The following is a 66,920-nucleotide window of genomic DNA, read 5'->3' as shown; positions in this document are numbered from 1 at the left end:
GTACTTTAGATATAGAACATCCATCTCAGTGTAACGCCAGGCTTAGGGAAACAGTGCTTTTTTTTTTTTTTTTTAATAAAGTGGGGTTTAACTTATACTTTTCTTAGCAGGAACATTAGAGAGGTGATATGCAATCAGCAGATTATGTGTCTAGAATGGATTATTACCAAAACAGGATCCATCTCCTACGCAGCGAGTCATTTCAGTTGATTGTAATTCAGTCTCTTCCACCTGGAGGGTGATTACGAAAACGAATAGCACGGTCTTGTCGCCGGTGTGGGCGGAGGAGCGGAGGAAGAGCAAGGGGAGGAGGGTGGATGGGACGGGGCAGACAGAAACTGCCCACAGTCGCCAGCCATAGTAGCAACGGCCGACCCGGAACCAGAACGGCCGACCCGGGAGCGGAACACTTCTGACTTAGTCTGGAGCGCACACAGCCCCAGAGGTAGGCCTGAGCACACCACAGGATGACTTCAACGGAGGCCAGCTTTCGAACCCTCCAGTAAGCCACAAACTCGAATCCATGAAGCCATCAGCCAACGGAGAAAAAGCAGATTAATTTGTTCATATGATACATTTTTGTAGCTCAGGAACTAGGCAACCATGACCAAAACACAGATCTCTGCTTTTCTGTAGCTGACAGCCCAGTAGCGTCAGCTTCAAACAACCACAAGAAGCAATGATGAAGCTAGGCCTGTGGCAAATCCTTGCAAAAAAGGTGTTCGTAGGTTAACCGAATCTAGCACGGGAACGTTAAGCGCAGTTGAGGAGTGGAGGGAAGAAGTTCTCCCCACAGGAAGACAAGTGGCTGCAGAACTCACCAGGAGAGGGCGAGGAAGAGGGGGTCTCATCCCCGAGGCTGCACCCCGCCGGCTGGCTATGCCCACCTCTCCCTCGTCTCCTGCCTCCCTTTCTCCTTCATGCCGCTGTCAGGGGCTTCTGCTAGCAGCACAGGATCCCATCCCTGGGTGCAGGGACAATCCACTTCCAAGGGATGGAAGGGCAGGGACCCAGCAGGGACAGCTGCACCCTAAGGAAGGAACACCTTGGACGAAGCAAAGCCTCTTTGGAGAGGGACAGCGACAGCAGGGAGCTCAGAAGTCTGGGCTGATTAGGAGCAAGGAAACCCTCTGCTGACCTTTACGACACGGATCAGTTATTCTCAATTCTCAGGATACAGCATATTTTTATCATTGCCCTGAGCTTTGATCTACCTAGATGTACCTACATGTATAGTTTCTTTTCCCTTTTCTTTTGTTCTCCACTCACTGACCACCTTGAAAGGATTTGATGCATATCCTTGAATTTGTATGGAACCTGGTATTGTGTTGGCTTCTGCATGCATATAGATATGCATTTTAAAGTTTTTCATAAAAGTTCCTGTGCATAGCTTTTGCACTGTTTCTGACGGTTTATTTACAGCACATTTAAAATGCATTCTCCACAGTGCCCAGGTGCCATCCATGTGCCACTTCCACCCTCTGTGGAGTCTTTTTGTGGGCAGCCAAGGCAGCATTTCCATGAAGCTCCTAAGTGATGAGCCCGGGTGCCTCCTGGTCCCCGATGCCATACAGCTTGGGGATGGACACCCCTCTTTGGATCAGCTGGCTGTCAGTCAGAGAATCAGATGCCCCAGGGGGGGAATCCTATGGGGATTGGTCAGGATTTGAACTTCTGCAATGCAGTCGCCAGCTCAGGGATCTGTACCCAGCTCCTTCTATATCTGGTCCTGAGGCTGAAGTCAGCATGCAGGGAGTTGGAAGAAGCAGGGAAGAGCAAGAGCAAACGCACCCAGCCAGCACTGTGTAAACCTGCATCCCCTCCTGCTGCCTCTGGGCTCTCGATGGTGTGGCCACTGCCAGAGAAGCCTGTGGTCCTGAAACTAAGTACACACCTGCCCAGGGATTTGGAGACTGTGCACAAACTGGAGAAGATACAGGACCACCTACACCCCAAGGATGCTCATTGTGGGCTTGGAATGGATAGGACACATAATGCCTGGTGCCCATTACAACCAACTAAGTGGAAAAGATTTCACAGCTACTGCTTTCCTGTCTTCCGGATCTCAGGGAAGTGTCCCCACGATGTCCCGATGGCCCAGACTTGTTCACAGTCATGCAGAGAAGAGGACTCCAGGACAAGCAGATCTGTCGCAGTTGTCACAGCAGGTCCGTAGGGCCCTTCACTGTGCTGCATCCACCTCAGACCCAAGCTGCTCAGCCACCAAGTGGACGCAGTTGTCACAGTGTTTATCCATGGCCGGGGGCCCAGCCAGGGCCTGGCCCTCAGGGTTCAGCGACCTCCTTGCTTCAGCTGATTTGATAAATATTTAATTCAAGTTCAAAATTTTATGACTGTTCATGTGTTTATTTATTTATTTTTGCAAAATAATGTAAGTTTTATTGTCAGAATTTCTAATAAATAATAGAATATTGCATAGGGCCATGCAAGACTCACATTGGCATTAATTTCCCTTTTGTATCCAAGTGTTCTTTAGTGAATAGTAAAATTTTAACTTGTAACCTTTCCCTCTACATGACAAAGTATATGCAGTTTGATTTTTAAATTTTAATGTAATATAAGATATTAATAAAAATATAAAAATACTTATATGACAAAATTTCATTACAAAATAATTAGAGAGTATCTGTTAAATACACCATGTATCATGATCTTAAAAGAATATATTTTAAGCTGCTAATCTATCTCAGCTCATCTCCTAAGAAAACTATACCTTCTTTTTTGCATAAAACATTTTACTTATTGACAAAGTATCTGACACTTGGTATGATTTTGAACAATTTCTTCCTATTTCGCAATATCTATTACACATTTTGGTCCTTATTTACATTTTCAACTTCTCAGAGAGACTGCAATATTTACACATGTGGGTTGGATTTATTTCACTTGAGTATGGTTTCAAGGTGCATCCATTTACCTAGAAATGTCTAAAGTTTATCCTTCTTTATGGCAGAATAGTACTCCATTATATAAAAAAAAACCCGCATCTTTTTTCAATCCATTCATCAGTTGATTGGCATTTGGGTTGTTTCCAAGATTTAGCTATTACAAATTATGCTGCTATAAACATGGGTGCACATATATCACTTGGTATGATGCTTTTAATTCTTTGGAAAATAGAATAGCTGGGTCAAATGGAACCTCTAATCCTAGTTGTTTGAAGAAGCTCCACACTGATTTCCACAGTGGTTGCACCAGTCTATACTCCCACCAACAATGGAGAAGGGTTCCTTTTTCTCCAGAGGCCCCCCACCCCCAGCATTTGTTGTTGGTTGATTTCTTGATAATAGCCATTCTTTCTGGAGTGAGAAATTGAAAAAGTCAGACTCTTGAAATTTAAAGACCCAATCCAAAAATGAGAATCTTAGATGAATACACACTTCTCCGATGAAGAGGTACAAATAGCAAATAAATATATGAAAAAATGTTCAACATCATTGGTCACTTGAGAGATGCAAATTAGAACAACACTCATGTGTTTTGGTACCATTGCGTATACTGTTGATAACATTTATCAGTGGTAGCAAACCTGCAGCATGCGTGCCAGAGCAGGCTGTTTGTATCATTGAAAGCTCTAAAAGATTCGCCATCACTGCTTTAAATCTGCATGTTTTTTGAGTAGCCTCTTCATACTGTTGGCTATTTTCCTACCAAGAGTTCTATTTTTTGTGTGTTGATAATCTTTTGCTATTTTGGGTAGTCATCATATATTGCTTTAGATGTTGAAAATGTCTTTCCCTCATTGTCATTTTCTGTTAAATTTGTCTACGTGTCCTTTATTAAACAGAAATTCTTAATTTTGATATAATTGAAGATAATCAATTTTTCACCTAAAAGAGTTTTACTTTTGAATCACTCAGTTTTTTTTCAACTATGTAAATTATGGCTTAGAGTTTCTTTTGATACTTCCAATTTGAAATGACTTCAGGGAAGTCCTCAAGGGAGATTTTGAAAATAAAAAGAAATATTAGATAAGAATTAAATAACTTTGATTCCAAGCATTCTCAAACTGTTGCGTATAGATGACCATGCCATTTGTGAATAGACAGTTATATTTCTTCCTTCACAAGATGTATGTCTTTCATTTAGCTCGTGTGTGTGTGTACGCGCACATGTGTGTGCGTGTGTGACCCTGGCCAACACATTCAAAATGATGTGTAATCAGAAAGATGGGTAGACATCCTCCCCTTATCCCTAGTCTTAGGGAGAAAGCATTCAGTCTCTTATCAAGTTTAATTTTAGCTGTCAGATTCTGTAGATGCCTATTATCAGGCAAAGAAAGTGCCTTGCATTCTTAGTTTGAAAGTTGTTACTGTGAGTTGTGCTGAACTTTGTCAAATTTGTTGTTGAGAATTGCATTTTTCTCAGTGCATTGATATAGAGAAATATATTGATTATTCTCAGATATGGAGCCAATTGCAATTCTGCCTGTTTTACTTTTTAAGCACCTTAATCTCATAGATCTTTCTATTTTAAAAGCCATAAGTTGGATTTCCTTTGTTGCTAAACAGTAGTGCCTATGGAGTACATAGCTTGAGTGTGTGAGTGTGTGTGTGTGCACTTGTGTGTGCTGGGGCACACTTGGGCTGGGTAGGAGAGATGAAAGAGGAAAAGGGAGAGAGAAGTGGGGGTTTGGGAGTGGGGCAGGGCTCTCAGACTGGTTCCAAATTTTGGATGAGCAGGATGACTGGGTTACTGCATCCTTCAGATGAGAGAAGCCACAGCTGAAATGGAGATGTCAGAGTTGGATTCTTGAGTGACTCTTAGAAGTTCTGATTGTGATTGTTATGATATAAAATAAGGGTTTTGAATTTGTTACCAAGAGGCATGCAAATTAGGAAAATATTTTCACGTAAGAAAGGCCACAAGCAAAATGTATGATATCAGTGACACAGCTGTGAAGAGAATGTAGACATCGAGACTAGAATGGGAGAGGACATGGAGCCACGGATGACAGTCAATGAGAACAAAAATGGGGGGACTTGAATAATAATTACTTTTTTGAATGTTTTTGGATGTGTATGCACTTGCCTATATGAAGTATTTATTTAAAGTCATGTCCATATATGTGTGTGTGTGTATATATATATATATTGAGTATGCATGCAAGCATACTTATGTATAAATAGGTTTCTGGGTCCAAGACAGAATATATATTCTGTGTAACCTATGTGGATCACTTACATAAATTGGATATGTCCTAGGCAAAAAGAAATCTCAAAAATCTACCTAAAATATCATAACCTAAGAAAATTCAGTAATAAACACAAAAAAGGCATCCGATCCTATTTTCTCCATAGCACCAACAGCACTTAGGGTTAATTAAGACTTTTGTAAATTCATGAGCAGAGGCAAAATTAAAATAAATTTGTTAAATGTTTAGAACAGAAAGAAAACAAGTGGAGATTTGAATATTAGTGAGAATTAAGCCAAAACGATTCTAAGGAGAAGCTGTATACCCTGTGAGATCTTTACAAAGGGAAAGCAGTAACCAGACTTTAGAAGAAAGTGAAAAAGCAAACACAACCACAAAGTGAATACAAAAAGGAAATTGGAAAAGTAGGAGCAGAAATTACAGAAAAAAGTCAAGATAGAGGTGACCAACAGTCCAGAATCAGGATCTCTGCAAACAAAAAGACAAACCTATAGCAAAAGAGATGAGAAAGAGAAAAGAAAGCTGCAAGCTGCATCAGAAAGTAAATAAAATGCATAGGTCTATAAGCAAATGAGTAGAAGACAAGAGCTAACTAAGAGAAAGCAAATTACTCCAAGAAATCGAAGTGTCTCTATGCAATGGACAACTTTGTAGGAAACTGCACATTATCAAAATTGTTCCAAGGAGCAGCAGAAAACTTGTGACCCTAATGTCCTTAAAAGAAGTCACAGCTGTGTGTAACCTAGGTTAACCTACCAATCTTCACACACTTGCCAGGCTTTCAACATCACTGGGGTAAAATAATTGCATATTTTACTAAGAAGATCAGATAATTCTTATCATACAGATTGTCTTAGAACATAGGAAAGATGGGAAGTTATCCAATCATTTCAATGAGACAAATATTCCAATGACCATATTCCAAAGGCAGTACAAAGGGAAAATAAAACAAAATAACAGATCAAGTGTTTAAGTGTGATGAAAACTCAGTTACACCTGCAGGTGTAAAAATCCTAAGTTAAAATAGTAGGGAAGTAGAATTTGGGAGTGTTTTACCACAATTATCAATATCACATTATCGTCACAAACAGTTATTCTAAGAATGTGAGGACTGCATGAGTTGGAAGTCTGAGAGAGATGAGGAGGCAGCTCTTACGAACTGAGCATTACGTGGAGGGCCAAGCCACAGCATGCAAACAGGACATAAGCACTTGCAAAGAAATGCCAAGACCTTCCCATCACACAAGAGGGGGTGCCATAGTGTGTGCGCCCCTGTCACACTGCAGAGGACCCTGTTGTGTGTGTCCCTGTGACACTGTAGTGGACACTGTTGTGCGGCCAGATCTTCATCTCGGGGTGATGGGCGTGTGGATGGGGAGAGCTCTCAGCGGAGCCCCCTGGTGGTGGTGGATCTTGGCGGGGGGCTGGGGTGGCTGCTGCTCGCTGTGGCTCCTCAGTGAGACTGGCTAGGGTGAGGACAGAAGGCCTGGCCCCCATTCCAGCCCTCTGTGGGCACCTGAGACCTTTGTTGGGACAATACCATGGCCCAGCTTCTCTGTGTGCAAATCCTGCTGCCTCCCTTTCCCCTAAAGGGATTGATCCCAAAAGAACTCCTGGCAAAGCTTCTCTGTGAAAATCTCCATCTCAGAATCTGCTTCCTAACAGACTCCAACTCAATCCCATACTGAGGCAACATATTAAGACTATACGATGGTCTACAGTGGGGGTCCCCAGAGCCTGGGAAAGGGGGGAGAGTGCTTAACAGGTACAGGGGTCTGCTGAATAGGAAGAACGATTTGTCTCTATCAGTAGCACAATAGGGTAAGGTAATTGACAACAGTTAATTGGATATTTCAAATTTGCTAGTAGAGAGGATATTTAATGCTCCCAACACAAAGAAATGATACATGTCTGAGATGATATATATCACTTATGCTGATTCAATCATTATACATTTTAGACATTTAAAAAATGTCACACTATGCCCACAAATATGTACAATTACTATGTGTCTATTAAAACTTTTAAAGAATATAAAAATAGCAAAAAGGGCACAACACACTCAAAAGTGAAGCCTCAACTTCCTGGAAAAAATAAGTTGGTCTATAAAAATGGACAGTAGATCAAAATAACATCAATGCCTAAAAAAGTCAGTTTTCCTTAATGAGGAAAAAGAATTAAAAGATATGATTGATAGAAATCTGTTGTACAATAGCAGCAAAACTATAAAACAATCAGAAATAAAACTAACAAAAATACACAGGATGATCATGAAGAACTTATGCACATTTTCCCTGGAGGACTTTAGCAAGGATCTGGGTAAAGTGGGTTGAAAGATGGCAGAAAGTCTGAGCATTGGTCAGGTGACCGCTAAGCATTTCTCAAATCATAGAATCATTAAAGAAAAACATTGACATAAACCGAAAATATTTTGTTGCAACTTTCAACATATGAGTTTATATTCATTCACCAGTATTTTGCTACAGACCTGATGACTTTTGATTAAGCAAGGTCAATGCTCAAAGCTCCTCACTGACTTTTTCCCATAAATCATATTTACAGTGGGGTCAGCTTGGATGTCCAGTTTCATTTCCTTTGAAGCAGAACTAGTAGTTAAAAGCATTGATGAAGCAATGTGAGAAGACTTTTAGAATTTCACAATTGGCTTGTCCTAATAGTTGACCAATTTCTTACTTACATATAAATTTTGAAAGTTCCTTTTTTGAGGTTTTCTAAAGCATTCAATTTATTTTTTATTTTTTTGCTTAAATTCTTTTATTGGTACATTTTAGGTATACAATACATTTACATTTATCGTTGGGTGCTTGTACCTGTACATGATGTATCTTGGTTCTTATTTTTCCCCATTCCCTGTGCTCCCTTCACCCCCTCCACCCTTCCCTATTTACAAAGACTTCTAAAGCATTCAATTTAGATCTAGTGAAAAAAATAGCTCTCTCTTTTTGCATGTCATGGATTTGTGTAATATTTAATTACCTGCATGATAGTATTAACTAACGCTGATGCCACGAAGAGATACACTTGCTTTCACCTGGGTGGGTAAGGTCTGAAATGTGTGGGTACTCCAGGCATGGCCTGTCTGTGAGCATTCCAAGAGCAGGGGGCACAAGCCAGTGTGGTCATGGGGCTTTGGCCTAATCTTGGAGATGCCAATTCTTTTAAAATTGAAGCATAGTTTTAATGTGATAGCCAGAATTGTCACAGAACTTTATAAAGTGATCCTCAAATTCATATGTAAGAATTTCAGTGACGATAAGGTTGGTAGAAAGCAAGGAACTAGTCTTACTAGGTATGACAGAAGTATGTATCTATCGTGTCGGTAGGAGGCAGGATGAGAGAAATAGAAGAGGAGAGTAAAGAAAATAAAAAATTCCTTGTCTATCTAGGAATTTGTAATAAAAAATGGATCTGAGGAGAATGATATTGGGACAAATGGCTCTCTGTGTAGAAAACGATTCCAACCTCTTCACATTTTATGCAAAACTTAAAAATTTAAAAAAACCTCAACAAATAGCTTGAAGACCTAACTGCTAACATATGTTATAAAACCTCAAGAATAAAATATGCCAAAAGCAAAGATAAAGGGAAATAGGAAACATTTGGGCATGTAAAAATAGCAAGAAAAATTTTATATAACTAAATGACATCATAACTGAAGATAAAATATAAGCAACAGATTTGGAGATTTTTGTTAATGTATTAGTGACAAAATATTAGTACCTCCAATATATAATGAATATTTACAAATCAATGTGAAAAGGTCAGACATCCCAAAAGAAAAATAGGCAGTGTATAAAGGACCAATACTAAGTGGAGAACACGTAAAAGACAATATTTCTTTCAATAAAATAGGAAAAGATTCTTAAGTACTAGTTAGAGAAATGTAAAATGAAACATGTACTACTTACCCTTCAAATTTGCAACAAACAAAACAAATACATAAATAAAGCAGAAGGTAGTGTAAGGATTGGCAGACTCGGGGAGCGAGCCGCCCCATCCACTGTGGATGGAGCTGCTCAGGGCCCCGCTTGGGAAGGACCCGGTGGCTGTCTGCAGGACAGAAAGTGCGTTCTCACCTGCACCAACCCTCAGTCTCCAGGACTGTGGGAAAATGAGTCCACTGTTTCAGCCCTGCAGTCTGCGGTATTCTGTTTCAGTGCCCTGAGCTGACTCATACAGGTAGAATAAGGAAACATTTAGGAAACTGCACTGGTTCACCAAGCCCATTTCCACCACCTAAAAAAATTAATTCATTTTTCGTTCTGTTTCCAGTACAGCTTTGTGAGGAATCTCGACCTTGACGAGTTTCCTAGGATCAGACATCTGTTGCATACTCCCTGGGTCCACTTTAGACCTAGTGATTGGAAAATACGGTGAACTTTTAAAGAATGAGCAGGGAAGGGCGATCCACTCTCCAAAGGCTTGACCCCAGTGTGCACTTCTTCCAACCAGGCCCTACCTCCTAAGAACACATTTAGCTATTACCTAATCAATTTTAAAAATCGATTACAGTGAAACACACATTGCCTTTACTCCCCCTCAAAATACTCCTCCTTGTCTCAGACACACTTACCTCATTGTTCTTGCCACCTCCTGAAGCACTTCTGAAGTTTCCTTTTGTGTCTTTAGTTGTGCTGTCATGGCTACCTTGATGTCTTGAATGGATCCAAAACACTGACCTTTCATGGACATTTTGACTTTGGGAAAAAGCTAGAAGGTGCCAGCTCTGGTGAATAACATGGATGAGGACACAGCGTATGTTTTTATAAGACTGCCTTTCTGTTGGCTGACCCTGGGCAGCTGCATTCACCATACATATGTATGTTTTGAACATGCTTCATAAAGACATTCACAAAAGCGGACTTCCAGACCTGCTTCCGAAAGTGGAAAGAACTGTGGAATAAGTGTGTTCAAAGTAAGTGGGAGAATTTTGAGGGGGATTAGTGGCCCACTTTGGCTGTGATAAATTTGTTCCTTTAACACTCAGCATGTACTTAGATCACACTGCATGTGCCCCAGGACACGAGACTGCTCACTCTTCTCCTCGCTTCCCGGGTAACCTGTGTTCACCCCTGTGGCTGCCCGGCTGCCCACTGCACCAGACCTCCTGGCAACCCTGTCGGGGACCACACACGCCCCTCGTGAGGTGTCCAGTGTCTTGCTGTGATCTGTGTTCCTGTGCATCTCCCTCCTCGTGGGCTGAAGCTCCTTGAGAACAGGATTCTTGCCTTAATTCAGTGGTTTTTTATAATGAATGTGGATCGCAGTTACCCGGCCCTCTTGTTGAGGTGCAGATTCCTGTGCAGTACGTATGACAGGACCTGCGCTGCCTTCCTAACAAGCTCTCTGTGTGTGGATGCCAGGCTCACGCTTCTTGGAGCGGCCTGAGGCCAGAGGCTTTCTGTGCTCTTCGGTGCTCACAAAGTCCAGAGCCACATGGCCGATTATGCTCTTGCAAAAGGGAGCCATTAACTGTTATTCCAGGGGCTCTCGGACCTGGCTTCCATTGGAACCCACCGGGAGGCTTTAAGCCACTCTGCTGGAGGATTCTAATTTAATTAGCTTGGAATGGAGCCTGCGCATACGTCGGCTTAAAGCCCAAATGTGTTCTTGGATTGTGACCCTTTAGCTCTTGGAGGACTTGGATTTCTCTTGTTATTCCTGGGCCTAGCGCAGGGCCTGGCACAGGGAGCCACTTAATGTAAGTCGGTAGAGTAATTAACTCCTTTGTCTTGGCTTGGGTTCAGTGTTTCTAAGGTATTTCCACATCTTCAGGGTGGGCAGAAAAATTGTTTAAGAGGAAGGTGGGGCTGGAAGTGACACATTTATGAGGTGGCAACATCCAGGGTGAGTGTGTCGGGCCCTGAATTAGGACATCAGCCAGCTCCAGCAACATCTTACGGCTCCGAGTGGGTGGCAAAGGGGCCCACGGAGGACGTCAGCCCTTTGAAAGCCACTGCAAAAAGGAGGTTTTGCCCAATATATTTTAAGGAGCCTCCTTTAACGGCTCTCCCAGCAATAACAAGTTTGAATTACACAGTTTATTGTTTGGTCTGTTTGTATATTTTAAAACATCTAATGCAGATGTAAGAAGGGGACCAAACTGACTATAGCCCAGGCATCCCAGCCAAGAGCATTTTTGGGAAACATCTACTAAATGCAGAAAAATGTTATTTTAACGACTAGGCTTCCAAGTGCCAAAAAATGTTAGGGCAGTCTCTGCGAAGATCTCAGCAATCAGTAAGGAAAGGCACAACAGCCAGAGAAGGGCAAAGCCCCTGTGAAGGCAGGTGGTCGTCCTCCCGGCTGGTGTCTGGGAATGTCCATCCCAGTGGGCAGCGCGAGGCTCCTGGGACCAGGGGGCACATTTCCAGGAGTTCTAAGTCAATTTTAAACACGGCCGTTATTAAAAATTAAGTTTAAAAAATCTTGCAATTGAATAAATTGTAAGACAACTCATAAATATTCAGAACTCATTGCTTCCTAATTATTTTACCACATTTTGCAATTAGATAAACTGGAGATTGCTTACCTCTGTAGTAACTGCATGTTGAAAGTGCTCTGTTTTGGTTTCCTTCTTACTAATGTCACAGAGGAAGTTTAGGAACCTACACCATCCAAACTGGTAAGTAGCACATCTAGATGAATCATTGCTTTACTGGTTGCCCAATGTTATGAAAGTGATGGGAAAAGTGTTAGCAGTTCATATTAAATAAATCCAAGTTAAAGCACATGGCGCTGCTGGTGTGTAGCTCAGTGGTAGAGCAGTTTCCTACCGTGCTCCAGGCCCTGGGTTCGATCCCCAGCACCAAAAACTAACAAGTGCGTGGTACTCTACGCTGCCACAGAAGGACAGCACCAAAAAGGGCTGACTGCTCTCAGAATCTGAAAGTTTTAAGCTAATTCACCAACAAAACAATACAAGTCATAGACATTCGAGTGAAATTCTGTTTCTGTTTCTTTATTCATTAATAACTAGTTAGTAACAGAAGGGAAAATATCAACTGAATTTACGTGGGAGTGCACTGGCTGGTGAATTACAGCTATAGGTTGGCTCTGGACTAAAAAAAATAGCAAAAATTGACTATTCTGTGTGACTCATTTGGTGATATGGAAATTATAGTAAAGATTATTGACTATTTAACCTTGCAAACAGTACCAGGACTTCATTCCTCTGAATGGTCCAGTAGTATTCCATTGTAACAATGGTTTCCTTTTTTTATTCATACACCTTAGGATGTTATAAATGCCGCTTATAAACATGTGCATGATTCTATGTGCATATATGTTTTCGCTTCCCTTGGGCACATACCCAGTACTGGAATTCCGGAGTCACACAGTAATTGCTTTAGGAGCTGTAAGATTATTTTCCCAAGGTGGCCTTCCCACTTCCCACTCCTCCGCTCTCTCTGCATCAGCACTAGAGCTTCTTATCCTGACTCTAGCCATTCCAGTGGCTATGCAGTAGTATCTCATTTTGTTTGCATTTGCATTTCCCTGGTGACCAATGGTGTTGAACATTGTTTTCACTACTTATTGGTCATTTGTATATCTTCTTTGGAAAAAATGCCTTATCATGACCTTTGCCTATTTGAAAATTGGAATATCTTTTTATTATTGAATTGTTAAGAATCCTTTATGTATTTTAGATACAAGTCCCTTATCAGACACATGACAGGCAGATATTTTCCTGTTTTGTGAATTATCTTTTCACTTCTGGACAGTCTTTTGCAACACAGAAGTTTTTTATTTTGACAAACTCCAGTATACCTCTTTTTCTTTTGTTGCTCATGCCTTTGGTGTCATGTCCTGTATGTTGGAAGCTGAGGCCCAGGAGAATGGAAGGACTTTCTCAAGAACACAGAACCAGAGCTGGACCTTCTAAGTCCAATCCTGTTTGAACGTGGCTGACAGAGGAGGTGGAGAGAACAGGCCAGCTATTCAGTCCAAGCTGCTCCCTCTCTTCTTCACATGACCCGGACAGTTCAGAGGATGCATCTGCTGTACTTGGCTTCTGCAAAGGCAAACTGTCTCTACTTTTAAAAAAATCTGAAAAATTCTTCAGGGATTCAAGAACCTGAATCCAGGTTTTTAGGGAGACTGCGGATAATGCTTATAAAATCTCCAGTATAGTATCTGATATGCACCGACTGCCTAAGAGTTGGTGGTAACAATCATATTAATAGCAAACCCATTGAATTTGTTTTGCTTTTGATTTTTTGTTGCCTAAGCTACATGTGGTCCTTGCCCGTTAGGACTGCTGCTGCTGAATTAGGGAAACAGGGAATTCCCCACATTGTCACTTCCTTCTGTGACAGGTGACCTCATCTCAGTGAATTTAGGGTGCCCGGTCTAGAAAGGGTACTATCTTTTTCATTATGCTTCAGTAAATCAAACTGTACTAAAGGCTGCAACTGTGCTTCCTTATAAAATAAAATTATTCTTACCTACGTTACAATTGCTTTCAATACAGCAGCATTTTTGTCACTTTGCTGAGAGTCCTGTTGATGATCCAGATTCCAGTGTTCCCACAGTGACATGGCAGTGTCTTTGGAGGTCTTTGAGGGTCTCAGGCTGCACAGCCATGGAATGAGGCCTCCCCTGAGAGCCACCTAGGGGGCGGCACAGCCCCCTCCTCAGGGAGCTACCCAGCCTTCCTCTTGGTCTGCGTTCATTCCTCGGGCCCACTGCTCTGTTCACTGGGCTCCAAAGGCAGAGAAGGCAGCAGAGACACAGGAAAGGATTTTGACTAAAAGCCCAGAGTCACAGCTCCAGGATGCGGGGTCTCACTGGCTGGTCACTCCCTTAAACGTTTGAGGCCTCCACTTCCTCAGAGGTGAAATGTCAGGGCTCAACTCACGTTTAATGCGTAAGAATTGTATCGAACTACTGTTAAGCGCTAGTGCTGGGCACAGAGCTAAGTGGACCCTCAAGTTCGCAGCGATTCTAGGCGGGAGTGCGAGCCAAGGGAAGGCGCCCCGCGCACTCTTCTCAGTGGTTAGCGCTGCCTGTGCCACCTCGCCTCTTCGGTTTGTTCTCCAGATTTCTCTGCAACCAGAGGAAATAGGCCGGGTCCTTCCCTCCTTTCCTGATCAGTCTATCCTTAACAGTGTGACGTCCGGGGTCTTTGGGAGGCAGCTCTGGTTCCCAGGTGGGCCGGTCCGTGGAGGGCCGAACCTCCGGTTTTCCAGGGCTGTAGAACAGGATCTCATTCACCGAGCATCTGGGGATCGGCCCAAGGGGTTGTCTGCCGGGTATTCTAGGACAGCCCTGCCTAAGGCTTGCAAGCAGAAACAGAAGTGAATTCTGCTGTAGAGACGGAGGTCACAGGAATTGGGTAATTACAGCAAACAATATTTTAAAATCTTAATTTTGAAAGCTGTCTGTTTATCCCTTTCTTGACTGGTTAACTACAGCACCCAGGATTTGGAGTAGATTTTGGGAAAATTATAGATTTTATTTTTCTTATATACAAAGTCAATAAAAAGGAAATGATTTGTCTTCCTTGAGCATGGAAAAAATCTGTGAGGTTAAACAACATAGAATTTTGCAAATTATAAAACAAGATTGAGGAAAATAAAATGTAAGAAAGATCAGTGGGTGAAATTATGTTATATTTTTACAATTAGGATAAATATTTATCTAATAATTCCCTGGAATAAGTTCTATAATAGAAATAATTGCTTCCTAATGTACTTACTGTGAAAGTTCTGATTTTGTATGCCAGGTGTTATTAATTGGGAGCAGAATTTTAAGAAGAGCTTCCGCCTTTAAGGAGATTAGAGTTTTGGATTTACTTATTTTGACCAAAGAGTCAATTATTTAAAATAGTATGTACCTATGTAAACAAAATCAGAAAAAAGCTTTAAGGGAGATTGGTAACATGCTTCTTTATTTTCAGTGTCAGACTGTGTAGGATTAACACGGGGTGAAAAAAATTGATTGTATTTAGATTTTTGTGATACATTTTCAGGCTAAAAAGAGAACTTAGGAAATAAAAAAAATGCTTTCTTTTTTTTCACTTAAGAATTTTGAATGGAGTTTAAGTGCCTGTAAAGAACACAATTGCTTTTTGACTATCTGTAATCTTTTTGGCAGATGTGGAAATGGGAAGCCTTTTACCTTTGTAGTTTTAGTTGTAACAAAGGGCGACTGTGTGGGAATGGGGTGGTCACTAACCCCCTGCCCAGGACCATAGCTCGAGACCTCCCATGCCAGCTCCACCATGAACGCCAGCAACGACAACCGATGACCAAGGTTTCTCAAACATCTGGACTTCTGGCACCCAGACCCAAAACATCTGGACATGTATTTGAATTCTCTGCTTGTTTTCCAAGTTGTGACTTCATGTCAGAACGATAATGGCTATGGATCTCCTTCTCTGTGGCCACCCCAGGCTGGCTACTTCACCTGCGTCCTGTTGCTTACCCTGCTGAGGCTCATGGGAGCCCTGAACTCCTGATTTTCCACTTTACGGAGAAGGGTGCGGGGCTTGGAGAGGGAAGAGTAGATGTGTTCAGACTCATCTTTTAATTGTGAATTTCATGCTTTGCATTTTGGGTATTAACAAAAAAACTAAAACCACTTGTACCTGCTTTGTCAGGTAAAATAATTTAAAAATGGAAATAGAAAAGTACAAATTTAAAAAGGGTAAGACTTAATACCAGTTTTCGTTACTAGTTAGTGGGTGTAATTTTAACTCTGTAACCTCGAGCACATTTTAAACCTCAGATGCCTCATCTTTTAGGTACACATAATGACCCCACCAACTGTTTCCTACCTTGAGGAAGGATGTAATAAAGTAATGCATGTCAAAAGCTTAATGAGGGGCCTGCTGAGGGTGTGGTCTCAAAGCATTAGCTGCTGTCATGATCCTGAGTGTTTGTCACAGTTTAAACCAGGACCAGGCAGAACTAGAACTCACAGCGACCCCTGAGGCTTCCTGCCAGGATGTGGCCCTGCAAACTCCCCTTCTGTCCTTGTTTATGAAGCACCACACTCAGAGGAAGCTGCTTCACTACTGCCCCCTGCTGTTCAGGAAGGAAAAGACAAGCTGACCTTGGAGGTGACCTTCACGGTGCCTTTTTTCCTTGATTTCTCACACTTCTGTCTGCCAGGTCTTCAGGTTTCGTTAAATATTAAAGCTGAATAACTCTGGCTTCCTATAAAAAGATGTGAGCACATGAATATGATCGTTGCCTCTTTAGTACTGTAAACTTTTACGGTTATGTAGAAACTCAATGTTAAAATAATAATAAAAAAGCTCCATGATGAAATCTCTCTGGATAAGTAATTAGTAATGCCAGGAGGTGCATTTGAGGCCAGCGGGGTTTTCAACTTTTCGGCATAGACAGATGGTTTACGCATCTTCAGCATTCAGGCCTTTCTGAGGAGAATTATATAATCTCAGCTCAGTCACCAAATGAAATACGAAATCCTTCATTTGGCAGATGGAGTTTGCATATCGAGTTCATAAACTTTAAGGCTTCTCCCAAGTCCAAACTCAGAGACAACCTGCTCCAAGTCAGCTTCCCATTTGCACTTAATTAGGGAGTATGCTTTGGAGGTCAGTGAAAACCAGTGGAGTATGTTTTCATAATAACTTTCCTCACAATAAAATTATTTGGGGGGCCGCTTTCCAAGTTTTTCTGGAATGAGGGCAAGAAAAATGGGGACACGGAGTGAAGTTCTTGGATACCTTATCTGGAACTGCCCAGAAAGTTGTCCAAGAGCCAAAGAACACACAGTACCTTCTGGATCGGGGAAAGCAGCCAGATGCTTTTACGGCTCACCAATTTTCTTAGCGGTGTAATTCTGCTTGGTTTTTAAACAACTAAATGAAGTCTACTCAAGGATTCCAAACACTGGAGAACAAAAGGCTTCCCTGGAAGAACTCTCGCTAAGGAACTTGACCGTGTGGACCAGAGGCAGGTGGCCAGGTAGGCCTTGTGGGCTCCTCAGGGATAACAAGGTCCCTCTGAACAGCCCACACCCCACTTTATGAACGTGTGGCATTACTGTATTGTAGCAAAGGGAGGTCAAACTGAAGTCACAAATTCTGAGAAAATCGGATCAGAAAGAGGAAATTTTCTTCATAGGTTAGGAAATCAAATCCCAATAGGTTAGTACATTTTTTGTAAGCGTTTTCTTTCTTTTTTTAAAAAAATATTTTAGGGCCGGGGATGTAGCTCAGTGGTTCCGCCGCCTGCCTCGCAAGCAAGTGCAAGGACCTGAGTTCAATCTCTGGTAGCAAAAAAAAAAAAAAAAAAAAAAAAATTTTACCTACTTCTAAATTCATTTGGTTTTTATAATTCCCATCAATCCATGAGGACATAGCTAAGACCCACAAATTCTGGATTGTGATTGATTTGTTTTTCTTATAACATGGAGCTGGTGGCTGCAATATGTTGAAAAGCTCTTCCGCCTCGTTACAGGACACGGTTAACTTCTCTCTCCCTCTCTCCTTCACACGCGAGCGTGCGTGTGTGCGCGCACACACACACACACACAGAGTTCGGGTGGGATCAGTCACATTTATGTTGTGTGTGTTCAATGATAAATTGTTCTGAGTTGGAACCAAATTTCCCTCAGAAGCAGCTCACATGTCAAGTCGCTGTGTGCACCCAGTGACTGCAGTGTAGCAGTGACAGATGCGGCATGACCAGGGCCCCAGAACAGGTTCTTGACTTCTTCTTGTTCTCTTTGTTCAATAGTGATGATAACAGAGAATTTGTCACCCTCAGTTTCCAGGGTTTGGCAGATCGTTCGGTTGCGGCCTTTACCAGTTACTGTACAGAAGTCACCTTGCACTCAGTTCAGCGACATTTTTAATGATAACAGAAGTAACCCGACTTTATACTTAACTTTGTGAAGCTTCAGCGTTTCAGGTTGCTTCTCGGGATCCAGCACTGCGTGGCAGGCAGCTATACCATGTCGTCCAGGGTCCCACTCCTGGTACCTGTGCCTATGGTACAGCCGTGCAGCAGGATCTGAGGGGACTGCTCCCCAGCCCGTGGACACCCGTGTCTGTGTGTTCAGGCTCCCCATCTACCGCAGGATCCTCCAAATTGTCTCCAGATTACTGATCCGGAGCCATGTAAATGTTGCATAAAGAGCGGCCATGCTCTATTGTTTAGGTAGCAATGACAACATAAAAGTCTGCACATACTCAGAACAGCACACCTTTAAAACAATATTTTCAAGGCCCAGGATTAGGCTCAGTGGCTCCATGCCTGCCTCACAAGCGCAAGGTCCTGAGTTCGATCCCCGGTACCAAAAAAAAAAAAAAGAAAAGAAAGAAAAAAAGCATTTTCAGCCTGTTCTGTGGATGGTTGAGCCCGAGGAGGTAGGTAGGTCCCAAAGGCCCTGAGGCTGACTCTAGTTCCGTCCTCTCCATCATCACTAACGGACTTCTCATGAAGAGAATGTAGCTGGGACGAGGGGAAGAGGGCACAGAAAGACGTGGCTGCTGGCCCAGCCAGGCAGCCTCTCTGGAGCTCGCTTTCTTGGGGCCCTGAGGGGGAGAAGTGTGCTGCTGTGGCGTGCTCCTTGAAGAGGCCCCTGAGCAAACAGACGCTGAGCACCAAAGCGTATGAGGGACCCACGAGCGAGCCTGGAAGCACATCCTCCGGCAAGATTTGAGGCAAATGCAGCCTTGGCCGACAGCTTCCTTGTAGGCAGTTTGTGCTCAGCTAAGCTCAGGGTCCTGCCTTGCAGAGTGGTGGGATAGTAAAGGTTTAGAATAGCAAATACCCATGTTCTGGGGTCACTTGTTACACAGCAAGGGGTGACAGATATTTCCACTTCTGTTGATGGCTAAAAATCCCAGAGGAACTGTTCCTAAGCAGAGTCAATGGTCAAGCCCACTAATTCACATTCTTTGGCAAGAATTATAAATCGGGCCTTGTGCAAAGGAGGAAACACTAGGGCTGTTAGGCACCGCTGTGAGTGAACACACCGGGATGTTAGGACAATGCCCACTCATCCCTGGGGCAGAGGCCTCCTCTGAGCCATACGGTGAGAGGGAAAGCAACAGAACAAACATTGGAGGAGATGTGGGCTGCAGGAACCCTTTTTATGGATTTCTGATGACTTTTCCAAAATTACCTTCTTCAGAGCGTCTTGGAAATTCTGTCCAGAAAGTCAGGTCTGACATCTTCCCCTGATCACTCTCATTATGCAAGAGCTCAGGAGGGAGGGAAGTAAGTGCATAACCCTCTAAGAGACACAGCGTGCAGGGGCAGTAATAGTACAGCCTTAAACAGTGTGTTGTGAAATAGAATCACGCAGGGAATTCTTTCCACAGCAGGACTTTTTCCTTAGAAAATCCAACAGTAAATGTCTCCGCATCAGAAGGCTGCCGCTGGCCAAGGTCCGGAGCCCACAGAGCGTCGGGCTGCCTTTGTCCAACACTGTTTGTCCTCCTTGCATCTCCTCTGAGATGCACAGTGCTGTCCGCTCCCACCTCACAGCTGTCTTCTAAGTCTGGTTTGGACTGCGGGGGCCGTCTGTACTAAGGCTGAAGGAACCTGGAACGATGTTACTTGCTCTTTCTTCTGAGCTGTTTTCCTGTGCTGAGAAGGGCAGTGGCCCCTGGGGAGCATGGAGCTGGCTGTGCCTGGGGCCCGTGTCCGCCACACTCCTCCCTTCTCTCCTGTCCTGTGCCTTCCCTCGCTCTTCACGCTCCCAACTCCTGCATTTGCCAAGCACAGACCTGGGCGAGGCAAAGGAGAAGGGACCCTAACCAGCAACCCACCTGCCAGGGTCCCAGGAGGTCTCCAGGCTCATCTGGACTCTGTGGGGAATCCGCTTCCTGCAACTTCGTTGGGTTGTAGAATCTTCTTCCTGTTAGACCTGGGGATGTCTGCGATACCGGACAAGCGTTCTTCCCACAGAGCCGTGCTAGAAGTTTTAATTAATAGGAAATGTCGTGTGCCACACAGATCAAATTTGAACAGAGGAGTGAATCTTGTCAGGAAGTTTTCAAGACAACCTCATGCTGCCAGCACCTGTTTTCAGGGTGAAGAAAATGAAAAGTGTGCTTCTCCCTCTGGATTATGCTCTCCCGAGACTTTCTCCAGTGGTTCCTTTTGGAAGGTCTGCATGGTGAGCTATCTTTATGGGGTTTCTTCGGCTTGTTTTCAGTCTGCAGTCTGTTAATACTCCTCCCTTGGCCTTGCTGAAGGGGAGGAGAAGCTGGTGTGTTTGCTGGGGCGTCACTGTCCTCCCCTCTCTGTACTCTTCCTGCTCTCTCTGTCAGAAGTCACCTCTGTCACCTCTGTGTCCCCCGAGGCTGTTCTGTGACCTTAGTGCAGCAGCTCGCCATGGAGTTTGCAGTAAGTGGAGATGAAAGCTGTCCTGGGCGTAACCTGGGCTTCCTTTCTGCTCCTGTGCAACCCTGTTACCTCCCATGGCTCACAGCCACCCTTACGTCAAGGTTCAGCAAAGTCTGAGAGTGGACCCCAGAGGGGAGGGTTTGCAAAGTGAGGAGGGTGAGTGGACGAGGGGCTCCTTTGTCCGTCCTCTCAGGCCGGCTCCTCTTCCCGCCTCCAGGAAGGAAGGCTGCCGGGGCTGGTCTCCAAAGTCCCTGCAGGGGACAGTGGGAGCAGGCTGGCCCCGAGCTCGACACCAGCAGGGCCCGAGCCTGCTCCCTGCTGGGACACAGATGCACACCTTTCCTGGCACACTGTGCACCCCTGAAGGACAGCCTGTTCTGAACAAAATATTATTATCAGGTGACTTGTAAAACTGTCCTTGCCCTGCTGTGATGGGGAACAATTGCTATCCAAAACACGGAGCGGAAGGTGAAGCTTTTGTTGATATATACATTGAGGGCAATACACTTGACCCTGGCCATGTGTATTCGGTGACCTCTATGCTTCTTCAGGTACTCACAGTGAGTTCCAGGGTGCGGGCTCCTGAGTCTGCAGCTCTGAGAGCAGCCAACTGCTCCTCTCGCCTTTCCTGGAGCTCCTTGTTCTTGGCCCCTGCAGCACTCACTGTCCGACTGGGCCATGGAGGGGTTGGGCGACCGGGTCTGCAGAGGGCCCAGCCTTGCAGGTCTTCCTTAGAACCTCAAGTGCGGGAGGGACTTGGAAGAATCCAGGTCCACTATGGAGCTGGTTTCCACTTCCTGCTCCAACTGACCTCGTGGAGTTTTAGGAGCCAAGAGATGACCTGGGGGAGTGACGAGGAGGAAGAGGAGAAGGAGAGAGGGGAGAGGACAGGTACAGAATGATGCTCAAGTCCTTGGTTCTTCACCTTCAGCTTTGTAATCAGCCCAAGTCCCACATGAGCCAGCTGCCCCAGGACCCCAGCAAGTCCCCGGAAAGCCGATTTCCTCTGAGCCATGGACCCTGGCCTCCGAGAGCTGCCCAGTGCGGGAGGTGGATGCTCTGTTCTGAAGGGTGCAGGCAGGAAGCAGCCTCTGGAGGAGCTGCCGCTGGCTGGGTTCTGATGGTGACAGCGACTCCTACGACCCCTCTATTCTGGAGGGAACATCCGTGCACACTCACGCGAAGAGTGCATGACCGTTTCCAGGAGGAATGGTCCCACCTGTGGACACGCAGCCCAGCAGCTCCCCTGTGAGCCAGGGTCTTCCTGGTTCCTGCTCTGTCCAAATGAAGCCATGTGCATTTATTCCTTGCCTGACTGATTGGCTTAGTGGGAGAGCAAAGATTTAGGAGCGTTGTACAAAGCAGTATGAAAGTGTATTCATACTGATTCCAGTCTTCACGCTTGAACCACACAAAAGCTCTCCTTGATAAAGAAAAAAATTACAGTTCTTATCAGAACCTGGCTTTTCCACTCAGGGGCATGTGTGTAAGAGATGCTTTTCTGCATCTCTTTGTTGTAAGAATTAATTCTCCTGTAGATGGAGCCAAGAGTTATTCTAGTATCAGTGCCTTCCAGCAGAAACTGCTTCAGGGTCTTTCACCATGCTGCTTGGTCACTTCCATGGGAATTGTTGGTGGAAAAAGGAAATTTTGTCATTGCTGAATTTTGTATTTTCCTGGGAACACAGTGGAAGTGTGGGGTGACCTGGGCGGAGACAAGGGCTCAGGGCCTAGGAGAGCTCAAGGTGCCATGCAGGGTCTGCTGCTCCACCTGTCCAGCCATGAGGGACGCCTCCTAAAGTCTCTGCAGAGCCCTGGCATGGTTCTGGGCCCCGTTGGGTTTTTCAAAACATTGTCTATTAGCTACATGATCTTTAAAAATGGCTCTGCACCTCTGCAGTCCTGGTTCTCAGGTTTGGAAACTGAACACTTTTCTCCCAAACTACAAAAGCTTTTGGATTTTGTTTTAGTCTCTCTGTGTCCCAGCCCTTTAATAAGCTGACATCACAGCAGAGGTTAAAATAGGGCAAAATAATCATGGCCTAGACACAAATTTGTGTGTGTGCGCACGCGTGTGTGTGTGTGTGCGCACGCGTGTGTGTGTATGTACCTCTAATCCAGCTACTACCTGTGTTTGTACAATTAAAAAGGAATAATGACTCATTAACCAAACAAGTTCTAGAAAAAAATACTCACTCAATACAATCCCAGTAACTTCCTCTCTGTTCCCCCTTGGCTCTGCTTATGTGAGTTAAAACAACGTGCTAAATGGAGGCTTTCAGGACCCCGGGGACCAATTAATGCCACGTGACTTCCTCTCTGCCTTCCATGAAAATAACTATATTATAATGGTCTGGGATATTAATATCAGCTCTGGAAAAGCTAGGCAGTGGCTCTACAGGGAAGGAAGTAGCCTGAGCAGGAACCATGGAATGCACAGCCTCCAACCAGACTGGAGGCCACAGCTTTCTATAACTGCATCACACAGAGAAACCACGTGGGCACCCCATCCCATCGGGTCGTGGGCTCATTAGGTTAAAAGGCCACTGGGGTGGTCTATCTCTGATCTCAGACTCACAGAAAATGTGGTTATTGGGGGAAGTTTTGGAAATTAAAGTTCTCAGAAATGAAACCATTTCCAAAGCGTGTCCTTTCCTCCTGGAGTTGCTACAGGATTCTGCTCACCACAGAGCGGGCTGTTCTTTGGCAGCCTCTGCTTGGATTGGAGTGCAGACCAGGCTGAGGAGCACCGGGTACACCTCCCACGTTTCGGTAGCATGGTGGGGTTTCCCAGCAACGCTGGGATGCAGGGCAGAACCGGAAGGAGTGTGGGCCACCATGACCAGGTCTTAGGAAGCCAGGCCTGTCACCCATCCACATCCCATCCCAGTCCTACACCCTGCAGGGCCCTGGAGAGATTCATTGTTGTACCTACAACTCGCCAGTCCTCTTCTCTACCATACTGCAATGGGCCAGTGCAATTTCTTGGTTCTGAATTGTGGCCGTGCTTCAGCTCCACTCAAGTATGGTCTTAAAACACACGAAGAGCACAGACCCCGCTGGGAGCAGATGTTTAGGTGCTGCCTAATTACCAGGAGACACTGCCCGAGACAATATCTCGAACTCCTTCTGGGACAGTGGCTAATGGTTTGGCCAGACAGTCAGAGGCTTGGAAGGAGTGATGCTGGAAGGCTGGTGAGGGCTAGAGAAGGAAAAGGCTGGGTCAGCAGCTCCAGAGGAGCAGGGAGGAGGTGTGCCCACCCGCCTGCTCACCAAGAGGCCACCATGCAGGGGTCCTGCAGCCATTCGGAGGACCGAGTGACTTCTGGCCTGAGATGTTCCAGGTGTCCTCTGTGCCTTTCCCGATGGCCCTGAATCAGCTGTGGGGCCAGAGGTGGGGCCCGAGGTCATCCAGTGACCACGACTCCCTCCCATGTGTCTGGCTGAGCCCCCACTGGTAGGAGAAGCAACTAGGCCTGCGATGCACCCCAGAAGGCAGCCAGCAGGTAGAAAGGAGCAGAGTGGACTTCCCATCAGCAGGGACAGGATGCCCCCTCTCCGTGCACACCGATTCTGTCCTCACATTTGCTTTCCCTTCCGAGGCTCAGCAGCAGGACTTAAATTCTTAAACATTGTGATGGAATCTTTATATTGCTTTGTTTTATAAGCATTGTAATTTTCTTGAGATTTATTTTTCTGTATTTCTTGAAATAAAATTAAAGATGACCCTTAATATTAGGTTAATACCATTCGAGTAAACTTTTGAAACAACTTAAAGAAAGTCAAACTATAACGAAAGTTAAAATTATAAATTATAAATACTGTAGATTGCTTCTGATTAAGGAATCCTCTTCACAGAGAAAGAAATAAGGCAGTCGGCTGATGGCCACACAACTCAGTAGTCTAAACACGTGTGCCAGGATCCAGAAGCAGCCGATCTTACTGCAAGGCAGAAGGGTCTACTGGAAACTCAGATGAGGGACAGCTGCCCCCTGTCCTGATGCTGTGAGTAGTAAAGGTGGCTAGAAGACGATTGCAAATGTACATAGCGGGAGCAACAGGGGTTCGGATTCTAAGGTGAGTACTTTAGTGTAGGTACCCCACTGTGTGCTAGCCGAGGCAGAGATGGCCTAGGACAGCAATGGGAGAGCTGAGAAGACCACTTCCATTCCTGGGTCTACCATGGGAGGCCTGTTCTGGAGAAGGTGTGGCCGCGATTCCTATTTAGTCTCCAGTTTTAGAAATTCAAGATGAGATTGCAACAGGAAGAAGAGACAACAGCCAGTGAGCTTGGATGGAATAAATAATAAAACTTTGTATTTTCTGTTTGAGGAAAGGGTGGATTTGTATGAAATGAGTGACTGATATCATGTGGGAATAATTTGGGGAGGACAGGTTTGAGAGCGAGTCATAATGGCAATGTAAGGCAGTCAAAGGTACAGACTATAACAGACTTATCTACCTGAAACCTGACCTTTCTTCTCTGGGAAGAGTCCCACAGCAGGTAAGATAGTAGGACCCTGATTCTACTAAGAGAATAAAGAAGGTAGAGATTTCCCCTCTCTTGACTCAAGCCGAGTTCTTTTCCTGTCTGTTTAAAGGTGTGTGAGGTCGCCTTCCATGTCTGAAATGTAAAGTTACTTCCTGGAGCAGGCAATGAACACCAGTATGTTCCACTTTCTTCTCATACAATTCCTCGGCACATTGAAGTACTACTCCTTGGCGTTCCTTCCTCTGTGACATTTAAACTCTCTCAATGTTATCCCAACAGAAGCACAGGGAACTTAGACATAGACACTAATTTTAGCTAGAGAGCCACTCAACAATGTAGCATAGATCTCAGAAATGGAAAGGGCCTATTGAGGAAAAACTAGAACTCATTCATTTAAACATGTTGTTCAATGACCATTTGTTGAACAACTATTATGCAGCAGGTAGTCTTCTAGTCACTGGATATTTATAGATGAACAAAGTGATGTAACTTACACTTACTTTGGCGATATGGATCATAAGTTGCTGAAGGCCAAGCCTGAAGATGGCCCTTCACCACTCCCTTGTTCCTCCATAGATTAGATAGTTAGACTAATATTGTAGACCCTGGATGGCACAGCCCAGGGAGACAGTTACACTATGTATGCTGCCTTGTTCCCTTCCTACACGTGCCCCGCACAAAACAATCACACTACCTTCCCTGTAGGCCACATAGCACTATTAACCCCTCCTTCTCTTCCTGTTTGCTTCCACTACAAATAAAGAACGCATGGTGCTCCAGGCAGCCATTAGCTCCTGACAGGTTATGGTTCCACCTGGTCCCAACTTTCAAGAATGATCTTGGTTTCTTTGTTTATTTCTTCATCTCCCACTGCTCTCCCCAGCTTCGGACCCTATGCCGAGCAGGTCGCAGCAATAAGTGACTAAAACAAGAATCTATTTTCAATGCTGAAAAGTGCTATTGAGAGGAGCAGGTGGGGTAAAGGCTCTGCGGAGAGGCAGGAGCTTCTGGAAGTGTTCAAGCAACCAAGTTGAGAGCAGGGCATCCACAGGGTGAATGCGGAGAAGGCCTTGGGCAGAGTGGGGTCCAGAACACGTGCAACCCTCAGACCCGTGTAAGATCCAGGCTTTGCCTTTGAGATGAGAAGCTATTTGAGAATTTTAAACCGAGGAATAATCTTATCTGACTCACATTTTTCACAAGGAAAGAATAATTGTTTAAAATGGAGGTAAAATACGAAGATGGTAGAATCATGGGTTTCTAAGTGTGATCTCAGGAGGGTCTGCCAAATCCATACACTCCATGCAACCAACACCTCTGTCAAAATAAAACACATTTTCATCACTCTAATTTTCTTCCTAGTTGATTCCTGTTTCCAGGCAGCAGCTATTCTGATTTTACCATAATAAACTAGTTGTATTTGTCCTAGAGTTTCATTTAAACAGAATCATGATATCTTCCTTCATGTGGCTGGCTTAACCTACTTGGCAAAATAGTTCTGAGTTGTTTCTCTTATAAAATCAGCAGTTCTTTCTTTTTATTGCTGAGTCATATCCATTATATGATGATGCTACAAAACATTTATTCACCTGTTACGCTCTTAGTAGTTATTGGGATTATTCTGTTTAACTTTACCATTACTAATCTTTTATGAACATTACTTCCATGTGTTTTCTTGGATCTATGCTTTCATTCTCTTTGGGAAATACAGTGGAACCTTGGTTCATGAACTCAATTCATTCCATGATTCTGGAAAAGATGACCACATTTATGTTCATGCGGGAAAGATGGCCATGGTTGTGTCCATCATCTGATGCAGAGTTTGCAAACAGAAACAAAATCTTGCCAAATGCCTCTGTTTGTAAACCAAATTCTTTGGAAACAAAAGTTTTTATGAACCGAGGTACCACTGTTCCTAAAACTCTACATCTGAGTCATGGGTAAATGTGTCACTGTCAGTTTTATAAATAGGATGTACTATTTTACACAACCATCACCAACATGGAGGGGGTGGTGGTAGCTCTACACACTCCAGAGAATTGGATGATGTCAGTATTTTGAATTTTAGACCCAGAGCTGTTACTTTTATGCATATCATAAAACTTGCCTTATAATTCTATTAGTTTGACTTTAAATTGTCAGTTTTTTAAAGAGAGTTTAGGAAGAAAAGAAACATACTATGTTACAGTAATACACTTATCTACTATTTCTGTGTACTTTATGTCTGTGGATTCTAGTTTCTATCTGGAACCATTTATCTTTAGCTGAAGAAAATCCTTTGGTACTTCTTGTAATATGTTCTTTCTGCTTCTGCCTATTTGAAAATGTCATCATTTCACCATCCTTTGATCGATATTTTAATTGCTTCTAGAATTCTGTATTGATCATAGAGTCCCCTTTTGTTATTTCAAAGATGACATTCCATTGTCTTCTGGCTGATGTTGTTTCTGATTAAAAGTCAGCTGTCTTTCGTGTCATCATTCCATCTATAAAGTGTCATTCTTCTTTGGTTACTTTCAGGATTTTTCTCTTTACTCTTGGTTTGGTTCTTTCCACTTATTCTGTTTGATGTGTGTCAAGCGTCTTGATCAGCAAGTTGACATTTTTTTGGAAATATGGGAAATGATAAGTTTTTACTTCATTTCTTTCTGGGATTTTAAATGCACGTAGATGTTCCATAAGTTCTTGAACTGTATTTTCCCTCAACTCTTGTTCTCTGTTCTTCTGCCATTTCTAGTCTGCTTTTTTGCCATAATAATAACTTTGTTATTTCAGTTTAAACATCTTACTTGGTTATGTTCTGTTTACATTTTTATTGCTATTCCCTACATCATCATTCAGAGATGCTATGTTTTCTGTAGATATTTTCAGTACATTTTCCTTTATTTCCTTGGCATTATTTGTAGTAATCATTTGAGTTTTTGTCTAAGATTTCTAACATTGGGGCCATCTCAGGTTAGACTCCTGTTGCTTGCTTTTTTTTTGATTGCCAGCCACATTTTCCTTTTATTTATTTACTTTTTGCATATCTCAATATTTGTGATTGCATACTCAACTGTGTAAATGAGACATTCCTGGGAATCTGAAATGCACTGAAGTTTCAGTAGATGCTGCAATGACCAGCTTTTTGCAATGGACTTGCACAGGTGTGGTTTGATGTTTTATTATGGCTGATCTGTGAAGACCCTGAGTGTTTCCTAAGCCCCTTTAACTTGGTTGTGACAGGCAAAAGTCTGAAAACTCTGTCTCCTTCAAGGCTCTTAGTTTCTAGCATCTTTACAGCATCTATAGAATAGGGCTTGCTTTAGAGGGTGGTCCTAACTTGCCAGCATTAGCTTTCTCAGCCCCTTAGCTAGTTAGAATGTGACTGAAGTACTCACAGAGCTTCTCTGCCCTGGCTGCAAGAGCACATCCCATTACAGCTCCATCCCACAGCAGCTGCCCTGGAGGCCTTGGCTTGTCTCTCCCTGTGGACTTACATGTGACCCAGCCTTCAGCCAAAGACTCACTGTATCCTTCACTTGGGCTTTCCAACAACTCGAGACTCTCCAATGGCCTATTCTCAGGTCCCTGCACTTTATTATCCTGACTCTATATCTGCTTAGTCTGACACTGTATCTGCTTGGATTCTGCCCAAGTCACCTCCATCTAGAGCTCATCTCACAGTTGTGTGGTGGACACTTGGGCTTCCTGTTTTGCTTAGGAATCCTGGTGTTTCACTGGCTATTGTCCAATGCCTAAACAATTAGCCCACATAATTTTCTAGTTTCATGGTTATTTATAGTATAAAACTTTGTTTGGGACTAGTAACTTTGATGTGGCCAGAAGTAAATGAATCTTGGTCTCTTTTTTAATTGACATATACTTATGGTGTACACAACATGTTTTGATACATATATACATTGTGCAATAAGTTTAGCTATTGAGCATATATATTATTTCACATAGCTATCCTTTTGTGTATATGGCAAGAACATTTAGAAGCTACATTCTTAGAAATTTTTAAGTATGTAATATACTGCTAAAAATATTGTCACCCTAATGTATACTAGGCCTCCTGATCTTATTCCTTCTATATGAATGAAATTTTGTATCCTTCAATCAACACATCCCTCAGCTTCTGATACCCACTATTCTAGACTTTTTCTGTGAGTTTGACTTTTTAAAATCTCACATATAATCGATATCATGTGGCACGGTGCTCGTCTTCTGAGCCTGGCTTATTTTACTTTCCAAGTCTCCAGCTCCATCTCTGTCACTGCAATTGGCAGGGTTTCCTTCCTTTTGAAGGCTGAATGGTGCTCCACTGTGTATATGCACCCTGCTTTCTTTGCCCATCGGTCTGTGGCTCCATATCTTGGCTCTTGTGTGCAATGCTGTAATGAACCTGGAGTACAGGCATCTCTCTAGGGTATTAACTTTTGGTTCTACACCCAGAAGTGGGATCACCAAATCACATGTTGTTGTGGTTTTAGTTACTTGAGGTCCCTCCACGCTGTCTTCCCACTGCTATAGAAAGGAGTCTTTGCCTGTTTCTCCACTTCCCTTTGTGGCTGAGGCACAGCTCTGGCTCTGACCCAGGACTGGCCACTCCTTTCCCTGTGAGCAGTTTCACTATCCCTGGACCACCTCACCCACCTAAGCTTCTCCATGGAGAAGTCCCACGCTGAACAGGTATACTTCTTGGCCCTTTCTTCTCAGAACCCCCTAGGCTTCTAAGGCAGGTTACTCTGCCTTCTACACAGAGATTGTTTTATCTAAATTTTAATTTTTGTTTTTTAAATGGAGTGTGGCTTCACAGCCCAGGCTGGACCTGAAATTGTTATGTAAACCAGGCTGAGCTTAAACCTGGGACCCTCCTACCTCAGTTTCCTGAGTATTGGGGTTATAGGCATGCACTGTGACACCCAGATCCACCACTGTGTGTAGCAAATAAGCAATGTAAAAACAACAAAGTTCCCATGAAACCCTCATTCCAGGCCAGTGGTGCTTACATGCTCCATGGGATCACAGGTGAAAAACACTGCTCAAAAAGCCATTCTCTGTCTGGGATTTAGCTCAGTGGTGCCACCGCCTGCTTTGCAAACACAAGGTCCTGAGTTCAATCCCCGGTACCAAAAAAAATTCTCTAACTCAACTAAGCAAACCAATACAAATGTACCCCACTGTATTTTAGTACAGAATCTGTGCTTCTCAGTGGCTCCACCCTGCTAGGAGACCCAGCCCTGTGATCCTGGTCGCTTGACTCCCAGAGAGTGACTTTTATTTATTTATTTCCTAGTGCTGGAGATTGAACCCAAGGGTGCTCTGCCACAGAGTACATCCCCATTCCTCTTTACTTCCTTTTTTCTTATTTTGAGATAGGGTCTTTCTCAAATGCCCAGGCTCCCTGAAACCCTGTGATCCTCCTGCCTCAGCCTTCGGAGAAGCTGGGATTACAGATGTGCACCACATGCCCTGGCAACAAAAGATGCTTTTTAAATGCAAACCTTTTGCAACAATGAACTCCTCAGAGAGGTCTATGGCTTGTCAGGTGTTACACCTTGTATCTAGATGTCCCCCAAAGCCTCACATGGTCACAGGTGGGTTTTTGGGGGTGGCTAGATCTAGGGTGTGTGATGCTGGGGTCAAGGGCGCCACCACTCAGGGCCTGTAGCCCAGAAGGAATATGAGGGACAGAGAGAAAGGCAAAACAGCTTGTCTGCTGCCACCCCTCTGCCCTGCCCCACCGGCTGTGGACTGAAGCCTCCACCGGCTGTGAGCTAAATAAACCTCTCCTCCCCTGACGCTGGGTGTTGGGTATTTTGTCTTAGCAGTGAGAAAAGTAACTGAGAGGCCAGGGTTTAGTGGGGTGTGTAGAAGTCCTAGAGGTACAGGCTGCTTTTGGGGGACATTGTGAACGTGTGTGATGTGCGTGTGCACGTGGTGGCAGGGTGTAGTTGTGGCCCGTGCAGGAAAGTCCTGCAGCTGGGTGGACTGGAACCAAAGGCAGAGTCCCTAGGGACGGCAGAGGGGCTGGTGGGATGGCCCGTGCAGGTCCGTGGGCAGCTACAGCGGGTTGCCAGAGCCCCAGGTCCAAGGGGAGGACCCCCCCCCCCCGCCCCGCTCAGGTTCCCTGGGTCCTCCAGGGCCCTCCGTCCCCCGCCTCCCTGGCTGCCCCTGCTGGAGCAGGCGGGACTCTGCAGACTGCGGGCTGGGACCCGGCGGGGTAGGGTCCCGGGCCTCCCACCGCCTGTCTGTCCCCTGGGCGAGTCCCTGGCAGGAGGCGGCTCTGATGGCCTCTTCGGACCGCGCAGCGCCTGACAGATGGACTCGGGGCCGCGGACACCGGCTGCGCTCTGGCTTCGTCATCAGCAGAGTGGCTGGAGGAGCCGGGGGCATCTGGAGCGGGATCCGGTTCCGACCCGGAGCTGGAGGGGAGAGCAGAGCGCCGGGCGCAGCCCGCGGTGCCCCCGCCAGGTGTCCCAGCTGTGGCCCACAGATCCGGATCCTGAACCCGGCCAGGTCCGTCGGGACGCCCAGGGCCGGCCCAGGGTTCCTTCCTCCCTGCTTCCCACCCACTTGCAGGTGGACCGAGCCCCAGGAGGAGGCGGCACCTCTCCATGAAGGACAGCCCGCAAACTCCCCTCCTCTCGCCACCAGCACCCGCTGCCCAGCAGGTCTCACTCGGGGAAACCGAGGAAGGGACATCCCACCTCTGCCCTCTGCCCTCCCCGCTCCCAGCAAGGTGTCCAAGGAGCGGAATTGGGCTTGCGCAGAAAGTGCCGGAGAAGGGCCAGAGAAAGACGGGCAGAGGTTGGGCGTGGGGTCGGGGTTCGGATTCCAAGGGAAGCGTTCTCTGGTAGCCAAGGTCACAGGACCAGGCCTGAGCCCCGGCTGGTCCAGTTGGGGCAGGCTGCCGTGGCCGAGACTGCAGGCTCGGGGCCTCCTGCCACGGTCAGGTCCGCCTCCGAGGCTCCAGCCTGGACTTCGGGCGTGTTACTAAGCCTCTCCACCTCAGTTTCCTCTTCTGCACAGAGCTGTGGAAAGGACGCCAGGCGTTAGCAGGTGAGACAGGCTAGAAGGGCAGGGGACCTGCACATCGGAGCACTGGAGCGCGGACAGGCGCTGGCTCACGGCTCTGGCAGGCTGAGTCCAGTTCTCAATTCCGCGGCCTGTTCTGCTGTCAGGCAAACACAGCGCCACAGTATCCCGGGCGGGGCTGCTGTCAGGGCTGAGTCCTCATCGCCCTGAGTGTGGCTCAGCGCTTCCCCTGGTTGGACTCCCAGCCCCATTCTTACCCGCATTTTCTCCTATTCACTTTTAGCGCTATCTACCAAGGGAAAGGGACACAGACGTAGAACAAATACTTGAGGCTGCCTACTCTGCCAGAACCCGTTCTGGGCCTCGGGGAGGTCGGGGTGAACTAAACAGGCAAAGTCCTAGCTCTCGTGGAGTTCACAATTTCATCTCATCTCTGCCTCTAGAATCTGACTAGGGTGTAAGTGTGATTTATTTTTAGGTCATCCAAAGATCTGGAGTGATGTTTTGCTCATAGTAATGGTCTAAAAACTTGTTGATAGAACACTTACTTTCAAATATCATTCATATTTGAGAGCTACAACTCAGTCAGATATGTTATTGATTTACACATTAATTTACACCATTGTTTCCATTATCTACAATAACGATCCTCTGAGATTGGGATTTTTATTATTGCCATTTTCCGGGTGGATACAACAGCTTTAGAGACTTGCCAAGGCTCACTGAGATAAAAAATTAGCACAGGAATTCGGCCCAGACCCTCGACTCAGGATTTCATCCCTTTTGATCTCAGAAATGAAGTTGAGATGAGCAGATTTTATTAAATTATCTCACTAGTTATTCACATCAAGCCTCAGAGAGATTTTCAAAGCTCTGTATGTTGCTCATCTCGCTTCTCTCTGGCCCTTTTTATTTTGTTCTTTTGTACTCACACCATGAGCAACATTTCTACCTTGGACCGGGACCATGGCTTCAGAGCTCCCTTGCTTCCCTGCAGCTGTGGTTGGCGGTGCAGTGGTGCAGTCTCCTCTCCCGTTGTCACCACAGCCCGGGCAGGGAGGAGGGCACAGTCACTTCGCCTGCCTGTTTTCAACACTTTCAGAGCACGGACATCATTCGACAGCAGTTTGCTTACTGGCTAAGTTATGGGGCTGTGTCCCCTGCCGGCCACACGGAGGTGAAAGTGTTTATTCCACTTGTTTGACTGTGAGTCACTCCGACGAGGAGCAGGCACACATGGCTTGTGTTACCTTCGTCTGTTTACCCGAGATTAGTAATCTTTATTTCTGAGTCTGAGTTTCACAGCAGTCTTTGAAAACTAACCTTTCTTTAGGATAGATTTAGGAATTATTTTTTAAAAGAAGAACTAGACTTAGACTCTCCTTCTCTCACAGCAGCAGGGCTTTAGCACTCAGTGATTTGCTGTTCAGTCTTTGTCAGAAGCAACCACAGGGAAGAACTGATGTCCATTCCCATGCGTGGCTTGCGGAAGCAGCCCTGTTACTTTGGAGTCATCATGCAATCATGTGTTTAAAATGTTTTAAATGATAAAACCCTCTAAAATTCTTACTACCAGAGAGAAACACAGGGTAGCCATTAAAGGCCAGCAACTTATCAGTGTAATTTTAATTAATTTATTTATTAAGCACTGGTCACATGTAGAGTTAAACACATTTTCTGCCTCTAGCTAGAGAAAAAGCCTTCATTAATTCACAGTTTCAAATAGTCTATGCTAAAATTCATACATGTACCAGGCTGCTTGGGTGATATTTTGAATTGACTACATAGAGAAAATAGGGAAAAATTTAGTTTCTGGCCATATTTTTTATTAAATTACATGAAAATCTTTTAGAAATATCTAGGGTCAGGGATTTATCTCAGTGGTTCTGCCTCCTGCCTCACAAGCACAAGGTCCAGAGTTTGATCCCTGGAACCCCCCCTAAAAAAAGAAATATCTAGAAATACAGAGATACGAGATTTCATTATAACTGTTGGTGAAGATTAGACTACATCCCAAAATTGTAAAACACGTGAGTAACACAACAAAAACCAAAAAGTCAATCTACAACTTATTAAAATAACAAGACTATCTTTTAGAGATTATACAATAAGTATGTTTTAGATGATAGAGGACATTAAAAGAAAAGATTGAAAACATAAACATATAAAACATTATCAAAATAGATTCCAAAAGGTACCAAATAAAACTTCTAGAAATTAAAAACCATTTGAAAACATACTCAGTGGCTAGAAAAAAGAGCAGATTATGTATAGCTGATTAGAAAATGGATAAATTGAAAGACAGATGTAAAGAAATTACCCAGAGGCAGCACAGTGAGTTAAAAACTTGAAATTGGAAAAAGGATAGAGAAAATGAGGAGAGAGAGTAGCAAACCATGCAGGAGGGCAGTGCTTAGAAGAATGTTCCAGTATAGACAGTAAAGACAGGAATCTTTCAAGCAAGATATAGAACAGTAAATCTCATTTGAATGTGTCATGGCTAAACTTCAGAGAAGAATTTGGAGTCTGCTATGAAAATAAATAAATAAATAAATAAATAAAAACATAAATAAAGAGACTATCTGCAAGAGTAGAAGAAATAAGACCAACAGCTGATTTTCATAAGCATCCATAGAAACCAGAAAAGATGAAAAATGTTTTTTCAAAAAATGAAGACAAATTAAACAACCCTATTGAGTTTAGAGTTCTACATCCTGCTAAATTTTCACCCTATGGTGGGAGTCAAAATAATACATTTTAGATACAGGGGAGTGTGGTATATGATGGGGATGTGTAGAAGGGAATTGTTTTCATACTTGTTAGAAATGACAGATTGAATCCAATCCTCATTTATAGATGGAATTTAGCACAACACCCAAAGTTGCGTTAGATTTCAGATAATATGTCTTTTAGCGAAATTCATATCAAGAACATTGTCAGGTAAAGAAACTAAGCAATATTTTGTTAATAGCTGGAACTTAGTCCTAAACTCCAAGGCAAAATTCTAATCAGAAAATTAGAATACTTAAGAGGCTCTTTTGTACCATACCAGCTAGTCCAAAATAATCACTAACCAAAGCGGCCTACACTGTTCAGTTTATCTCACCTTCCCTCTAATGTCTACATCTGAACCATCTGTCTATAGAAAGTGAGCTATAATAAAAACAAACACAGAGAGAGAGAGATAGGCAGAGACAGGGACAAGGGCAGACAGGGACCGAGACTGAGGAGAGGACACACCTGTGTCATTGTGTAGAGCTGAGCTTACCTGATGACAGCAGAAGAGGGCAAGATAATTGAATTTCTGGAGTTGTAAGATAGACAGGGCTAATCTGAGAAGCTCTCATAGGCTTTAAACTACAACATGGACTTTAATGCCAGTCCTTATTACCATGGAGAAAAGTGCTCATTATATATTTGTTGAATGAATGGAAGATAAGCATAAATGAATCCAAAGACAAGTGGTGGAGGGAACAGATAATTATTTGGGGGAAGGGAAAAGGCATTTTACATCTTAGGAGGTCTTGGTAAAGCATCTCTACATTTCCTGGGGAGAAATCTCCCCAGTGAGATTCTTGCTAGGCTTTATTTTCCCACAGCTGGTTTGGGTAAGGCAACTAAAAATATGACTTGTTACTCAGACAGAAAGGCTGGGTCAATAAAAAGGTTGTTGCTATGTGTCGGAGGCGTACTCAGGGACCACAGGAGCTACAGAGGCAAACAGATTAATTAAAGGCTGTGGGCCCCATCCTGGAGGTCCTGAACTTTGCAAGAGAGTTGTAGCCAAAGTAGTTTCCAAAGGGTGGGGCTCGGTGACTCTTTCACCTCAATATTAAGGAGCATCAACTCCTACGACTCCTACGGTTCACAGCTGCTCAGCAACTGGATGCATTTCAAGGAGCAATGACTCACCTCGGAATCCCTGCAGGCAAAGGCTCATGAGAATAAGAGCAACAGTTGGATGTAATTTCTCTGATTTCTAAATACCACCAAGCCCTTCCATAGGCATAAGTTGCCAGCATTAGAAGGAATAATGAGAACGCAGCTCAATTTCAACCATCCACACTAATGCTGCTAATTTCCCCACAGCAATTAGCATTTGGCTTTGGAAGACATTGTGGGATGGTGGTTTTGTGCTGCAGCAACAGCTTTATCTAGCAAATCATGTTGGGCTTGCTCTGAAATTGACATGATTTTAGCACTGACTGAATATGCAGCGGGAGGGGAAAGGGGCAGAGTCATTGGTACGTGCCTTTAACACTTTCAGAGCATTTTAAAGTTTGTCTCACTTTCTTCTTATAGTAACATTTTGAGCAGACATAGATGTCAAACGGTGGCAGTTGGGGGTGCTTTGCCTTATATAATACACATTAGCCTCCCTAAACCACAAGTCAACAAAAAGTCCAAGAAAAGTCAGTGTGTCTGCGATGCAAATACAGCTTGAAGACAAAATGCCAGACCCTTTCCTTCAAACTAGACCAGCACTCCATCCTTTTGGCAACTGATCACATGAATGGCCAATTCTCCATCTGCATCCTTCGAAGTGTGGCTTTGCACCTACTCCTACCAAGAGATGGAGACCGTTTTCCCATCCCTGGCTTCTGAGCTTATGCTGTTTTGATGCAAGCAGAAAACTGAATGATGCTGGGCAGTTTCTGCTGATGTGCATGCTCATCTGAGGCTGCAGAAGAGGACATCTACACTAACCTGCAGCAGGAAGAGGCGTGAAGGGCACAGTCTAGTCATCTCATGCTGAGGAGTGCTAAGAGGTCAGGAATGAAGGAAGGAAGGAGGAAGGAAGGAAGAGGAAGGAAGGAAAAAGCAGAAAGGAAGGAGAAGAAAGAAAGGGAAGAAATAAAGAAGGGACGGAGGGAGGAAGGACAGAGTCTGCTACTGCGAGCTGGGCACTCTTAGTGTTTTGGAAAACATCCTTCCCAGTATCTTGTATGTGCATAAATGTGCTTGTATAAAGGCAGTAAACAGAAGTTCTATAATATGCTTTATTAAGATTGGCGGAAGCATCTTTTTAAATCAGTAAATATAAGTCAATACCACCATTTTAATAGCTGAGGAATAGTCTATTGTGATCACTACTGCAATTTATTCTATCAGTTCTTCATTTTGGTAGATTGTGAAAGGCTACAGTTTATACCCCTTCTTATATCCATGATTTTTTCAATGTGATTTTGCTGCCCTGGCCATGAAGAAGTAAAGCTTATTTCTCCACCTTTTGAATTGTGGGCAGGGGTAGAGGGTTGGTGCTTTAGCTCAAAGAAGGAAGTAGAAATCCTGTCAAGCTGCAGCGTCAGCTTACTGTAGATACATGAGTAAGGCTGGGCCAAACCAGAAGAACCACCCAGCTGAGCCCTGTTCAAAGTGACAAGCACACAGACTCACTGGCTATGTAAATGGTTACTGTTAAAATCACTAAGTTTTGATGTGACGTTTTATAGAAAATTGACAATTGATTTATCTGTGGATGACATTTTAGATTGTTTATGAGTTTTCTTTATTATAGACATGCATTGATGAAAAACCTTTGCATAAATGTCATACTCATTGGATTGTTTTCTTACTGTATTTGACTGCAGGTGAGATTGCAGGAGCAATGCAACTCTCGTTACATATACACCTAAATTGCTCTCTGGAAAGTGGGATTAATTTATGTTTTAATCTATCATGTATAAGAGCAAAGGTGGTGGTTAGGGGTAGAGACAGGGACTGCTTTAGACAGAGCGGTCAGGGAAGCCCACGAGAGCTGAGGAGCTGGGCAGTTACCTGAATGAGTGCGGCAATGAGACTCATGACTGTAAGAAAGAGTGGTCCAGGTAAGTAAAAAGCAAACGGCAAAAGACTGTCTCAGAGGTGAGTGAGGTGCATGCTAATGTATCCACACCCGAGCAGAGGAGGTACAGACATTAGGTTGCAGAGAGGCAGGAACCAGGCAGGTCTACCAGTGCCTTGGAGGCTACAGAAAACACTTTGCATTTTATTCTGAGTGTGAGGGGTGCCCAGGGAAGAGTCTCCGCAGAGGAGGGTGCCAGCATCAGTAACATCTTCCTCGTGGCTGGTACCTGCTAAGTGTTTAGCCAGCTGTTGTTCTGAGCATGTATCATGCATTAATCCACTAGCTACGACTGCTGTCACCCTACCTTCACAAATGAAAGACTCAAGCACAAAAGGGTCAGATAAATCACTCAACTTCACAAAGGACTCAGAGGCAGAACCAGGCCCTAGGTCTAAGCAGTCAGGCTCCAGGTCCTGGAATTGTGTGGGTTAGGGTGCAAATTGACGATTTCATCCAAAGAATGACAAGAGAGGAGCTGCACTTGCTGAATCCTGTGTAGACGGTAAGAAGGGACTTGGAAGACCAAGTGGGAGCTTCTCTGTGTTCTAGTTGTTTAAAAAATTCGTAGCTAATTGTATTGGGAAAAATGATGTCTTCCCGGTCTCTATTTGCATTTATTTACTTTTAGTGAGATTTAATACTTCTGTTAATTATATTGTTGATTTGAATATCTTCTGCTCATTGTCTCTCTATATTTCTAGGACATTTTCTACAGGTGGGAGGAGTCCTTTCATTGATTTAGGAGAGCTTTTTGCATATTAGGTATGTTAATGAAACATTAATTTATTCACACAAGTGTAATTTTTAAATACATATTTAAAAATGCAATATTTTAAAAATATTGTGTTTGGTATTTGACTTTGTTAAGATTTGTTTTTGGCCCAGTATCTCCTCTTATTTTTGTGCAGTAAAATTGTGTTGTATTTTCTGTCATGTCTAAAACAATTCTGTCACAGAATTGTGGATGTAATCATCTGTATTTTTCTAGTGCTTTTATGTTTGCATCTTATACACATAAAATGATTCATTTAAAATTTATATTGGAATCAGGAGTGAGTAGGCATGCAGCTTAATAAATTTTATAAATGACTAACAGGTTGTTCCAACATTATATTAACTACAGGCTATCTTTTTCTTATTTGGAATTTTTAAAAATTTTTGCTCTGAAACATGTGGTTTTCTTTTTCTTATTAGTACTTCTTTGCAGCATAAGCAGCTTACAGTCATCTTGGGGAGTGAGTACATATTCATAATCCAGCTCGTTTCTTTTTTTAATCCCTTCCTCTTCCCACCCCCTCCCTCCATCGTCCTCCAAATCCCCCTTCCCCATTTTCATTCTTGTTGATGGTATCAATCTTAGCTCCTGTTTATGGCACATAGTGTTGCATTCACTGAGGGTATGAGGTCCTTCCCATGGCACATCTTCATCTACTTCTTTCCCCTTCCCCTCCCCATTCCCCTTGCCCTTAGTGTCCTGGACCTCTTTCCATTTGTAGGAGATCCATTCCCTTGTCTCCTTCTATCCTCCCTGTATTGTGCTCTTTGTTTGTACTTTGCCAATCTACCCTTGTATTGGTTTGAAATCCCAACTTCGATCTGTACTAAATTTACCTGTATTTGTGGTACAAATTGAGCATCTCTAATGGAAAAAGCTAAGCTCAGAAGTGCTCCAGAAGTATGATTCTCTATTGAAAACTTCCATGCCTGTCCCCATGTGATATGTCATGGACCAAACACTGGCACACTAAAAATATTGTATAAAATCACCTCCAGGATGCAGAGGATATAAGATGTATAGGAAACACAAATGAATTCTATCTTTAGACGTGGGTCTCATCCCTAAGACATTGCATTACCTGTCTGCAAATCTTCCAAATGTCAAAAAGAGTGGAGCCTGCACCACTTCATGTCTCCGGCATTTCTGGTGAGGCCACTTGCCCGTGCTCTGTACCAGTTCCCCTCCTTAAGTTCAGGCTGTTTAGGTAAAGTGACGCTCTAGGTGACGCTACACTTTGGATCCAGCTGTCCCCTAGAGGTCTACGCACTGGAAGCTTGGTCCCCAAGACTGAAGTCCCAGAGGAGGTAGCCATCTAGGAGGTGGGTTTCCTGGGAGGTGGTAAGGCCCACGCACCATGCTCCCTGGCAGCAGTGGGCCAGCTACTGTGCAGGGGTCCTGCCCTGGAGCAGAGCCACCCCACGGGCTCAGTCTCTGCCACACGTGCTGCTCACTGTCACCCACGTTTCGTCACCACACGAGATGACGCAGTACGAGGCCCCTACCGGATGCAGCTGCCCAGTGTTGGTGTCTCAGCCTCCAAAGCCACAGGCCGACCTAAACTTGCTTTCCTTACAGAGCACCTCATCTTAAGTGCGCTGCCAGGGCCACACAAAAGGGACTAAGGCAGCTAAGGACCCACCGCATCAGTCTTCCTCCTCAGAAATCTCCTTGCTATTTCTGCACATTCATCCTTTCAGCTGCACTGGAAAATCATTATTCAATTTAAAGAGTTGGTTGAGTTTTGACAGAGATTGCAGAATTCTATAAATTCTGTAGGTCAATTTGGGGAGAACTGATCTTTAAAAAACAGATTGAAATGGCAACCGCAAGCTCTTTGCAGACATGTCTGGCTCTCGCTACTGCAACTCTGAATGTGCTGAGATGGAGGGATTTTCCTCCTCCTGTCTTCCCTCTGTCCCTCCACTGAACATGTAAAAGGGGGTTTTCAGGGCTTCTTCTCACACCGGAGTTCCTGTCTACTCGCTGTGCTCTACCTGCTCCCCGGAGCTCAGCACAAACCCTTGTTGGGGGAGTGTGAGGGACAGCAGCACTGCCCTCAGCCTCTGTCACCTTCTGGTAGTTTACTGTGCAGCCACTGGGCTGTTTTCAAATCCGAAACTTATTTCATGTCCACGCACTTTCATTTTACAATGCTGTTCCCAAGTTTATGGCTTTCTTGCCTGAACCGCTTGTTCCAATTGCATCTAATATTTCATCAAATATGGTAAAGAAACCATGAGAGCCAATTGGGGCTGCCCTGGGCCGTCTGGGCAGACACCACTGGATTGCTGCAAAATGGTTTTCCTTTTCAGCCCCTCTGAACTGTAATATGTTTCGGAGGCCAAATTCTTCAGGGAAACATTATGACTATTTAAGGACTCCAAATTTTATGCTTCGATACAAAAGGCCTAAGGGTGAGGATTTTAAATGGATGAAGTGGAGAAATTTTCACTTCCTTAAGCAAACATATAGCATTTCCTTCCATGTGTCAGAAATGAAAACAAAAATACAAACTAATTTGTCATGAAATTTTCCCTTTTATAAGTCCCTCTCTGGTACTTTTTCAACCTAACAAGTCATATTTTCTCTTCTTCCGTGTCAGGTTTATAGCTTTGCTGGTCACAGTTTCAATAACGATGATGAACGGTCCTCTGCTCTATATATCATGTACAAGCATTGGGTTTAAAAGTATCTTTGTGTTCACAGCTTGCTATCTGTCACCTCTCTGATGCCTCCTCCTGCCGCCATGGCGCACATGGCGTTATGTTATCCGCACTGAGAGCTTCGGGGAAGGCTCATATTCAGGGACATTAGGTAAGCAGGGGAGGAGGGCTGCTTCTTTGGGCTGAGCCTGACCTCGCTTGAAATGAGGCAAATTGTCATGTTTATGACTCAGTGTAAGTCAATAATATATTGGCATTCACATGCGGAAACACGCTTACTCCCTAGCTCGGGCCTCTACACAGTCTCTCAAGCAGCGGTTTGCACGGCAGCCTGGGCCTGTTTCTGTTCTCTCTCTGTCCTCCTCCTCCCCCTGTCTTTCCCTTTATTTCTCCTTTCCCCTCCTCCCTCCCTCCCTCTTTCCTTCCTTCCTTCCTTCCTTCCTTCCTCTCTCTTCATTTCTTCCTTTTTGTTCTCTCTCTCCCCTTCATTTTTTTGCATTTTATTTTCCCTTTCTCCTTTCTCCTTTGTGAGCCCTGAGCAAGCTTTGTGGCATTCAGGAACCATTTATATAGTGCATAAAAGACTTCTCTTCAGATAATTGAAATTACTATTTCTTTTTCCCTCTTTTTCTACTGTCTTTGCCACATTCGTGGACATACACACACATCACAGACTGAAAAATACATGACTGGATAAATGCTGTTCACAACTCTGGGCTGGAAACTCGATCCTATTGGGTCCTTTGGAATCTGAATTACTGCTGTTTGTTTTCTGGCTGGGCTGCCTCTCTGTAAATTACAGCAGGAGAAAGGGAGGTCATGTGGGCTTTGATTTACTGTGCAGAATATTGAGAAGGAAAAAAAATCAGAGTAAGCCATTGATAATCAAAAAAATAGAAGGAAGTCTCTATTATTTCTAAATTTGGTCAGTTGTACTTTCCTGTACCCCAGCCTCAAGGCCCCATTATCCTTCGGTCTGTTTTCCTAGCGGCTCCTCCTGCAGAAGGGCTTGAACGGCTGGCAGCGCCTGCCTCCTCCCGGGAAGTGGGCTGTTCTTCTCCCTGCAGATGTGTGGGTGCTGGCAGCCGTGTCTCCCCTGCTACCCCTGGTCCCAGTGGTCCTGGCTGCAGGTCTTGGGGTGGCTGAGCACTTCTCCCCTGAGCCACCATCCAGGGGCTGGACAGGTCTCAGCTGCACCAGGGACCTTGACCTTCCCCCACTGACATCCTGAGTTTCCCAGCAGGCTCCCAGCCACAGCGTGGAGGAGCAGCCTCCCCAACCACAGGAGACTTGAGGCGAGGAGAGTCCGCCCCGGGCCACACAGCAGAGGCTCCTGCTCTGCTCTTCTCTGCTCTGCTCTCCCTGATGCCTGGAGAGGGGCTGGCCAGGAGATTTCCACCTTGTGAGCCTTGGCTTCAGCGGGAAGGAGCTATTAAAGCACAGAGCGGGGCCTCTGAGCCTCTGGTTGAGAAGCGTCTGCCCTGCTGTCTCCCTTCCCCAGCCCGCTCCCTGCCTGCGGCTCCAAGGCAGCTGCCTGCTATAGTTAACTCAAAATGCACTGTTTAAAAAGTTTGGTTTTTTAAAAAAGAGAACTGGGCAGGCTTTCCCTCTTACCACATGTTCAGGGATCTAGAGCGAAACCCAGGGCTCTCTGCCGTCTGCCCACATGGTGAGAACAGCTCGTGAGCCATGTGCTTCCCACAAATGTGGAACAGATGAGGCACCAGGGACTCCCGTCTCCACGGAGCAGAAGCAGAGCGGCCTTGGCTGCTGCCCAGCTCGTTTGATCTGAGTTAAATGGGCTAAGTTTGTACGTTTCACTTTTGGCTTGACGTTAGCCACCATCTGAGGACAGATGGCGTGAGAGTCATTAGCAATCACTTAAAGACAGCTTACTGCATTCCTTCTGCAGCTCCAGAAGCAGGTGCTGGTCTGAGGATTCCAGTTTCCTGACCAATTTCTCCTTTTTAGAAGATGTAGGTAAGTAAAAATCCCTCACCGTGAAGTTTGCCTTTATTGGTGCTTTAGCTAATTTGCTTAAAATGAGTAATTAGGGCTTAGGCTTAGATCAGAGATTTGATTTATGTGTTTGCTCCCAAATTAAAAAGAATTTCTACTCCCTGACTGTGGATTCTGCGTTTACACCCAGCCAGTCTAAGGGGTTCTGAAAGGCAGGAATTTTTCTTACTTTATTCTTTATGTGTAAGTAGTGTAGTGCCAGAGTGTAGTAGGGGCTTAAAGATATATTTAAAAAAGAATGTATAGTTAAGTAGCTGGATCACTTTTATTATTTTTCCTATTGTGGTAATTACGCATGACACAAAATTTACCATTTTACCTTTTTCGTTTTGTTTTGTTTTGTTTTGGTGGTACTGGGCATTGAACCCAGGGCCTTTGCACTGAGCTGCATCCTCAACCCTTCTTTATTTTTATTTTGCTACAGTCGCTGAGTTGCCCAGGCTGGGCCTAAACTTCTGATCTTCCTGTCTCGGCCTCCCCGAGTGCTGGGATCACAGGAGTGCGCCGCCACGCATGGCCCGCCATTTTTCAGTTCAGTGGCATCGTACAACCGTCACCATCCCAGGACTTTCTCTTCTTCCCAAAGTGGAAATCCAGACCCTCTAGGCAACGACTCCACTCTCCCTCCCCGGCCACGGCTGACCGCATGCTCTTTTCTGCCACTGGGAGCTCGGGTCCTCTTGGTCCCTCGAAGACCAGAGCCCACTGTCTGTGTCCCCTCGGCCGGCACGGGAGTCCCGGGCGATGTCTGCGGGCCCCAGGCCACGCCCCGAACCCTCTGCTGGGCGCTGGGCTGGACTGAGCTCGGGGCTGGGGGTCCCCTTGACTTTCACACTCTAGCGCCTGGCGTGGCAGAGTGAAATGCTGTTGAGTGAACCGACCAGAGTTTGTTATTTGATGTGCACTTTCATACCTGAGAGAAAACGGAAATTAAAGCTAGAATGCCGAGCGTATTCCTTATTCACTGACTTTTCTCTCCCTCCCCTTCTCCCACCAGATTGCATGTTTTCTGAGCACAAGCGTCAGATTGAAATTAGTGGACTTCAAACATTTTTAGTTATTTTTCTGAATGACCATTGAAAAACTATAGCTTTTGCTTACTTTTATATGGATGTGAAGTTTCACTTAAGGTAAGCAATCTAAGGAAATTGCTTGTCTATTGCAAATATTGGCAGCTTAAAATAAAACGATTACATCACTTTAAAATATATCCTGTGGAATGTCATATATCATACTAGTTTGATGCCACATATCTATTTTAAAATACATAAATAAGCCCTATTATGACAGTTGAAAATTTTACCTTGATTCTTTTCTCCTTTGAACTTACATTTTCATTCAACGTTCTTCATGTACTTTTGTCTTAATTTAAAAATATTTTTATGGCTGAAAATAATTTATTGAATATCCTCTCAGTCTTATTGGCAACATTTTACATTCAAAAAATCTTAAGTTTTATTTTCTGTGACCTTAAGGCTAAATATTGGAAAGAATGTCTGCTTGAATTATTATCATTCAATCAACACAATCATTAGCGTACAATTAATCAAAGTAACATAATTAAATCACAATTTTATAATTGTATCACTATGTCACAATATTACAAAATTTTGCAGGAGTTACATATTTTAATGAGACAGGAACTTTTAGATTTTCAATTAATTCTCTTTATTGCCAGAGTGAAACAAACTTCATAATGAATTCTAAGTCTGTCACTTTAATAGATGTACACTGAGATATCTTGCTCACATAATAAATTAGATGGAAATTAACATCACATAGATCTATCAGCAAAATTGTTTTAAAAATTTATCTGATGGCTGTTAGGCCTTTCTTCATTTTTTTGGTTTTTTATAAGTTTATCTCCTCTCAGAAAAGTTTTGACAATAGCTAGAGAACAGCTATTAATTATGCCTGTTGCTCTTGATGTCAGGCCCCAGTAAGACCCAATATATTTAGATGTTAGAGAAATAAAAATAATGTGAATTTAAATGCTACCTTTCCCCCATTGTTATGGTTTGAGTCTGGATGTTGCCTCAAGGCCTCATGTGGTCATGGGCTTGAGCTAGAATATGTGAAGCTGGAATTGATTCATGATGCAATGCTAGGCTCAAGGGCACTAGGATTAAGGGTGTGAGTGCTTCATGCCCTAAGTATTCTGGATAAGATAAAAGGGGCAGGGAGACACTGTTAACTCTCTTGCTGCCTTTCTCCTGTGTTCCTCTGAGATACCTGTTTGCCATCCCAGCCTTGGAGCCAGCTGATTATGGACTAAACCTCTATGAACTGTAAGCCAAATAAACCCCTTCACTTTTAACTCTGGGTGTCGGATATTTCATCCCAGCAATGAGAGAAAAGTAACTAACATACCCATACAATATTTTCAGATGAAATTATTTCATCTCATCACACATTTATGCCTATTGTTATCAAAACCTCTGAGTCTCATACGCAGTCCGTTTCTTTGTGACATTTTCCAAGGTGACTGGGAAAGCTCACTTCCTGTGGGGACCTCCTGTGCGCATCTGAGCTGTCAGGCCAGCAGCTGAGGCGGCGAGGCTGCCCGTGGGCTCCTCCGGACACAGGAAGGAGCCGTGGTTGCAGGATCTTCTCCCCAAGAACCTGCTCGCTTGGAGCTCAGAGCGTTTCCCTCAGGACCAGGTTGGCTTGGCTTTGAAAATAGCAGGAGGATGGAAAAGACAAGGCCATTACATAAAAACTGCTACCCGCCTGTTCTGGACCCTGAAGTGTCCCGGCTGTACTAGTGTGGAACGGCACCTGTCTCCAATCCCACCGCACAATGCTTCTCTGCCTTGCCCTTGATGCTGTGGACACTGAGAGCCCTCCCAGGCAGGCTGCCCTCCTGGCACAGACCCCTCACTGATGCCAGTGTCCCTTGGGCTCTTTGAGAGCAGAGCCTGGAAACCCCGCCTCCGGACAGCACCATGGCGTCACCCAGGGTGGGGGTCAGTGTCCTCTGCAGAGGCCGGGGGCACCCACACTAGCGCCCGCTGTCCAGAAGGTGGGTTTTCAGAGGAGCAAGTGTAGAAGTTGAAGACCAGAAAGTGGATCCTCTGAAGACGCCATAAATGCACCCCATGGGAAGCACCTGCCTGCAGGGATTAGAGGGACAGGGCAGGGACCCTGGCCGAGACCCTGGCCGCCCAGCTTGCTGCTGGCTGATACTCCTGATGAGTCCATAGTGGGACTCCCTGCTCTCATGGTGCTATTTCCTATACGCGAATTAGCTCCCCAGGTTATGGGTTCTTTGGCTCCGAGTGACAGATACTTCATTTACTTTTATTTATTTATTTATTTATTTGTTTGTTTGTTTGTTTGCTTGTTTCTGGTACTGGGGATTGAACTAGGGACCTTGTGCTTGCGAGGCAGGCACCAGAACCACTGAGCTAAATCCCCAGCCCCTTATTTATTTTTATAATGTGCTAGTCCAGCAAATAGGTGGTAAACACCTACCATCCGCACAACATTTTTGGGTAAGCTGAAGACAGAACCACATAAAGGGAAGAGCTTGTACCCTGAGCAAAGTGACTGACGCAGAAGGTATGAGCAAAATACACAGTGAATGCTTTAATTAAATTTATTACTGTAAAAGGCACAGCACCATTAATCACCTTCAAAATGTTTCCTGGGGCTCTGAATCTACTTATCCTATCATTCTTGCTACTTTCTGAAGCAGCCTGAAGTCCTCTCTTAGGAGTGTCTTCATAAGGTGTGATAAAAAATACAGTGTGTGCTGCTGCTGTGTGCCACTCAACAAAGTCAGGCTCCTGAAAGCGTGACAGTGAGTCCTGCCTACCATACCCACCCCATGTGGCACTGTTCAGCTTCTGGCTCATCCCTGAAGTCTACATGGCTGTGCAGGGTAAACAGTTTGAATCAATCCATTCAGGTAGCCAGGACAGCACAACGAAAGACCCTGGAGAAAGAGGACTCCAGAACTGCTTCAGACAGTGGCAAGAATGATGGGAGAGGTGTGTTTGAAGAGAGGGAAAGATGCTGGGGATGATTAATGACAATGTGGCTCTTAATGTAATATATTTAAAAAATAAACATTCTTGTAGTTTTATTTATCGCACCTCAACTGTGAGGTGCTTAGAAGCTGAGACAGTTAGTTGTGGCTGAGACAGTTAGCTGAGAACTAGGTCCAAGCCATGCCAGTGTGACAGCGCACACAAGCGGACCCGTCACCGCGTCTAGAAATGCAGTACAGGAGGCATGCCAGGGACTTCCTACCTGAAAGACAGCTCTCTGTCTAAAATGTGTGACCCGCACGATCATAATGTTCCTTTATGAGTCCTGGTGTATGAAGCCTTTGAAACGAATTAGCCTGATTACTACCTATGGAGTAGATGGAATCACGCTTTATTTTTTTTCCTGTGGAGAATGTGCATATAGCATCACAGCCCGTCAGTTCTGTATTTATGGGGGAATGTTTTCAGATCAATCTTTCCTCACTGACTTGAGAACACATTTACTTTTATTTCATGAACTCCACTTCAACCAAAAAAGTCTCTGGTGCTGACTCAGCACACAAAGCTACATTTTATACTTGTCAGGCCGCCTATAGATTTTTATAAGGTGAACAATGGGTGTATTTAAGTACTGATGTGGTAATCTTGAAGTCTTCTGGCAGTATCCTTTGGAAACTGAATCCATAAATTTTATTAGCATTAAATGTTTCTAATGGGAGTTGACAAATAGTTGAATGGGAGAGCTTTCTCTGTGCACTTGGCAGAGACAGGGGGAAGAAAAAGTCCCTGTTACACAGTGAAAAGTGCATAAATGCTTGAGCTCATTCATCTCAATTTTGCACAAATATAATTTAAGATCTTTTATGACTGCTGGTGAAACTACAGTGGGCTGCGGGGAAGTTGCAAAATTTTTATAGACCTAATAAAATTGTCATTGTAACAGCATTATAGGGTGCTGGGACAACATGGACGTTTGTAAATGCCCCTACTCTGTGCCAAACTGAGAAGGGAGATAATGAGTTTGATTGGAAACTAATGCTGAATGAGGCTCACCCCCAAGTTTACTGGACAATGAAAATCTCCCTATGGTGTTTGCTATCAGATGAAGTTGGATGGACAATCTGGCACCGCGACCGAGTTCACTGGACAGCAGGGTAGAGGGGCATTAGCAAGTGCAGCGTGTGCATTAATCTATTGTTGAAATAACTATGTATTATCTTCACATAAATTTCAAAACCTTTCCCCTTGAACGTTTCCTTCTTTTTTACTCCATTTTGGCTTCAGAAATATGCCCAATGGCTTTGCTCTGCTCTCACTCCTGCACATAACCAAAAAGTTTCTTGGTGGTTTTCAGTCAGACTCAGAATGCTTTTGAAAAGTCTCAGTAAGAAACTGAGGCCCTTTGAAGCCTAAGGTCTAATAAAATTGCTCTTCTTTGGACCACCACTCCCAGTGATGTCAGGAAAAAGAATTGTCTCAGTTATTTTCCTATTTCCTGGGACAAAATACCTGACACAAGTTGAAGGAGAGGTTTACTTTGGGTCTCAGTTTGTGGAGGGTTCAGTCCATGGCTCATGGCTCCAAGGCAGGCAACATGGTGGAAGGGCCTGGGTGAAGGAGAGCTGCTCTAGTCATGGTCGACAGGAAGCAGAGAGATTGAGAGAGAGAAGGGAGGAGCCAGGAAGGGGGATAAATCTGTACAGGTCCCACCCTACAGTGACTCACTTCTTTCAACCAGACCCCACCGAACAGCAAGTCAGCCATGACATTCCCATAATCCAACCATCTTCCAGACATGGTAGGCTTTGGGATCATGTAAGAGCTAAACCATAGCAAGAATATACAATGAAGATGATAAGCACTGAAATCCTGAGGCCAGAAAACAGAATTTTCAGGATGTACCCTAAAGGAACTGGCTCTTTTCTGTGTGACCTCATGTTCTGTCTCCCTCTGGATTCAGGTCTGAGATCCACTAATGGGATCAGAGCCACCAACCTGCAGATTTTCCAAGGGCCAGGAGGTATGGTGGGTGTCTCAGCTGGGAAATGTCTGAGGGCCACTCCCCTCCAGAACCAGCTGGGACAGGTACTCTGTGGCAGCCCAGGGAGGGGCCGCATCCCTTCTCCCCCCGGGGAGTGAGTGTGGTCCCAGACTGTGAACTCCCATCTCCTCATGGGCACGGTCAGGATGGGTCTATACCTGTGCTGTCCCGACTCTGTGCCAGGAAGCCAGATGCAGTCTCCTGTCCAGGAAGTGGCTCCAAGGAGTCAGTCACCTTCTTCCACTAGGCGTACCGGGGACATGTTGCAGCCGTGGTGGCACTGAGGATGCCACAGAGGAGCCGGGAGATGCTGAAGACCCAAGCCCTGGTCCTTTGTCTCCGGACTGGCTTTCTCTGGGGCAGGAGCCTGGGCCAGGGCAGACCTGCAGAGCCGGGCCTGCCCCTACCCACCCCAGGGAGGGCTTCCTCTCTCAGAGCCTCGGTCTCCTCACAGGACAGAGCACCTAGTGCACAGCCCTGCTATGAATATCAAGAATGCTATGTGTCAGGTATTCATGGTGTGTAGCAGACCCTCAAAGGATGTTAGCAGTTATCATTGTGATGTGAAAAAGTAGTTTCCTGTTTAAGCCATTTAACATCAGGCTTTTCTGGTATCTTAAAACAGGAAGCTTAGCATCATTGAATAGCGTGATTCACCTGCTGGAGCCCATATTTCTAAGGATCCTTTCTGGCAACCTGCTGAAAATCACACGCAGCCCCAGAACTGCCTGGGTCTTCCCCTTGCTTACTTTTCATACGGACACTTGCTGCTATTTGATGGATATTTGACTTATTCTTGTACTGAGCACCTCCCAACAGGATAGTGTGAACTTCATGAAGGCTGGGATTGGAGATGGCTTTGCTGCTCTGTTTTATTCCATGTCTGGATGAGTTCCTGGCACAGAGGGGACTTGGCAAGCCTTTGTTGATGGACTAAGTGATGCACCACCCTCAGCCTGGTAACACCGCGCAGCAAGAAGGGCAGCTGTGTCCTGCTGAGGGCAACAGGCAGGTGGCAAGCGCAAAACCACTTCCTCCAGGTGGGCAACTAAAACAGCTTAGGTTCCTTGAGAAGCTTTTGGGGGATGTAGCCAATACTTCCTGGGTCACAGATCTACTCTGGCAGAAAGCTAATCACCACCCTAAGAGACAGGTGAATTTTGTTCCCAAAGGCAAGGCAGAGAGCTAGAGGTGCACAGGGTATGCCCAAGGCTGGAGACAGGCAAGTTGTTGGAGCCATGAGCAGAATTTCTTCTCAAGAATCCTCTGTTTCACCCTGGAGACTTTAACTGGTTGGACCGGGCCTGACCCGTGGCAGAGGGACATCTCCTCCACTTAGGGATGCCTGGTTTCTGGTTTTAGGTCCACAGTGGCACAGTCAGAGCAGTTCCTAGATTAGAGCTTGATACATGACTCTAAACCATTCCTTAACCAAGTTGACATAGAAACCCAACCATCATGCATAAAAGCCCAATACTCATATCCCACAGCTGACTTACAAAGGGATTTATAAATATTCTTTATTGGTGCTAAAGATTAAATGATACAGATAGCCTTAAGCCCACTTATTATACACACTCCATCAACTGATGTGTGAGCTAGACTCATCTTGATTCTCTTAATACAGGCTTTTCTCAGTTTTCAGCTGAGGCTGTAAGCACGGCTTAAGAATTCAGAACCAGGGCTTCATTCCTTCTCAGGAAGGCTATTGCAGCTGGCAAGGGGTAGATACACAAGTGGGCAGTTTTGTAGATGGGTCTTTTTAGTTCAGCACAGTAAATGGTTCACTTTAAGGTGCCTGGCTGCTCAGGGTCTGGGTGCCAACACAAACATGCATGAGAATGAATCGTTCCTCATGCAGCTACAGAGATCTTGCTAGGTGCCAGGTGACACTGAACATCTTGTGCAGTTATCTCATTTAATTGTCACTGGAGCCCACTGAAGTAGGAGTCAGTGTTGCCCTCATTTCGAAAGTTCAGTCTGGGACTTCATGGTCCTTGAATCAGGAAGCATTTGCGCTTGTGGCCTCCCACTTCCGTGCTGCCTTGGTCCGGGGCTCGAAGCAGAGCTAATTGTCAGACTGGCTGAGTTCCTGTTAAGCCCTGCTCTTTACCAGGCCTCCAGGGCTCCCTTGATTGTGATGCTGCCAAAACCAGAGTCGCTCAGGTTGGGCATCTGAAAGGATGGTGAGCTTTGATCAGAAGTGGACCCGTTTCATGCCTCGCAAGTCAGGGTTAGGGTTCACGTCCATGTTCCTTTCAATTTGGAAAAGCATAATTTCATTTTATGGAAAAAAGAAAATAATTGCTGTAATAAATATCTTCAGGGCTAAGGCTCCAAGGGCTTTCTGGACAGCAAATGGCCGTGACAGAGCAGCGATGTGGCGAGTTAGGGGTAAATGGCTCAGAAACTTGCAGACTAATTCCCCTGGAAACACTCAAGGGCTTCCAGAATTAATGAGGGAAAATACTTGGACAATGTGCATTTCAGACTTTACAGGTTTTACTTTTGCACTTTGTTGGTTTTATCTTTCTCTGTGAATCTCTTTCCCGGGGTGACCTCATCTCTGTGGTCAGGATGCTGTCCGGCAGGCTGTCTAATCCCGGTGCATTCTGGGTGGCCTGGCTGGGCACCAGCGCTTCTCTTACCGAGTCAGTGTTCCTGCCCACTGTTTGCATTGCAGCATAGCAAAGGCATAAAAATACAAACTTTTGGTCCTGGTGAAAGTTGCCCTGTGACGCTGGAGAGGTACGTGTGGTGGTTTCTTGTTGAAAACTGAGGCATCTTCTATGCTTTAGCAGCAAATACCAGGATGGGTGCGGGCATAGCAGAGGGATCATGAATCAAGATTTGGAGATTCTTGGTACTTTTGAAAGGCCCTCCAGCTTCCTCCCAAGCCTCAGATAAGTCTCAATATAAAGTGTGATGGAAAAATAATTGTAGTCCCATTTCTTAGCTATTACCTTAAATCAATTTTCTTCAACATTCTTTAGAAAAATGTTCCTATGTTTTTGTGGGGTTTTTTGCTCTATGGAGGTTCCCATAAAACCAACCAGATTCCATGAGCTGGACTTTAGGTTTATTTTCTTTCTTCCTGTCTTTGGAGGGGGCCACTTGGAGCCCTGGATCGGTCTCTGTGCCTCTTCCTGCCTGGCCCTCGTCACAGCGTGGTCCAAAAAGCCCACCACATGGCTCTCCCTGTCCGAAGATAATGCCAACATTACAAATGTGCACCGAATCTTCTACATCAGGGGACACTGGGTGACACAGAGGAGCAGGCCATCTCGGGTCTTGGAGACTGAAAGAAACTCGGTGGAGAATACAGCAGCTGTGTCTGAGAGCTGGAACTGCCAGGGGGCTGTGGGGCTCACATGCTTGGCTAAGTGAGGAGATCTGTCAACCTTCTCCCCAAGATATCAATGAATACGGACAGAATTGAAAAGAGCAGGTGCTTCTGAGACCTGACCCAAGCCTATAACCGTCACAGAACTGGGTTCAAGCCCTAGCCATAAGTAAACAGATAAATAAACAGCTGAGAGTCAGGTAAGAGCAATGGGTGTCAGTGACCCTTCCCAGGGCAGGTGGCATCTCCCCCACCCACCTTTCTACTCAGTCTGCACAAACATCTCCAGAGGGCCAGGCGGCCCCAGAGGAGGGCCATCGCTTGATCTGCACAATGGGCAGTGCCTGCACAGAGCATGGCAGAGGGTTGGGACAGGCCAGGCCCGGCCACATCTCCGCTAGCTGAACGAGCAGCACAGTGTAGGGGCAGTGTGTGTGCCACCCTGGTTCAGTTCGGAGCATGTCCTGTTGTAATTTATACAGAAGAGTTTTAGTGCAGAAAGGAGGAAAGGAACAGGGCTGGATTAAAGCTTCTATATTTTAGCAGAATTAGGCTAGTGTTAGTCTATGAAGTCTATTGTGACAAATCATGATGCATGTGGTACCCGTTAAAGCAGTCACTTATAAAATAGAAATATAATAAGAATCAACAGAGGAATAAGAATGGCACATTAAATTGTTTTTGCCACTAAAAAGGTATTAAAAGAGGAACAGAGGAGGAAAATATTGGAAACATGTGGAAAACACAGAAAAACAGTAAATGTAAATCCAACTATATCGACAATTGCATTGAATGTGAAAAGTCTCAACATCCCGATCAAAAGCAGAGATGGCGGGATCAAATAGCAAGACCCACTGAACATCGGCAGCAAAGAACACACTTTAGAGAACACAAAGACAGAAGGCCTGGAAGGAGGGAAAATGATAAATGCAGTCAGTGGTGGCTGTGAGAGACCTGAAATGCTCCGAGTGGCACCAGGACCACTTTTGAGGCAGAGTCTTGCTGATTTCCGAGGCTGGTCTCAAACTTGCCACCCTCCTGCCTCAGCCTCTGAAACAGCTGGGATGACAGGTGTGCACCATGGCTGGGTGAGCTCGGCTATTTGATGGTGCTAGGACTGTCGGTACATCAGGAGAACAAGATAGGGAGATAGATAGATAGATAGATAGATAGATAGATAGATAGATAAGAGAGAGAGGGAGAGGGGGAGGGAGAGGGAGGGAGAGAGAGGAAGGGGGAGAGGGAGAGGGAGAGAAAGAGAGGGAGAGAGAGAGAGAGGGAGAGAGAGAGAGGGAAAGAGGGAGAGAGGGAGAGAGAGGGAGAGAGAGGGGGAAAGAGAGACAGGGAGAGAGAGGGAGAGAGAGAGAGGGAGAGAGAGAGGGAGAGAGGGAAAGAGAGAGAGGGAGAGAGAGAGGGAGAGAGAGAGGGAGGGAGAGGGAGGGAGAGAGAGGGAGAGAGAGGGAGAGAGAGGGAGAGAGAGAGGGAGAGGGAGAGAGAGGGAGAGAGAGGGAGGGAGACAGAGAGGGAGAGAGAGGGAGAGAGAGAGAGGGAGGGAGAGGGAGGGAGAGAGAGGGAGAGAGAGGGAGAGAGAGGGAGAGAGAGAGAGAGAGGGAGAGAGAGGGAGGGAGAGAGAGAGAGAGGGAGAGAGAGGGAGAGAGAGGGAGGGAGAGAGAGAGAGGGAGAGAGAGAGGGAGAGAGAGAGAGGGAGAGAGAGGGAGAGAGAGAGAGGGAGAGAGAGAGGGAGAGAGAGAGGGAGGGAGAGAGGGAGGGAGAGAGAGGGAGGGAGAGAGGGAGGGAGAGAGGGAGGGAGAGGGAGGGAGAGAGAGAGAGGGAGGGAGAGACTGCCCCCAGAATTTCTGCACACTCGCACACTTCAGGAAAAGAAAACAGTATGATATTTTCTCAACAGCCGGTGCTCCTCTCACATGGGTGACCCTAGAGGACATCAGATGTCACAGAAAACCCACTGCTCTGCCGGCCCTTAGGGAAGAAGCTGAAAGTGTGGATGCAGCAATCTCCGTGACAAGGTCACCTGAGCAGCAGCTCGCCCGCTGATAAATGTCTGGAAGCTGGTGGCCACCATTCTGAGCACCTCTGGTCCCTGTAGAGGCCAAAGGTAACATGTTAATCTCAAGAAATTTCAATAAATTTAGTATTGAAACATTTCTGTAAGCTCTTCTTGTCCTGAAGTGTATATACATTTTTTGTCTCCCTCCCTCCCCCTCCCCATATGTATATATATGATCTCTCTCTCTCTATATATATTCTCAAAATAAGGAAAAAACACCAGAACTGAAAGGAGAAATTGAGAATTTAGCAGTAGTTGGAGATTTTAAAACTCTAATTTTAAAAATTGATAGGGACTGGAGGGTGTAACCTAGTGGTAGGATGTGTGTTTGATATGCATGAGGGCCTGGGTTCAATCCTAGCCAGGAAGAAAGAAAGAAAATTGATGGAAACATCCCTAGGCAGGTAGTAGATTTCTAGTGTACTCTCACCCACCTCAACCTCTGCTTTGAAAGACCATTCTACTAAAAAATATATTAGAAAATATTAGAATTAGTATACATACAGAATCAGTTGTATTTCTATGAATCACCAGCAGACTGACATAAGAGTAAATAAAACAATTTGATTTCTGATAACACCAAAATCTTGACTATGGCAAAGACGGCCATTCAGCCCAAACTGGTATGTAAGATCAATGTGATTCCTGTCAGTATACCAGCAGGTGTTTTTGTAAAAATTGACAAAAATTTCTTAAAATTGACACAGAAATGCGAAGGATCCAAAGAACTAAAACAAGTTTGAAAAAGGAGAGCAAATTTGGAGTAGTTATTCTACCTGCATTTAGAACTGACTCTAACAGCAAGGTAAAACAGAGAGGGTGGTCCTGGTTCCAGGATACACTGCAGTAGATCCACGGACAGACAGAGAGGCCAGAGCAAAACATGTCATCACGAACGATGGATTTCAGCGGCGAAGCCAAGGCAGTCACAGGGGCGAGGAAGTCTCCCCAGCAGGGTGCGGGTGGCTGAGCACCCACACATGGGAAATGCAGCCCCACCTCACCACACAGAGCACGGACTCAAGTGGATCCTGGGCACAGGGCCCAAGACGAAACTACAAAGGCTTCAAGAAGATTACTGGAGAAAATCTTTGTGATCTTGGGCAGGCAAAGGATTCTTAGTTGTGATATCAAAATCACATCCATAAAAATGACAAATTAAACTTTATCAAAATTTAAAATGTTTGTGTCCCAAAGGACCCCATAAGTCCATGGAAAGACAAGTTACACACAGTGAGAAAACCCTGCAAATCATGCTTCGATAAAAGACTTGTATCCAGAATAGAGAAAGAATTCTTACAACTCAGTACATGAAGACAATGCGATATAACTGGGAAAACATATAAATAGGTATTTTACCAAAGAAGATATCTAAATTGCTAATAATTGTATTTGATTATGAAATTTTATTGTTAAAAAAATAAGAAAAAGTAAAAACAAAAATATACAACAGACAAAAATGTTCAGCTATATTTATTGCAAGAAATATGTGAATTAATTCCATAAAACACATGCCAGGCAAGGTGGCATACACCTGCAATCCCTGCACTTGAGAGGCTGAAGCAGGAGAATTGCTATTTGAGGTCAGCCTGTGTTACATAGTGTGTTCAAGGCCAGCCTGAAATACACAGTGAGACCCTGTTTCAAAACACAAAAAACCCAAATAAACAAACCCTAAAACACACCCCCTAGGATGGCTATAAACAAAGGGACAATACCAGGAGTAGGGGCTGAACTGGTGAAACTGGAACCTTTATGCTTTCTTGGTGGAAACGTAAGACGGTACAGGCACTTTAGAAAACAGTGAGGTAGTGTCTTTAAAATTAATCATAAACTTATGTGAACTGACAATTTTACCAGGAATCTATCCAAGAAAATAAAAACATTTGTCTACACAAAGTTATGTACATGAATGTTCATAGCCCCCAAATGAAAACAATCCAGATTCCCATCAAGTGATGAAAAGATGTTTTAAAGTATTATATACACACAATGGAGTACTATTCAGCAACGAAAAGGAAAACTAAAACTGATTCATGCTACAGCATGATGAACCTTGAAAATATTATGCGGACTGTGAGAAGCCAGATGTAAATAACTACATCTCCTGTAATCCCATCTGTATGAAATCTCCAAGAAATCTAAGTTCATAGATGAGAAGCAGATGGTCAAGTATGAGTGGCTGGGAGTAGCAGTAAAATTGAGTAGCAAATGGACATAAAAGTGTTATTTGCAGGCTTGAAATGTTCTGAAACTGGGTGGTGGCAGGCATTGCATGACTCTAGATATTTGCTTTTAAAAATCATCAAAATAGTTTGGTATGACAGTCTGTGCCTGTACTCTCAGCTACTTGGGAGGCTGAAGCAGGAGGCTCCTATCAGCCCAGAGCCCCAGCAGTCCAAGGCTGGCCTGGCCTGGGCAACAGAGTGAGACACCATTTCCACCGCCCCTCCAAGAAAAAGAAAGAAGGATAAGAACCGAAAAAAGAAAGCACTTGGACCTCACCTGCAGTGGGTGGCTCTGGTACAGACCTAACTGCGGAGGCTGTTACAGGGCTCAGAGCCCGGTGTGCGTGCTGCCTGCCAGCCAAGCTGCCGGGGATTGGGCAGAGGGGGCACCTGTCCTCCTGGGCTCGGAAGAGCCAGAGGGTCTGGCGCAGGTTGGCACCGCTGCTTCGGGAGCTCCAGGACAAAGGAGCGTGTGCCCACCCCACACAGGGTCATCCAGCGTAGGTTTTTCTTTATTCGTTCATCTAATAAGGGACATATAGGCTGCTTCCAAGATTTGCCTCTTATGAGTTGTGCTGCTACAAACATGGAATTTGTACACTGGTTGTTGGAATGTGTAATGGACACAGCCACCGTGTCCCACTGTCCCTCAAAACATTAATATACAATTGCCATCTGACCTTAGAACTATGTTTCTGGATATACAACCAAAAGAATTGAAAGCAGAATCCTGAAAGGTTATTTGCACACCCATGTCCCTGGCAGAATAATTCACAAGAATTAAACCATGGAAGCAGTCCAAGAGTCCATCAAAAAATGACTGGACTAAGCAAAACACACTCATACGTGGAGTACTGCTCAGCCTTGAACAGGAGGGCAATTCTGACTTCCAACAACTCGAATGAATGGTGAAGACGTTGTGCTAGGGTCAGGGGTAAGTGGACGAGCACTCTGGTTCCTCTGCTGGGAGGCACAGGGCAGCCAGGATCAGAGAGGTAGAGAGAAAAAGGTGGGGCCAGGGCTGGGGAAAGGGAGAGGGGAAATGGGGACTTCCTGGTGAGGCGATACAGAGTTCCCAGCTTGCACGATGCACAGGGCCATGGTGGTGCCAGGCATGCAACATTCCGGATGACCAGTTGTGGATCAGCACAGCAGTGTGGATCGAATGCCTCTACAGCGGTTAAGATGGTGCACTTGTGCATTTTACCACAATTGAATTGTTAACAACGCAAACCAGAGGACAGAAATAAAGAATAACGAGACTGGTGGGCAGAGGGGCGACGTTCACACAGGCCTGGTCGGGGAAGGAGGGAGCCTTGCGAAGTGGGGGAGCCCGGCTGGGGACTTGGGCTCTGTGCTGAGGGGCTGCAGGGACCACAGGGAGCGAGCAGAAAGCAGAGGTGAGCAGTCAGGGAGGGAATCAGCCAGGCTGCACCGGCCCTTGAAAGCGTGCGGCTCTTCACTGGGTGCGGCGGACGCCACAGGGGGTGGAGTGTCCTGGCCCGCGCGCACAGCTGCAGAAGGCAGTGTGGGGACGCTGGAGGGCCGAGTCTGAGCCCCGAATTAAGGCCTGGAGGTAGCGGGTGGAGCAGACACGGAGGAGAGGCAGCGGCCCCCTTGGGCAGTGCCCTGCTTGGCCTCTCTGGCCGGCCCAGCAGACGGCAGCGGCAGGCTCCGCCCTGCTCCCCCGAGGCGGATCCGTCCCCAGGCCCCAGACAGCCCAACCGGGCCTCCCTCCCTCGTCCCGGACACAGCCTCCTGGACCAGAACAGTAGCTCTGGACGTGGCAGTCTCTGGTCACGAGGCCCCAACGCTGGCTCCTGGAAGCCTCCAGTTTTCATTCACGTTCATCAGCTCCCTTCTCTCAGAAGCCACGGTTTAGTGAAGGCCAGGCGCATGGCGACGGACCGAATGCACATCCGTCCCTGGCAGCCGTCTTTGTTCAGCTTCTTGCTGCTCGTCTCCCTCCAGTGCCACCGTGGCCTGTGGAATGACAGCAAGGCGCCGAGAGCCCGCTGGCCGCAGAAGACCGAGAACGAGGAGGGAAGCATCTTTCTGAGCTCCCACCTGCTTTAAAATCTGTTGTCCTTAAGACGAGAAGCTGCGGGGATTCACTCAGCTCCTTCCTGCGGCTCCCTGGGGCCTCACTGTGAAGCCACGCGGAGCAGGGCAGCCTTCCGAGCACTTAAAAGTACTTATGTCAAATCCATCCCGCTCTTCCGGCCTGCCTTCCTGCGCCGGCCGGCCCCACTCCCAGGGGCCGGAGCACATTACAAGGCCTCTGCCTCATGTGCTGCTACAGCCAGACTTTTCCACCATCTCGCTGGGTCTGCATCGCAGGCACACCCTGCAGGCTGCTCCAGACAGCTTTAATTTCAATTGACTGTCTCCCCAAGGGTCCTGTCATTCTGCCTCCAGTGGGGAGCTCAGTGGTCGTTTCTCCTCCCGACCTCTCACCCCAGCCTCTCTCCGCCCTCCTCCTCTTTCAAGGGAAAAGCTGTGCTGGGAGAACATTTTGCTCAAGATGAATAGAATGACGTTTTGATGCTTCTAACAGTGCACATGATCTTTTATTTTTTAGGAATAATGAGCCCCTTATACCAGATCACCACATTTGGAAAGCATTCAAAGTCGGGTGGGAAGCCCAGTAACTACCATCTAGGGTCCCTGAATGCGATTACACACCAGAGCATGAAACTGCAATCTTGAAGTCTTACATTGTCATCTTTGTTCTGCTGGGGCTGACTATATTTAACTTTATTACAGGAATTTTCAAATACGTATACCAGTGGCGTTTATCATAGAATACACCCCCGTGCATGTATCCCGTGCTTCCCAATCCCCAGCATCTTACCCGTCAGAGTTTGTCTAATCCTCTCTCACAGTCACGTCGTCTTCATTTGGAAACTTAGGAGCAAACCACAGATATCACATCTTCTCCCCTCTAAACAGCTGTACCTGCACTGCAGGCTGATGACGTTTTCTGTTAGCATAACCACACCTAACACAATTAATGATGGTCCTTTAAAGTCATCTAATTCATGGTCCTTATTTATTTTTACCTGATCCCCTGGAATACAAGCAGTGTTAGTGAGTAGTACAATGTTCCCTTGATGCCTTCAACGTGTCTTTTATTGAACTGTCACTACACAAGGCCCGCTCATTGCGTGTGTTTTGTTCTCATTTACTTTGTTCTACAACAAAGTCGTCCCTCCTCCTCCTTCTCCACTGTCTCTTCCTCCTCCTCTGTTTCTTCCTCCCCTTCTGCTTCATTCTCCTGCTCCTCCTTCTCTTCTTTCTTCTTCAACTTTATGCTATAGATCTGTTGGTGATACCCAGACTTTTGTTCGGTAGAACTGGCTCGTGCTGTAGATTTGACGGATTGTTTCCTTTGGTGTCATTGAATTTGTTTTTGTATCGTCCAGGCTATTTCTGGTAGAGGAAGAAGTCGGCTGAGTTTTCCTAAAGTGAGGAAGAAACATGCTTAGGTAGCTAAATGGATTTCAATATTAAGGACAGCCACCATTTTGCTTTGATACCTAGAGTTGGACTTAGTGATAATTTCATTCAACAGGTATCAGTTAACTCTGGCACCATGCTGGGTTTGGGAGGAGTGAGGGGTGACCAAGGGAGCTGGGCCCCGGGAACACTTGGGAACTCTTCACCCGGCTCCTCGTGAGACTCGAGTCAGGAGTTCCAAAGCATCACCCGAAAGGCACCTGTGCTGGGTTCTCCTCACACCCTCGTAAAGGCTGTCAGGTAGAAGAGCCCTCTGGAGTTCACGGAGGAATCCGAGGATGCAGTGATGGAGGGGCAGGGGGGCAGGAGAGATGGTAATGGAGAAGGCACTACTTCTGGATTACAGCCTTTTTGTCAATTCACGGTGGATTCCAAACGCCGCCGCAGGTGTGTCCGTACTGCTAAAAAGATTTAGCCGACTCCCGGACCAAATTGCTATCAGGGTATCAAGTGACACTGGCCCAGGTTACCAGAGAAGTTCCTGAAGAGGCCCTTGGTTTGGACACCCATGTCCAAGAAATCCACAATGTGCTGAAATAAATGCGTAGCTGCATGGTGTGTGCAGACTGAACAGTCCTGAGGTAGACGTCAGCACACTGAAGCTTCTCTCACCCCCAGAGTGGGATCAGCTCTGATACTGCAAACTCTGCATTTTATTTTATTTATTTCACTTTATTTTTATTTCAAGATTCAGGTTGCAACCCAGTACCTGCATTTGGTGATCCACCGATGAGTCGCCGTCCACGGTTTGAACCGCTGGCTTTGGGAGACTTGGCATTTGGAAGAGACAGGGCCGGGTGGCTGAGGCTCCCTGTGGCCAGCTGGCTTCTGTGCCTTGGAAATCCTGGCGGGGAGGAGTGGGGCAGGGCTTTCAGAAGCCCAAAGCAGCACCAAGCCCTTCTCCTAGTTATTCATTGTTTTCTGTGTAGAAGAGTTGGCAGACAAGACAGAGGGAGACACTGGGGACCATGTGAGGTCCTGGGGAATCTCCAATGTCCCGTTCATGAGAAAGAGGCCTGAAATGTGTCCTGGGTGCCAGGTGATTTTCCAGTGGGCCCCCAGAGTCCTCATAAGGTCAGGACAGAGCTTGGGCACCCATGCTACACATGGGAACACTGGGCCCCTCCGGGAAGCGAGTCCTTGGATGCTCATCTGAGAGCCTGTGGACCCAGAGGGGGCCAGCTGGGCCTTAGTGGGATGCTCACCACTGAGGAGCCTGCCCATCAGCGGCTGAGGAATGAAGGAGAGGAAGTGTGCTGTCCCGGAGCCCAAGGCTGGCCCTGTGAGTAAATGAGCCTTCACCCTAGGCCCTGCCCTCAGCACTGCCCTAGAATGAGTGTGACACTAGTCTTCTGAGACATGGGGAGGGGGGCTCGGTGCATGAGCTTCATTCTTCCCGTGATTCTGGGTAAGATGACTGCGGAACTATTCCTCATCCCATGCAGGGTTTGCAAATGGAAGCAAAATTTTGCCAAGTGCTTTTGTTTTCTCCCGGTATTATTGGACCACAGAAGCATTTGTGATCTGAGGTATTCCGTACTTGACTGGGAAGGAGGCATAGCTATTGGACTAGTATTTAATGTCTCTGCTCTCAGTGGCTTTTAGCCCAGCTGTGAGAGACACAGGCAGTCGGAATCAGCAGCCCTGAGACATTCGATCTCACACAGACGTGTCCTCGGAGGAGGGAGACCTTAAGCTGGCCAGGTGACTTTACCTTGAGGAAGATGCAAGGCTGCTGTCCTGGCTGTGCCAGCTGGAAAGGGCCGGAGACCAGAAAGTGTCCACCTACTTGGGGAAGAGCAGAATCTGCAGCGGCATGAATGTACTGGTGGGAGGCCTGCTGGAAGGGGCCACGCAGCCTCACGGTGAGGGTCCTTCCCTTCATGTCAGCCTGAGAATTCAGTTTTGACCCACAGACCAAGGGAAGCCATGAGGCGGATGCTGGCGAGGCTCCTGCTAGAAGTGAAAGCAGACCAAGATACTGAAGAAAGCGCGAGGGACCCGGGGCTGGGACTGGCTGGCCTTGGGGCCCTGGGAGCAGCTGGGCCCTTCTTGAGGTCTGGGAGTGGAGCCAGGTGTCACCCACAGCTGTTCAGGGGTTTCTGTCAATGAAGCAAAGCTCACCCCCCCCAGAGGCCCTGGCCAGGGGGCGCCGGTGCTCCCCAGAAAGGAGCCAGGGTTGTGTGTCTGTGCAGGTGTCTTGGCTCTTGGCAAAGTCCCTGCTGCCCAGGCCGCCCCTTTGCCCTGCCCCTGGGCCTGTCCTCTCCCACCCGGCACCTCTTCTAGGAGCTTCTGGAAGCTCGCTGAGCAGACATCCTCAGTTGCAAGCTGAATTCGGGGTTGAGTGGGTTGGGACCCTGGGGCTTCCCAAGATACACGCAGCCTCAGCCGAGGCCCCTGAGGTCCGGCTGTGGGAAAGCCGTCCTCTGAGTGCCTTAGCGTGTCCCCTGCCACCCCCAGGACCTTCCCGGGTCAAGCCCAGCTCGGTCCTTTCTGGCACTCTCTCGCGGCCAGCAGGCGCTTCCGTTTGCTGATCCAAATCTCAGTGGTCACCCAACCCAGCCCCTCGGTGGCACCTTCTGGCAGCACCCTGGGCGACTTCTCTGAGATGTAATTCAGGGTAGTAGTTGGAAACTTGGGCTCTAAATTTAGGGTACACCTGGGAGAGATGGGACTGGGGACAGGTGCACGGGGCCTCACCCATGAGCGGTGTGGCACCAAGGTGGGCAATGGCTGCATGGGTATTCTTAAAGCATAGTTGTTTGCATATCCTTTGTAGGGGTGAATTATTTCATAAAGCGAAGGGAGTGCATCACTGGCTAAGTGTGCTGCCTCGGGCGCCTCACTCATGTTCGAGTCTCAGTCACCGGGGTGGGGGAAAGGGCAGGACTCGCTGTGCAGAGGGTGAATGGAGTACAGGATGCTGCCTGCACTCTCAGAGGGCCTGACAGACTGTGAGCGCTCCCGACGGTGCTGACATCCCCTCTCTGCCCGCGCTCCCTAGGGCGTTCTTCCTGCCAATCACATGGACTGGTGCTGGTACTGCTCTCTTCCCCCATGGATGCAGCGCTGTTGCCTCTTTCGTGATGCCCACAGCGCCCTGGCGCGGGGCCGAGGAGGGGATCCACGTGTGCAGGTCAGCAGGTAGAGTGGTCTTCAAGGTCACCTCAGGCTTGCCGAGTCTGACATCTGCAGCGGGACCTGCGAGCCGTCCTTCCTCCTGTGAGGTGGCCTTCGCGCTGCCCTGGGGCTGGCTGCTGCAGCTCAGGGGCCAGCAGAGGACTCGCTCATCCACACGTCCCCAACACCGCCTTCCTTCCCAGTGGGCCCCGGGCCCCAACTCGCCCCCAGTACCACGCGATTCCCGCAGCAGCACTGCAGAGGTCCTGCTCTGCCTTCGCCCTGAGGGAAACCGGAGCCGACCAGTCCTCCAAGGCCAGTTCTGCTGCAGTCCTCACCACTCGCTCGGCAGGATGGTGTCCTTCGCAGCCGCTGCCGCCTGCATCCAGAGCCCAGAGCAGGGTGGAACCGCACCAGAAGCCAGTAGCACCCCGGCTCCCAGGCTTCGGCCCAGTGCTCACCCACACAGGGGCCCACCTGGCCCAGGTCTAGCGCTTGAGAGCCTGCCGCTGGGCCAGCACCCCATTCCAGTGACCGGGATGCAGGGGCAGATAATAGAGCAGGGCCAAGGAGAAGCCTGGCCAGGGCTGGGCTGAGCCTCTGCATCCTGACTCCAGATGGCTGAGGACTGTGCTGAGAGGCAGGATCTAGAGAGACTCAAGTCAGTCAGCACAGCCAAGTGTGGTGGTGCACACCTCTGATCCCAGCACTCGGGAGGCTGAGGCAGGAGGATCACCATGAGTTCCAGGCCAGCCTGAATTACACAGCCAGACCCAGTCTCAAGAAAGAAAAACAAAAAAGAAATCAGTCACTGCATCTGAAGTTCTTCTCTGTGAATACTGCACGTAGGTAGAGTCGCTAAAGAAGTCCACGTAAGAAGCATTTAAGGCCGAAGGTGTAAATACAGACCACGTGCAACTAAAACCACAGAGCTCCCTGCTCCGCCTTCCTCCATCTGCACTCAGTCCTGCTGGCTAAACGGCCTCCTGCCAGCGCTGAAGACACACACCTGGCTCGGCCTCACCACCAAGACCTCAGGGCCTGGGAACCCGCTGCAGCGGCTCTGTCAGCCCCAGACGCGCTAACCAGACTCAGATGAAAGCTGCCGCTTTGAGGGCAGGAAAAGCCCCTCCCTGGCCAAAGCCATTAAACCGCAATTAGGCGATGGGAGGGAGGTGTGGACATAAGCCTCTTCGGAAGGCCAGCCGTGGGTGGAATCCGATCCCGGACAGCTGCGGACAGCCCTGCCGCTCTGCCGTGCCGGCCTCAGACCTCGTCCCGGGTGGCCAGGCACGGAGGACGGCAGGGGTGACACTCTGGGGGCCTCACTCGCAAGGTGGGCAGGCCAGGTCCAGACCGCGCATGTGACCCACTGTGCTCCCTGGACCCCAGGTGGGGCATGGGCTGGGCTGGGGGCTGGGGCTCCCAAGGCCAGAGTCGCTCCTGCCGCCCATGCTGGAAGTGCCCTGGGCTGCGTCGTGGCCCAGGTGGTGGCTTTAGGGCCTCTTCCCGCAGTTCCTCAGAATGTGCCCCTTTGGAGGGAAGGTCTTTAGCAGAGTGGCTTTCAGTGAGGCCCTGGGGGCCACGACCCAACAGGCTGGACGTGGGACATGGACTGAGGGCACCAGGGCACTGTGCACAGAGGAACGACCCGCAAGAGCAGCAGCTCCAGCCCCACACTGTGAGGGACTGCTTTTCTTCAGCCTGCAGCATGTGGTTACAGCATCCGCGGCAAAGTAGTGCACACGGGCCCAGGGATTCACCCAGGCACTGTGCAGAACACAGGTCCCTGTGACCATGGCACGAGTGCAGAGTGGAGCTCGAAGGCTAGATCTCCAGGCCCAGCCAGCTAACATGTCACAAACAAGGAGACACCAGGGGCTGGCCGGCGTGGGCTGTTTCAACAGGGTGCTCCAGAGCACAGTGGGCACGGAAGCCTGAATGCAGGAAGATCCTGGCCATGCATAGATCAAGGGAGAGAAGATGCATGAGTCCAGGGGCAGCAAACGGTCAGTGACCTCAAAGGTCAGGGCGAGCTGCTGTGAGTGAGCCGACCCTTGGGGTGGGCTCATGGCGACACAAGAGAGGACAGAGCCCTGGGGTGGCCTCTGAGTGCCTTCCTGCCCTCCGCCAGTGGGCGGGACAGTGAAGATCGTGAAGGGAAGGAAGGTGCCTGTGGAAGTGACAGACGCAGCCCAGAGGTACAGCCCTGGCCGGTGCAGCTGGCCTTGGGCCACCGTCCTCCCCCAGCCAGGGCCACCGTCTCCTTGCTTGGCGGAAGTTTCACAAGATCCCTGGATGATCCTGATGTCCTCGCAGATGGCATGATCTGTCTGAGCACACAGATTCGGATCATCGACAGAACCCAAGGTGCAAGAGAACAGGAAACATTTCCAGATGACTAGGGTAAAAGAACAGTGGCACCTAAACATGCAGCCAAGTCCAGGGAAGCAGAAAATGAAGCGGTCGGCGCCGGCAGGTGGAGCCCCTGGAAAATCCTCGCTGGGATTGCAGGCCAGCTCCCGCTCGGGTGCCGGGACTGATCTTCACTCAGCTAAAGTTCAGTGTCTCCTTTCAGCCTCACAACTCATGTGTAATGTGCACCTCTGGACGTCCTCGTCAGACCTGGGGAAATTTCTATCCAGCTTCTTTCTTTCACGAACATTAGGACTTGTGGGCATTTTAGGGTTTCTATCACAGTGACTCCCTCGCCAGCACCTTTGGAACTGTGGGCACACTGTCCCCCGCCCGCAGCCCATGGCGCTGGGGAGGTCGGATGTCATCTACACACATGGAGCCTTCCAGCCTCCTCCTCGTCAGGGCCGGGGCAGGGGCTGTGGATGGCCCATTGGGTGCTGGAGTCCACTGCTTGATGTGTGGATCAGCTCAGGCAGTGGTTTGAGAGGAAGATCAATGGCAAGGTGTCTTTTATTATAACGTTCTTAAAATTTAAATATTCACCACATTTTAGGTCATATTTCACGTAACTGTGACTTTAAAATGTCCCTAATTGATCCCTAGTATGTGTACACGTGTATGGGGTGCAGCACAATAACTGGATTCATCCCACACGGAATCAGGTAATTAGCATTTCCATCGCTGAAGCATCATTTCTGTACCCTGGGGATTTAGAAAAGCGATGCACGTGCTGTTGTAGCCTGTGGGTTCTCCACTGCTCACTGAGCCCAGCAGCTAAGCCCCCGCCTGTATTTCATGCCCACCTCCAACCCCCCGCCCCCTGCCCAGTCTGCTCT

The 66,920-nt window shown here is 46.4% G+C and overlaps 1 long non-coding RNA gene across 1 annotated transcript; it reads left to right on the top strand.

The window, feature by feature from the left end:
• The first annotated feature begins 31,837 nt into the window (after positions 1-31,837).
• LOC110346193 (uncharacterized) lies at positions 31,838-44,308 on the top strand. The gene is made up of 5 exons (XR_002390085.2): positions 31,838-32,071; positions 38,597-38,657; positions 41,380-41,487; positions 43,249-43,316; positions 43,780-44,308. It is a non-coding gene; the product is annotated as an uncharacterized LOC110346193 (long non-coding RNA).
• Positions 44,309-66,920: the final 22,612 nt, after the last annotated feature.

Source organism: Heterocephalus glaber, unplaced genomic scaffold (genome assembly GCF_053883595.1).
Source record: "Heterocephalus glaber isolate CG9 unplaced genomic scaffold, H.glaber_assembly_v1.0 deba00001067, whole genome shotgun sequence".
Classification (NCBI taxonomy): Eukaryota; Metazoa; Chordata; class Mammalia; order Rodentia; family Bathyergidae; genus Heterocephalus; species Heterocephalus glaber.
The sequence above is the reverse complement of the archived record's forward strand: the minus strand, read 5'-3'. Positions and strand labels throughout refer to the sequence as shown.